Here is a 72,089-nt window from a genome sequence, read left to right as displayed (position 1 = left end):
GTTACATGGTATTACAGGACTTTATTTAACATCACATCTGCCCATAAAAATTTTAAGTGTCCCCCCAAAATACAAATTAATTTTAATGCTTAAGGAAGGCTGCTAAGCAACAATTAAAAAATGCCATATTTATTAGGATTAGCATACTTAAAAGGAATACACAAATCTCCACGAATCTTATAGTGCTTATGCAATATGCAAACACACATTTATGAAAAATATTTGGTATTAACAACCTTTTTACTGTGTCAAAGCAGATGTCGCTGTCGAAGAGCAATTATTGAATATATTCCTCAAAATATGAAAAAAATAAAATCTTAAATTGGTAAAATACAGATAAATATCTTCTTGGCTATCACTATTCCACTGATATGACACTAATTCCAGAGTACATATACATTTCATGATGTGTTATATCAATATAATATCTCAGAGTTATAAAGGTATTCTAATAGCTATTTCTTATTTAACATTAACTTTCCATAGGCACTGGAAATAGAAAAATGTACAAATCTCTTTATTCGTGCTTATGGACGTCAGCATAAGATAACCAAGTTGTGATGAAAAGCACTATTATACTTGATCAACATCATAACATCTTTTAACACACAGGCAGCACGGTACTTCTAATGTCTTTCAATCATTCTGTCCTCTGTTTTTGAAACACTTAGGTAGTAAAAAAATGTGACATTAGGTGCTTTAGTTAGACTAGTGTCACCGAATAAGCTTTATTAGGTGTCAGAACACAGCTTTTTGATATCTCTTTAGTCTTTCCCTGAGTACCACATACATATGAATAATTCATTACAGACAAATAAAGTAAATAATTTCCCGAGATGTTGCATATTTAGTCAGGACTCAAAATGCCTTCCTTTAATACTTGTAAGTATATTTTGCTGAATTTCAGTTAGGGAAGTTAAGGCATAAAAATCAGCATTTTCCGCAGCAGCCCGTGGATGGAGTTCAGCTGAAGGCACAGCTGTTCGAGCAGCTCTTTGTGTGGGTTACCAGGGAATGCCCACAGAAAGCCTGTTTGTGTGCTTTACTGGGGGAACCTGGGGGGGGGAGGGCTTCTTTGCATGCACTGGAATATATTTTCTACTCATGTACAATCTCCTTCCAAGTTTTGAATCTCCTGGCACATTTTTATGCTCCCTGTTGACCTCATCATCATCGTATAAAACATGACTTGAAGAAAGAGAAAACAGGTGGAGGCTCAATTTTAGTGCTTCCCATTCTGCCCCCACTGCTTCTTCCCACCCGGCTGCCCTCTTTCTCCTCCTCCTTCCCCCACTTCAGTTACCCAACAAAAAGCAACAAGTGAAAAACTAACCAAGAAAATGTTTCACAAAAAAAATTCCATGGCACCCTCTCCATGACACACACGCACACAAAAGGCAGCCTTAGCAATAACCACAACCATCCAGCAAATCCAAAAAAGCCTACATAATGAACGTACGAAAGTGTGAACTGCTAAACTCTGTTATTCAGTTAGTTCTTGGCAGAACAGTTTTAACATAAATAGGTTTGACGTTTGATTTAGAAATAGACACCTTTTCTTTCTATCTTTTTTTCTTTCTATCTTTCTTTTTTCTCTTTTCCTTTTTTTCTCTTTTTTTTTTTTTTTTTTTTTTTTTTTTTTTTTACTAGGAATGAATTATATTCAGAGCTCGCTGGAGCATAGATAAATGTGAGCTAACATATTTTTAACTTGATTACATTCTGAAGTGATGTATAGAGGCGCATAGCTACAGTAAGTGATTCCATGGAGAGAAAGGGGGAGGGAGGGAGGGGAAAGCCCTCCATGGCTATGATAAGGAAAGCTGGGATGAATTGTGGGCTCTGTTCTCTGTTATCCAAGGGTGGCTAGCTGCTGCTGCACTAAAGGCCTTTATTCCCAGCCTGTGGGAAAGTGGTGGGCGAAGGCTGCGTTCTCAGTTACACTGCACATGCAGATTTTAATTAGCTGGATTAAAAACAAGACCGTATCATGTCCTTTAGCAGTATTCTATCTAGAAACAAAAGATTTTCTTTGCTGGCTTCTGCAAGCAGCACAGTACAGCATTAAAAAAAAAAAAAAAAAGGTCATGGCAGTTCAAGATGAAAGGTCACACATGATAGAAACTCTATGTGAGGGGGACATCATGTTTATCTCCCTGATAAAGGAACTCTGTCCAGGCAGGTCAGCACAACGTGTCTCAGCAATAGGAAAATATAAACATATGGGGTGGATAGATGGTGGAGTGGGGAGTTTGGCAAAGTGAATTCAGTTGTGGAAGAAGAGAGAGAAAAAAAAAAAAAAAAAAGAGCAAATTCTTGGAGAGAGAATATAAGCTGAAAGGATCCGGCTTTTAAAAAGCTAAAGAGGGTAAAAAAGAGCCTGAGATGAAGCCTGGGGTGATGGCTGCATAGCACAGCTCAGAGCCTGTGCAGTGTGAATAAGCGTCAAGCCTACAGTGATACCCTCTGCCAGCAGGTAGGAAACACCAGCTTGGACCACTGGGCTATGTTCTCGCACACCACAGCCCACTCACACGTGGGTAGAGCCTGCACCCTTCTGCTCACGAAAAGACCGTGAAGATACTCATCACTGGGTCAAGCTTCAAGCCTCTGTCTAATTCCAGAGGAACCCCAAACTGAGTGCTTGGGCTGAGATTGGGTTTTTCATGTTTTATTTGGGCCACTACAACTATTGTGTTGGGTTTATTCATTTGGGGATTTGGTTATTTCATTTTGGTTTGTTTTGGTTTTTTTGTTTCTAACAGAGTGCCAGGCTTTTCCCCCAGTGAAGACCAAAGGAATCTGCATGTATTTCCAAAAGAGTGTTAGTAGTTCCTCAACCCACAGCCTTCAAATCTTTGCCCCAGAATGCACCAAGCACTTTCAACACTGCTGTTATCAGTAGGAGGGAGATGCAAGCCCTCCTTGCCTTCTCACAAGATCAGACTGCAAAAATAATCACTTTATGGCCTTGCAAACCTTAACTGATGCAGTGGTCTCACTAGGTCTGACTGGGCCACTGTCATACGCAAGCATGCATGGGAGAGTGCTTCAGGCTTGAGGGGCAGCATGGAAAGGGGAGGGAAAGGGAGCCAAATGTAGATTAGGTCAAATGTTGCTCCTCTGCTTTGACATACATCCTGCTTTTCAAAATCCAGCTCAGAAAATAATTGTCAATTTCTAAGTAAATCATTCTGGGCAACAACTCTATTCTTTTCTTCACAATATTTTCATTAAATAAGATTCTCACAGTCCGGGCCAGGTATGACTATGTACATGTTGGGCTCCATAGCCTCTTTTATGAGACTGATCAATGAGTAGGTCAATTAAGAAACAAAGAGTCTTTTTACCCTAAAAGGAACGTTGGGCATAAGCACACAATCATGTTCTCATAGTTCAGCGAGGTGCTGCACATCAAATGACCGCATTAATTAACAGCACACTCTTAGCCTGTAGCAAACCTGAGGCAAAATATGCGTTAGCTTGAATGTCGTTGAAATCAGAACTTGTCAGCTTCAGTAATTCAATCATATGGCTGAGCTCTAAGAAAAGTAAAGGCTAGTGCTAGAAACCAGAAACCTTCTGGATAAAACAATACAGTTCTTCATTTTAAGCAGCAATTCAGCATAGTAGTTACTATACTGATACTATACAAACTGATAACACAATGATTAAAATGTCCCAATTCTGCTGCTGCTGCTGAGATCTCTGGAAAATCGTGGTTGAATTCAATACACGTAATCTCAGTAATCCAGTATGGCCTAATATAATAATTTTGTATGATGAGTTTTTAAACCTACTTGGCCTTCACTGCAGTTTAGCTTTAGAATAGAGAAAGAGATTATTGCATAAATTGCCTTATTCTTTGTAATATTGCTGCAGGCAGAAGAATAACATAGTACCTTGAGGGACAGTGTTCCATGGGATACTTGGGGTACGAGGTGCACAGATTTAGCCCTAGAAACACAGAGCACCGGCTCCCCAAATTATCTCACACTATAGGACACTTCAGGCTTGTTCAAACCCACCCCCAGTCCTCTGACTGTGAAAACATCATGATATAGGGGTGAACACACTCATGTCCATTTTGCAGAGTCCAAAATAAATTCCCTTCCCAGACATGTGGAAAAGTTGCAACAGAAATCAAAGGGAGTTTTATGTTCACATCAGTTTAGCAAGCTTATGTGACCTCGAGCACCTAGTGCATTTGTATCTCAACACCTTACAGCCTTTTACCCTTTTATCCAAATGGACTGCTGAGTCACAGGAGATCTTAGTTACTTCCTCAACGCCGTAGGAGATCCTCCACCAGGGAAGAGAGCTGAAGATGGCTTTTCCAGATCCTCACTCTGTCTGAAAAACCTCTTGGTAGTTCAAAATTCACAACAAGTTTTGAGCAGGCAACAACCCAATTTTATTACTCTATGAGATTTAAAAAAACGTTCATTTCAGTACTACTTTGGTAAAAAACAGAATGAGAGAAAAAAAGAATCCAAATGTGAAGGAGATGAACAAACTAATGATTATACTTCTCAGTGGTTTCTGGTCACCGAGGCCAATAAGGGTTCTCTGTTGACTCCTGGTAGAACTACTGAGGTCTCACTCTGACACTAAATAAACTAAACAGGACCAGCAAGGCATGGGACTGAAACTGTCCATACTACTAAACTGGTCCCTGGCATAGTTCTGGCCCAAGACTGGTTGTGCTCTTCCAGACAATGCCAAAGCACGACTTGGGTATTAACCTGGGTCAGGGATCATCTCCAAGAGGTATTTTGGATGTGACCGCTGTGATTTGGAGGGTAAGACAGTTTAGCTGTGTGAACGCAAGCTCTTTCATGCCAGTTGGCCTCTGTGAAAAGTCTCTGACTAATTTTATTTAGTAGTTTAGATGTAGTCAGTGTGTCCAGGTCTTCCTTTCCTTTCCAGCTTTGCCGAAGCCAGAAGCCAGCGCTCGGTCCAAATATTGGCAGTGTGACATGGCATTCAACAGGGTGACAGGAGGAACATGATTTGATGATGCAGCTCTCATAAATGCAACACAGTTCATTAAATTTTAAAGAAAAGCATTGTTATTTGGGAGTGGACTGAAGCAGACCTAGAAGTAATAAACAAACCACAACATAAAATGATACAAACAATTGAAGAATTAATAGGCCAATTTGTTTCAATTAATTAGGGGTTAGTTCCCTGTTACTATAAAGCTGTCTGCACAGTAAATAAATAAATATATATGGGTAGTCTTTTTCATAAATACAAACTGTGATATTATGTAAATTCCAGGCACACTGTTAACAACACTAAAATTAGAAAATCTTACTTCAAGTATCACACAAAACCGGTAGGTTCTAGATGGAAGAAAACATTTTAAACAAAGACCTTCTCGTTTAAAGCAATAATCATCAACATGTGGCTTATATGTAGTATGTAGCAGCTGCAACAACATTCGTATCTCAGCGTGCCTGGTCTTAGGCAGAGCAAGGGAAGTGCTGAAAACAGTAGCATTCCTCATGGATCCGCTCCAGATCCCACAGAAGTCAGGAAGAATCTACCCTCCATGCTTGCTTTCACACTCGGGCAGCACAGCTAATATTGAGCAAACAGACCACAGCTATGCGTCTCTCTCCCAGCAAACCAGGCACATAAGAAAAAAATTCTATCTCCTCCCTAAAGTCAGGATTTTTGGGGGGAAAAGGAAGAGAAATAGAAAAGTGGCACCACAGCCACCTGGTTCCTTCACCAAAGTCTGTCTTGCACTAACCTCGACATCTGTAAGGGCCTTGAGGCCCCCAAGATCCATTGGATAAATAACCATGACGGAGGTTGTTTTGGAGGGAGACAAGGGAGTACGGTTTTGTTTATTGTTACCCTTAATACGATCTTGCGAAACATTGTCTCTGCTAGAAATACTCGTAACACACTATCAAATCATCATAAGATGAACACGATTCTTGGGCTCAATTGGCTTACATGTTCTGGAAAGATCATTAGTTTAAAGTTTCTGCTGCTGGGAACTGAGAAACAATGACATCTCTCAGGAAACAAATCTTTCTTTTCACCACCGCACTGTACTCCTGGTGCTTCTGCCCCACTTCAGATTATTTTATGGGGAAAGAAGGGAGAAGGCTAGCTGATCTTTTCTCCAAAGAACACGGCTGTTGGACTGGATAAGATCAGAACTGGCTCACAAAGAAGAAAAGACTCTTCTACATCTTCCCAGTGACAGACCAGCTGTCAGTGACAGACCAGGATTGCGAAAGGTGAGCTCTGGCAATTCAAGAGGTACATCAGAGAGACATCAAAAGCACATGTGCTTTTCCCTATCCTCAGGGCACGTGAGCTGCGGTTCCTGAAGGAGAGCTCCAGCAGGCATAGTTGTATCTACTTAGCAGTGAAATGGCTTGCAACTTTATCGTGTTCAGCTTGCTTAGCCTTCCCACAGCAAAAATATTTTGTGTCAATGACTCAACCTAAGAACACAGATTCTCATTCCTTCCTGGGTGCATTCACTCAGGTGTTTTCTCCTATTGGGTCCACACTGGGAAGTCAATAGGAGGTAAGAAGCAGAACTGGAGACCTCCTATGGTGGTGCATGTCAAACTGAAGAAATGGTAGTCTATTGTGTGCAAACTTAAAATCACACTTGGAAGGGGTGACAGCAGGTAAATTAATTTCCAAGCAGTTTCTAAAATAACGAATTCTAACTGTTTTGTTGCTGGGTTTTTGTTTTTAAATTTGAGACCATTTTTGAGATTTAATTTCAAGTTGAGGATGTCTGTTCCAGCCAAAACTACACACAAATATAGACTCTGTAAACCTTTAATCTATGATTTGAAAGCCCAGGATTACCTTGGTAAACGACAAATCACTGAAAAAAAAAAAACAAACCATAACTGATATTAAATCATTAAAGTAAGGCAACAAATGAGAAACCTAAACAACGTCTTGAAAATCTGTTCTCTACAGATCAAAAATGAGTGAAGGTTTTCTTCAGGGTCTCAGAACTGATAGTACTGTGGCATGCACAATGCAAACATGCTCTGCTCTCAAAGACCTGGCACCAGCATTGCTATTGTATAACACAGCTTTAGACCTGCTCTGAAGCAATGCTGTAAATCAGGACTCATTCCACCAAAGTCAATGGAGCTAAATGACCGTAAAACTGGTATGAGAGAGAAATCAGATTGTTAACCTCTAAGTAGAACTTGCACTTGTCTCACAGCCTCTGTTTGGTCAGGCTATACTTTATTCATTCAGAGGGTGAAATGAGAGCCTCAAGCTAGGAAATAAGTGTTGTTTGTAGCTCAGCTATGCGTGATGTAGCTTAACAATACTAAACTTTTAGCATAAACTTCTTGGTCCATTTCCAATAACATTGCCTGAATTGAAATGAAGGTGTCTGATTCTAACCTCAAACAGCAATTTGGGCCATCTTCTGCCCATACAGTTTGATGATATGTGAACCTAAAAGCAACTACAGGCTTCCTTCTTTGACCAGGAATTTCCCATGACACTTCCCCAGAAACACTTAGGTATCCACCAGGGAAACAAGAGAGATGACTTACATATCAGATAGTGGTAGTAGATAGACTCTGATTCTTTCTCTTCAGAATAACTTGGTATTTTATACTACACTATATTGAAAACAGGAAACTGAGGCCAGGAATCAGAACCACAGAACTTCTACCATCTCCTCCACTTATTTTTAAAAATGAACTTTACCTGGTGGTTTATTCCTCAGAAGATAATTTTTACCTAAATTCTCATTGCGCTGAGGTACAGAGTATTGCCTGTTGGCTGGCTGGAAGGGTATTCTCCCTCAGGAGCACTGAGGCACCTTTATCGCACTGTAGGTATGCACACGTATGCAATTTATGTTGTCTAAGCTGCTCTGCAGAGGACATAAAAATCCTCTGAATTCAGGTAATGTGGCCCTATGTATCCATGGGTCACGAAAATAGTTCCTCCACCATCCTAATGCTGAGTAGCAGTCAGACAGCACACAGGATGTCAGGGATCCCTTGGAAGTGAAGGGAGAACAATGCAGAACATGTCATTCTGGCTTTTCTTAAGTTCATGGGAATACTGAGCACACCTCTGATTCCCCCTCACCTCCACAAAGGCATAGCAGAAGGAGGAGAGGTACAACAGGGTGCAACGAGGATTACTGAAAGTGTGGAAAAGTTTCTCTACATCGAGACTTTAAGTCATGGAGGATTCCCCTGTTTGGAAAAAAGATGACTAATGAGTAGTTGACGTAAAATTATTAAAAAATGAAGAAAATATACAGGAAAGAATTACTCAGCAGTTCTCATAACATAAAAACTAGGTACTAGGAAGACTAAGACATGCCAGACTAGGAAGACTAAAGGATACACTTTTGTTTTATACAGACACATGATGTTGTAAAAACCTATTTAGTTGTGACCTATTAAAAACCCAAACAAAATACAATTAGATATACTCTAGAAAAAAGACTTATAAAGGGCTACTGAACACGGAGATATGGACTCTTTTGCTTCTTCTTTCTTTGCATGCATTTTGAAGATCTGATCATTTCACTCCACTCAGAAGAGGTTTTAAAGTCCTATCTTTTCATTAAGTTTGTAAAAAATTCCTTAGGATTCACCACTGTCCAAGGCTATATATTAAGATAGCAGTTGTACATACATATTCAAAGGAAAACATATTAACATCCAGATCTGGATTTTAAGTTCTTTGCTGTTCAAAGGCATCTGCAACATATTTAATGATTAGTGTTATCAGCTGTGTGTTATGTGGTCGATTAATACAAATTGAGGAGTGCCTGCAAAAATTGTTCAGAATGCAGCTTCTGATTTCTGATTTCCAGCTACACTGTAATTTTAAGGCATTTATTCATGCTGTTTGGTTTTGGCCCTTGTTTGAGTGGTGGAAAATCATGATAAAAGAGCCATTAAAAAATGTGTGGAAAAATTCAAGGAAAATATACAGGGTTTTGTTTTTGGTTGGGGTTTTTTTCTGCAATTGGAGGTCCCAAAAAGCAAAGGCAACCCCAGAGTTTTTGCAGCTCCAGCCTGTAAGCCTCTGTTGCTGCGCAGAGGGGAGCAAGATGTCTGAGAGGAAAGGGAAGAAGCCCTGGCCTGGGTCAAGCGAGTGCATTTCAAGGTTTTCACTGAGCTTGCACCCAGGCTGCCAGGCCACCCTGGCACCAAGTGCTCTTTCCACCCTGTTTCGGTTTCTGTTTTCTCTAGGTGGTAAAGAGCCTTCTGTTTTATCGCGGGGTAAACCCGGGTTTGGCAGACACAAAAAAAAAAAAAAAAAAAAAAAGTGCATTTCACTTTCTCTGGGAAACGTAAACAGCATCACACAGTCAGCACTACCACTTAGTGTAACAGCAGAGAAAACTCCAGTTCATATCTGGATTTTGCCTGTTGAGTGGCACATACAGATGAAAAGTAAAATAATTAGTTTGAAAATGTTCATCTATTTATCCTGTTGGCACAAAGACCTTCTTTGTTTTATTTTATGGGATCTTAAGGATCTAGTTTCCCATTTTTTATTATGTAAAAAAAAAAAAAAAAAAAAAAAAAAAAAAAAAAAAAGATGCTACTGTGCAAAAAAAAGCAGCAAACTCTAAAAGCATTCAGAGAGGGAGCAGTAGTTTTAGCCTTCTGTTTGTGTGATTCCAATAGGTGTATTTAAATGTAAATGCTACCCTTTCACCCTTGAGCCACCTATTCTTGCAGCCAGCAGAAAGAGAGCATTCATGGTATAATGTCTTTATGAGGACAGATCTTATACTTAATTTCTCATGTGAATCAAACTCTTTTATAACACATTTTTGTGAGATTAAAAGAACAATATTAGTCTAGTGGCTCAGCAGCCAGATCACTGCTCTGTCACATGGGAGACGTGGGGTTCAAAGGGATGGCAGGCAACTTAGTGGGGAAATGCATGATTGAAACTGCAGCCACGGAAAGATTCAGTCCTCCACTCTCACAGAATTGTTTAACTCTGCATTATCTCCGCCCGCGGGCGAGCCAGAGACACCCTCCCTCCAGCTCCTTACTGGAAACTGTGTCCAGCTGCTGTTGCCTTACAGGGAGTTGTTAGAAGAAGGGCTTGAGACCCCAACCTTTTAACCCTTCTGTGTTGGCTCGCATTTGCACAGTAGGGAGGATTTTCAAGAAAGAGAAGGGAGGCTTTTTGAACAGGTATTTCCAGACAAAGTCCCTTTGACCGCCCTGTTTCGCTCTGCCCATGCACTGAATCACAGGGTGTTCAGGTTACCCCTGCTTGTGGTGTGTGGACGTCTGAACTGCACAGCTTGTGAGCAGGCGGCATCTGAGACACTTAGCAGAGGTACAACGTGATAACAAGGTTGACAGAGTAGCTCTGACATAACAGAGTGAAGTCTTAGGGAAGCCTAGGAAGCCCCAAGTGCTCCATATTATGGGATTTATTTCTCAGGCAAGGAAAAGTATCAGTTCATTTTGGCTAAACAGATTGAAAATAAATTACTTAAGCATAGACCAAGAAAATTGTTGCATCTTATTTTGCCCCCACTGAAACAAAACAAAGTGTCATGGATTTTTCAGTATACATTTTTTGCCTCAGTCTGAAGCATGGTTGCATGTGACAGACATCAGACTTTGGCTTCATGTCACCTTCATGCAAAAATGAATACAGTTTGGAGCATGGCTTTAAGACGGCTGCTAGATGGCTGTATCGTGGTCTGGTGTATTTCAGCACCGCTGATTACTAGAGTTTTTATTCTTTTTGAGAGGCTGCTCAGTGGATGCAGTGATCGGGGGTCTTTGTGCAGAGTGACATCCAAATGCTTAACAATATGATGCTTTCCTCCTTGGATCTCGCAGTCGAAGCCACGTTATTTTCTCATTCTTTACAAGCTGTGTGACGCGAGACAGAGAGGTCTGTGTACCCCGCAAGGCAAGCACCAAGGTCAGGCAGTCCCACTTACTTCCCTCACTCCCACTTCCCTTCATAGGGAGCTTATGTCTCACTGTGGCACCAAGCGCATGAAGACTGAGGGGAAATGGCCTATTATTTCAGGAGGTGCAGGACCGAGCACCTGGAACAGTGAAATACTTGGAAAGCACTTCTGTAAATGTTTTAGGCTGTAATATATTAAACAATTACGAGGTGTTGGTATTTCTGTGCTCGAGGGCATTTAAAACAGGGAAGTCCCCTTTAAAGGCACCAGCGCGGAATGTGTATGGTCATGCTCTTTAAAAGAAAAACTACTTTTTTTTTTTTTTTTTTTTTTTTTCCCTTTCAGCAAAAACTCAGTTTCAGCTGACTTGCTCTTCCAGCAGAGGAAATGAAGCCAGATTATTTTAATGCTATTTTAAACAGTTAACTCCTCAAGAAAAGAAAAAAAAAAAAAGTCCAGACTAGAGTTAGCTACCTTGAAAGCTCTACTCAGGTAATTTAGAAAATAATTTTGCTAATAACCTTAATGCATTGTTTGTATACCCAGGACTGTCAGCACTACAGGTTACTACAGGTTAATCAGTAAATTGCTGATACCAGCTACAACCAACTCTTAAGAAACCCAGCGGCTCTCACATCTCTGCTTCTGTTTTCCTGACAACAATAAATCAGTCGCTGTGCAACATCAAATTAGCATGAAAGACTAAGAACATAACACTTATTCTTAGCTGAGCACACAGTCGAAATTAAGCGTAGTTAATGAATGCTTAGTTAATTCTTAGAAAGCTCTTCTTAGTGCATCTTAAAGTACGTGAAAGTGAATTGCAAGTTCTTTTAGACAGGTAGAGAGAAAGACATGCTCACACCCCCCACACCCCCCCCCCCCCCAAGCCCCACGTATATGTTGTCTACATATATGCATATAGATAAATTCCAAACACAGTAGCTCTAGGAAACTCTGTAAGAGAAACAAACAAACAAAAAAATACCTACTGGTCTGTGTAACGCCAACAAGTGCAAGTATTCTCTGGAAAAACTTTAGAATTGTCTATCCTAATATTTCGAAAGAATATGTTAGTGATCATTTTCACCAAAACATTTTTTCTGACCAAAAAAGTTAATTATTTAATATAACCCAAAAATTAATACCAGTGGAAAATGCCTGCTTCAAGTTGCTTGTAAGAAAACAAATACAGGAATTGGCAAATTCTGTGCAGTTTTAGCTCCCAAGTAATTATGGCAGGCTTTTGCTTTAATCGCCTATCTCAGGGTAGCCCATCAGATTACAAGAAAAAAAAAAAAAAAGTATTAAAATTTAGTGAGTTACTGGAATCTTCTGGAACTGAAAACTATACAGATGGTCTGCAACATATTTGTATAGAAGATGCCCAATTGTTGATGGGTTTCCAACTATTATAGTAGCATAGTAAGAAGGCAGATACTGGGCAGTGAGCACTGAGCAACTGTTGTCACTGAGCCTTCCCCTCTTGGCTGCATCCCCACTCACCCAATGAGCAGTTTTGGTCTCCCAGAGCAGAGACAAAGGTTGCTTTGGAGAAGCCGGGAAGCCTAAGAACACCATGTAGATTTAGGACTGGATAGGAGGTATTGTGCAGAGGCCATGCCCATTACTCATCCGCTGGCAACGGGCTCTCTTCCTTTTGTCTGGAAAGACGGTAAACTTTCAATGCCATCTGAAAACAGAAGGCCTTTCACAGAGTGCAAGAACTCTGCCATCTCAATCATGTGAAAATATTGTAAACACTTTCCCAGCCCCCATTCAGCTGTCCAAAAAGCAGAGCTAGAAAACACCAAACAAAACAGGAAGGAAAGAAAAGGGTGTGCGTTGCGCACTTCGTTTTATTTTATATTTTTTTACTCTGAATAGGAATTTTGCTTGGAATTTTCTTTTTTTTTCCTTCATGTTTGTGAACAGAGTTAAGTAGCTATTACGGAGAAAAGGCTGTTAGAAGCCTATTCTATGTTTTATTTAGAGGGGAAAAAAAGTCCAGTACACAGCCGTTTTTCTCCAGCAACCTTCTCCCATATTTTCTTACGGCCTCTACAAGGAAAGATTTCAAATGTGCTACAGGACTCTGATTTCCCTCTCAGTTCTTAGACTGATCCACCCCTATGTACTTTTTCCAGGACAGTCTTCTCTCCAAACATTCAAGCAACATGAGTGTTATATTAGTGACTTGTTGTATCTTATATCTTAACGTATACAATAACGTGTACAGCGTGGGAAGGGGTTCACAACGAGGAATATGTTCTGAGGATACCTGCATGTGTGTGTACGCGTAAGTTTACATGTCTATCAAACATACAACATATGCAAAATATAAATGTCATGCACAAAATTCTTAAAGTACTGGTTTTGCCTGATGATACCTTTTATATAGGTTGTGCTGGTGCAATATACCATTAACTCTGGGCAGTTGTTTTTACAGGTGATTTCAGTGCATCATGTGGTTACATAAAAGTGATGGAGTCCCTTGCTGAAAAAAGAGATGTGTTCATTCTCCTGAAGTCAGGGCCTACTTGCAATTTCATGTTAACTGTGAACCACAGTAACACATTAGTGCCCCAGTTCTTCACTATTTGAAGTATGAGGTTTTCATTCAGGTTGGTCAACCTAACACTGGAGAGGGGCAAAGAAAATAACTACACTGGCAGGAAACGCACTTTGTTCCCTTGTGTAGACAGCTTGCTCTAGAACAAGAGTTCTGGTCCAGTTTTGTCCCTGATCCAATTCTGAACAGAGCAGGAAGAAGTAAGCCTAGAAGGATTCCTGCTCCATCAGAGACAAACCCTCTGCTCCTGACCTAGGAAAGGGTCAGCTGTCACCAGGGACTTCCTTAGGGATGTATCACTGCTACCTTGAAGGGTATTTTTTTTTATGAGTATTCAACAAAAAGTGCTCACTGATGGAAGTCAGTCCCCAACAGGCCAGTGAGAACTGACTGCTATAGGAGCACACCATATGGAATGGAGGCTCTTCTACCTGATTTCACCTCACTCTGCTATGGATGCAGATGGTTCGTTGACTGAAAAGGAGATTTTTAGACCAGTTTTACTATCTAAGTAAAAAACAAATGTAAAAATGCAAATCAAGTGATGCACGAGCGTATGTACATTGAAGCATGTTTGGTGCTCTGTTCCCAACCGGACATATCCAGTTAGGCTGTCCCTGGACATCCCTTTGTATGCAGGAGTCCCTGTGCACAAGAAGCAGGTAGATCTGGGAGTTCATTGTGCTCTTGGATGTTCCTCAGGTGTCTCTTGAGGTTGATTTTGGTATGCTCAATTCGTGTCTTAGGACTTTCTGCTCTGGCTTCTGCCCTACAAAAGACTATGTTTTTTCCTGTGCTAGAGATGCAGTCCTTTATGTTGGTGAAACCAGCAGCTACTCAATAAGCTGACATCCCTGTTCCTGGTTTATGTAGAATTGAAGGACCATAACACACAAAAATGCATGAGAAGTTATTACCAAGTAGTGCCAGATGTGGCACATTGGGAGGGCAGGTTGTCCTGGCCGTCTCTCAGTACACCCATTATGCACCAGCGTGGCCTATTTAAGAGTTTTAGAAGTTCAGCACTTGAGCTCTGTACCCCCCAAAAATGAGCGTATGTTAGTACAATTAGATAGTCACTGAGGCTTTCTATACACACAGCGAGAACACACCATTATAGGTTAGAGAGCGAGGAAAAGTAGTTGCCAATAACAGAAGCAGAGGTGATAAACTGACTGACGTTTTAAATTCAGAAATGCATTCCTTGGGACTGCCTCGCACATGCTATCTTAATACTTCCCTCCTCCTCTCTCCATTTTATAAAAAAAAGCTGCCATAAATTAGAATTTTATGAGACTCCAAATAAAAACCTTCACTAAAATTGAAAACAAGGCATGGATGTAGAAGCATATGGAAAGTTTATGAGAGCAGAGGAAAAAAAAATACCCCAAGGCAATAAAAACCTGTCCGATCCTTTCTTGATCTTTACAAACCAAAAATTACAAACCAAAAATTACAAAAGACAGATCAAGCAGCTTGCTGTACAATACAGTACTGGTACATCTTCCAGCAAAGAGACATTATAGTTTTCTTACTTATAGCTCTGATGCAAGGCAGCCTAGTAAGAATTACTCTTAAGATCCATTTTCTGACTTTCTTTATAAAATACTTCAAAGTTGTATGTGGAAATGAGATACCTTTCTGCTTTGATCCTTAGTGTAAGGGTAACCAAGCAGAAGTGGCTTCCTGGCCTTTCATACAGTTTTCTTTGGAACTAAACACTGGATGCTCTCAATTTTGTAACTAGCATTGTAAGTGCTTTATGGGATAAAGGCAGTTTTTGTTTAATTTATATCTTCATCTTTGTTCCAAACCTCAAAGTGATTAATTCTGGTCAATGTATACACAGTTATTCTTCAATTTTTTTTTCCCCACTACTTCTCCCATCCCCACCACTCCCCCTTTCCAGAATGATGTGGGTACGGGACTTTGTTTAGCTAAATGATAGAGTGGCTATTAAGGATTGTTTTGCTTTGTTTTTAAATACAATACTCCACATTCCAGACATTTCGACCAGACACAGTGGTTTGGAACTGAAGAACACTGCAAGTGATGAAATTTGGGTCTGACTCTAAATCACTGCATAATACTTGAAGAACTTTTAGATTTTTCCTCTTTAAGATGACCCAAACTTGAGGGCTAAGCTGTGGGGATATTTGTTTGACATCTTAGTTTAGAAGTGGCAATCTTGTAGTACGTTTTGTTTTACGAGAATAAATGCAGGTTCTGTGCTCAGTGCCCAAATAAGGCCTATGAACTGCTAATTACCATTTATAGAGGACATAAATGATGCCAACCAGTGACAGACAATATTATACTGGCTTAGAAGTATACTGATTTTACATTTCTGCTAAACTGATCAGTTGTGAAATGGTTAACAGTGGTAGCTGTCAAATTATCCTTGCTTCTGACACCCAGTTAAAAAAATCAGTTCAAAGTGTGTGCGATGGGTAGCAAGGGTTGCTCATCACGCCCTATCCCTCAGCTGCCAAAGGCAAACAAATTCTGAAAAGAAAGTGAGAAAACAAAGGTGAAGACATCCCATATCAGAGTGGGGGAAGCATATTTACAGAACAGACATGCTCCTGGTCTGAGGAGGTGGCGTTTCTACAGAGAAATTGCTACAAAGGTTCTGTGTTCCTAAGATTCACTCTAGCTTGGAAACAAGAATGTACGTAAATAGGGCAGAGAGAAACATCTAAAGGGACCTGGGGGTTTGCATCTTCTTTTAGATATAATCTTGCTGAAACTCAGGAAACCTCTCCTGAGAGTGCTGTGACTTAATCAAATGCCATGGAAATATCATTCTTCCAAAGGATCAACAAACATAAGCAAACAAAACTGTGACACAGAATTCATTAAGAACCCTTGTTTGCATGGTGTCTTACAAAAGCTGAGAAGAATGACTGTTCTTGGGTCTTCCCTCCTTAGATAAGACAGTAAAGAGAAAAAGAGTTATTCAGACCTTGACTAGGATTGTGACTGACTTCTATTTTATTACAGTTTTTAATGTCCCTTGATTCCTTTTCTTTTTCTATTTTGGCCCCAATCCCTGGTTCCCTGTGTGCCGTCCCACTGACTTATTCAAGATATTGTCCTCAGGTATCTGTAGAGATGGTGGAACATCACAGTTTTCAGATATTGAACAAGGTATTCATAATTATTCAAAGATGGGCCATCTGAAAAACTCAGCTATTGAACAAATATGAACTCTTTACACCTTTCTGTACGCCATAAAGTATGAACTTAAACAGGTTAATATTCTACAAGAATTAACTTTAGTTTGATGTTAGGGATTTGAAAGTAACAAAGAAAAGTTTATTTTCTTTTAATTTATTACAATAGCTGTAACAAGTTCTGAATTTTTTCAGAGTCAATTCATAATAAGTATTGTTTCACCCTAATTACACTGCCACACAAAATACTTGTATCTAAATACTGTCACAACAAAGAGCACTATAGGGAAGATCAAGCAGTCCTGTGGGTCTCTCAAGGTCTTCTGGATCACAAACCCGAGCAAAGATAGGAATCCTTCCGAAGCATGGTGCCCAGCCAGACTTCACACCTTTCTGCAGTGGTGTTCGGTGGCAATGAGTCCCTTTCCAAGGCACACAGTTCTCCTGGGTAGGGCATAAGGGATCAGCACCCTATTCAGCTCTGAGGAGTCTCCCAAAGCGGGGATGGCTAGAAGTTCATAAGTGTGGACCTGTCCCACAAGTCTTGCCTCTGTTCATCTCCCCACTATCCCCTCCACACAGTTTATGTTGCCTGCTGCCCCAAAACATCTATATTTTCCTCCCCTCTGTATGGAAGATGTAAGACAAGTCTAAACACAGCTGTCAAGTTCTAAAATCAGCATCAAAGCTCAGTAAAAGCAAGAGGGAAAAACAATATGCTTTGTTAAACAATACTGCCTCAGATCTCAAAGGGTTATACAATGAAAGTAATATCCCCTTTGAGTTCTGTATATGGCAAGCATTACCTAACATCCTCAGTCAGAGCCCCACTGTTTATGAGGTGACAAGAAAAGAATACAGCTCCCTCTCGTCACTAGGACATCTCCACTGCCCTACAGGAAATTTTTTTTGTTATATTTCAGATGTATTGAATCTTCTAGACATTAGAAAAGCAAAACATGCACTGTGCACTCTGGAGCCATCTCCTCGCTTGGCCAGCTCATAGGTTTGCCAAGGTCACAGAAAACACTTTTTTCATATCATAAGTGTTACCTTTAGGCTGTTTAACTCCTCCACAGGAACCTGAAAGGATTTAAACAGATTTATCAAACCAGAAATGGAAATATTTATGTTTGGAAACATCAGTATTGCTAAACATTTCTTATTTCTTTTCCTTCCCCACTGATACTGATTCCTAGTCTTTGAGCCATGTGAAGTGGTTTAAAAGTTACTTCTCAGGAAAAAAAGTTTGCCTGCTAAATCACCCTCACCCCACACACACAGTCAAGACTTTCTGCTGCACTACTGGTGTTACTACTACCACTACGTACGTGTATATATAATGCGTATTTATGTTTGTGTGTTACATATTCATTTTTTCCTATACAAGTCAGCATTTTTTTTTTAGTTTCATAGACGTCAGTTTTTATGGTTTGTATGAATCCTCATGATGACCAAATATGATTACCTATTTAACGTAAGCTACAGAATTGACTGGTTTGTTGACACCCTGATTCCAGTATATTTCTTTAAACTGCAATCAATATGCAGGCAGGCACCTGAAAATCTTCTGTTGCAAAATCCATTTCTTCTCTCAGCTGAAGAGCCAGGGAGGGAAGCTTAGAGCTGACATCAGAGACCCGCAGCGCCTGCTCTTCAGGAGTCTGGGATGAGCCTGGTCCTCTCCAGAGCCTCCCCAAGGCTCTTCTGGGAAGGATCCTAAGCCACTGTGTTGGCGCAGAGGCAACAGGTTCAAGAGGAAAAAAGAAAAGTATGTTGAATGGCACGAGAAGACTTTTAAAATTTTTTTTTTTAAAAAAAACACCCAAACGACCAGGTGAGTTGCCCAACTTTTGGCCCTAAAGGGTCTACGAGTGGGCAAATTAACATCAACATTTGCTCACGTGCAACAGGACAGATGCAGCCAGAAATGTGTTTGGTAATACCATTACTCTTCAGCAGGGTGAGGGTTTGCTCTTCTATCACAACCACGTATGAAACACTTCTTGCTGCTGCTCCATTTCACTTGACACTTTACTTTTTACTTGATAATGGAGTGCACAATACTCCATACTGCAAGTGTGAGCAAGGAATGGGGAATACTCTAAATGCTGAGCTACTGCTATCAGATATTCGCTGGGAATTGTTTTGCAAGGATCATGGCATACAGTCCTCACTTCAGACTACAAAAGGAAGGAGAAGAGACAAACTTAAGACTAAACAACACAAGTTTTCTCCTGCAGAGTGGCTACAACCACAAGAGCGTAAGCTCGTAAGATCTGTTCTTCATGCTAGGTTACTCACCAGGAGACAAAGACAATAATCCAGCAGCCATAGAATGTTACTTAAAGAGGTGGAGACCACCACCTGCCATTCTCCCTCTGTACAGTCCTTGCTGGTTTTCCTCAAATGTACAAGAAATTTTCTTCAGCATAAGAGGCATCATCTTACCTCTCAGAATCACGTGGCCCACCCCTGCACTGCATGGTCTGTTAAAGATGCAGGGGACTTGGCGGTAAGGAGTGAAGACACCCGAGTTGTTCAGCAATAAAGGCAGCTTGATGCTCCTCCACTGTGAACAGGTGATTCTTCAGGGGAGGAGCAAGAGATGTTTTAGGGTCCAGCCAGGAAGAACGTTAGTATTTTATCTGGTCTTCAATAACAGAAACGTGGAAGAATACGAGGAAAAAGATCACTTTTCTCTTGGTACAAAATAACTACTATATGGTGCCAAATTTCAAAGTCTACCTTATATGAGCAACCCAGGCTATAAGCCAAATAATCATGTGATTTAAGTATTCCAGAAATACATACACTTTCCTCAGAATTATTCTTTCCTTTTCATTGTGAAACCCACTCCTTCCACCAGAGAGGGGCTGTGCAACTACAAGCCCCCTGAGACTGTTTCCCCATCCATGACATCATACCACAAACAGCTTATCTTTGCAAAATACCTAGAGGTCCACAGAGGAAAACAAGAAAGTACCCACACCCTCCTCCTCATGCTTGGACAGGCTTGTAGCTCTCAGCTTAGCTTTTGCTTTTGCTTTTATACCCAGTTTGAGCCCAAGCAAATTCCAATCCACTGCTCCTCCTCCTGAGGCTCCCATTTATTTAAACAGGTGGGACCAGACTTGCTGTACTTCCCAAAGTGCTGTTGCAGCTGAACCAGCTTATAAAGCAATTCTGCTACAGGTATCAATTAAGAATGTGCAGTGGGGATTTCAGGCTGCAGAGAGACAAAAGCAACACAGCAGCCATTTCTAGAGTTGAGGTGCTGGCAAAGTCAAAAGCAGCACTCAGCTGCTCTGTAACTTTCTAAACTCAAAAGACCATTAGCTGGAATTGTTGCATAAACTTAATAACAATCTTTTTTTTTATTTAAGGCTGTCCCACCACTCGATTATCTGTCATTAATTTTCCATATGTTCCTCTCACTACCGCTCTTAGGCTGGGTTCGGTTTACAGGGTTGGATCAGATTTCTTTACAAGCCCGGACATTTGCTGGCTTGCTTACTAGCTCGAGGCCAGTTATGTTTGAGTGAGGCCCAAGCAAAACAAGTGAGATCTGGTGACTTTCCAGTGAGTAGGCACCAAATCTACATGATACAAGGTTGGTTTTTATTTTTTATTTTTTTTTTAAAGTAGAAGTTCTTTCATTATTTCAGAATTTTATTTTTTCTTTTAAACAGCTGCTGGCTGATACTTGCTCAAATGTTGTAGCATCCCTCTGCTTATTATAAAGCAGAGCTTTTTGTTCTGTTTTCTTTATGCTAAACATAAGACAACAGTTTCTTCATTATCTATTTTTTTAACCACAGATGGGCAAATGCACTGGTATATTTGGAAAAAAGAAACTGATGAGAAGGAGATCAATGGACCATTTTGTTTCCAGTATTTGTGCCAGATAATGAACTCTAGTGTTTGCAAGTCTTTCTCTCAAAAGCATTCAGATTTCATGTGAAACCCCCCTCTAATTCAAATCTGACTTATAGAAATATTTCTTACACTGTCACAATCTGTGAATCAATAAAAAATAATTAAAAGTGAAGTGTTCTTCCATCCATCCCTTAAAAATAAAATAATGAATACCTGAATAATCACTGATGCCCTACAATATCCTGGATTATTTAATTCCTTTTTTTCTCTGTTTTTTTAGCTTTATTATTCTCAGCACACCTGAAATGTGTTTTAAGTGCTTTGGGACAAGGACTGTTGTAAATTGCCAAGAATATATGGAGGCCTTATGGAAATGGTAAAGTAAAATTTCAAAAGTAATTTGACACTGAAGGACCTCCAGACCTTTGAAAATCCCCGATTTTATGCTTCCCACCACATACACACAGAAACTTGAGGTAGCAGAACCAGAGCAGAGACCAAATGTGAGACAAAATGAAAATACCAGTATTAGATATTGCATTTCACATTTAGTCAAACACAGAGTAGCATGCTAGTAGTAAGCAGAGTATCTTGAACGCAAAGAGATTCTCACAAAAATGTATGTCTTGTCTGTCCTTAGCTGGTACAAAAAGATTCCCCAGGTTTTGCTTCATAAATATAAGCATTGTGTTATAGATGTTGTAACAGACGATACGTGAAAGTTATATGAATGCTGCACACAAACATCGTGTTGTCCATGTTGTTATTACTAGTAGCACTTATTAAGGTAACCAAGCACCAGACCCTGTAGAGCTAAGCATTTGTATATATACAGATATATATTTTGTTCTGGACACAAGCAGTGTTTAGGCCTCACAGCACTGAAACCTGCAGCTCCTGACTCTAGGAGTGTGGTTGCATGCTGGGATCCAGAGCTTTGGGAAGCAGAGAATATAGATGAACAGGAGGTACTCAAATTAACCATTAGGAAATGTAGAGGACATTGGAATGAACTTAAGCCTCTCTGGAATTTAGTCACCTATCTCAAGGCAAGGATTTCCACCCTCCTCCATTACTATCCAGGCCTCCTCCACCAAAACAGTAAGAGAAGTGGGAGCTGTTGCTGCCGGGCCTGTTTTACTCAACGGCACTGCAACCAGAGCACTCCCTCAGACTGCAGGAGATTTGGGCTCAGTTCCCTCTAGGCACTATCTACACCTATGCTAAAGACAATCAGGCTATACGTTATCCTGCTCTGGAAAGTTGCTCCTCTTCCTTCTAAAGCTGTTTCTTTTGGCATGCTTAGGAAACGAACCTAAGGAAATGAACCTAACCTAAACCGAACATCTTATCAACTCTTTTATTTTCATCTTTCACATTTAATCTTCTTAAAGACACAACTTTTTGGTATCTGAGGCTATTTACAAAGTAACAGTAAGTACTTCCTTAAATACTGCACCATTGACATGTCCTAAATTTCACATGCTTCCCCACAAAGCAGATCAGAGTTTGATGAAGGAAGGGTTAAATAAACAGTTCAACATAGAGAAGAGAGAGTAACTACCATACTCAATCCACTCAGGGCCTGGAAGTGTTCTGCAGAACCCAGGAGCTCATCCCACTAAACCACAGGGACATCCTTTTTCTTATGTTTGCAATTACGATTTATGGCACAGGGAGAAAGGGAAGGAGACTGGAAGAGGGGAACAGGTGAGGAAGAAAACAGAAAGACTCAGTGATGAAAGGAAACAGATCAGATAGGAAAAGGCAGATTTGCAAGTCATTGGCAAAAGTGCAGTTGTTCAGTTATTATACCCTGTGGTAGGTTCGACAGAGTGAAAAGAGGGGAGAGGAGAGTTCACATACAGACCTCACTGAGATCCCTGCAGAGATCAGAAGTACTGCAGAACCACCAAACAACCACCACCACCTGAAAGAGAAAACAGAAAATTAGGTTTGATATTCGGGAAAGAACAGTCACAGGAGCCAAGAAAGGACAAGATTTCAAGGAGTCAATAGGGTGAACAATATTAAAAGCAAATGATAGGTAAAGAAAGATGAGGTTGCAGAATAGACCTGTGACTGGATCAGGAAAATCTCAGTGGGACATTAACTGCACACTATGGGTTTCTGTGCTTAGACACAAAAAGCTTTACAAACCAGATTGTTGGCAAAACTTCATGAGTCCCACACTGGAATAATTAAAATAAAAGCTGTTCACTGAAGTTATTTTTGGTGGGCATGTTTGGATCAGAGAGTGGAGTTGTTGAGCAGAGTATAATACATGCCAAAAGTCCTATTATGTGCCTGCCACTGCACCCTGCCATACTTGGAAATATGTTCAAAAACTGTGGTAGAGAGTCCTTATTGGCTTCACACTTGAAGAACAAACCAGTGCTACACATTTCAGCTGAAGGTCGCAACACTGGTCCTGAGCCATTTCTCCTGGAGGCAAGGGCCCTCTCAGCTGAGTCCAGGCAGGGAAATGTTTGCTGTGTGGCAGACCTCGGAGCAGGCAGGGGACTAGTCTAAAGAGGGTATTCCTACTCAAAATTCATACATTTATATTCTAGAGTCACAGGGGTGTAGAAGTCAACAAAAGGTTATACCATGTGGTGATCTTCCTATCTGTTGAAATGGGGTGCTCCTACCAAATATACTTTCACAACTGAAACAGGCTTGCAAACCAGATGGTAGAGCATTAAGAGCCACAAGAAAAGTATCGCCCTGCTCAGGTATAACGTTTTTGTTTCCTTGTAGTGGAGTTCCTCAAAGGACCCTGCAGAGAAGCTGGGTGCTTTTCTGAATGTTCTGTCACCACAGGCTTTTTTTTCCCTGAAAAACCACATGGTAGGAAAATTGCTGTAAATGGAGAAAAACAGAATACAAAACAAGTTCTGAAACAAGTGTGAACCAGAAATTTCAGAGGAGGAGACAGAAGACACCTTTTGATTAATGATATATTGGGCCCAGAGCCTATCACTGCTTGTATGGAAAACTTGTGTGGTAGACATCTAACCAAATTTAAACTTCTTTAAACACAAATGCCAGGTATACGGCTTGAAGTGATTGAAGCAACCTTGAAGCACTGCATCAAACAACTGTCACTATCAATCTGCCAAGGACCATCATCTCCGGGGAAGGGAAAAGCATAGCACATTCCCAATTTGTTAACTGTTCTCCTAGTGAAACCGCACCCACAATACAGCACTGCTTCTTGCCTGCAGTAGACCTATGCCAGCAACGCTTTCTTCAGGACTGTGTCATTCCTTCAGCACAACAGCTCCTGATGACAGGGTAAATTGCCTTCCTTTTCTCTGAAGGTTATTTTTTTCCTCAACACTGGACAATGCACGTTGACCGTACTTGGTGTTAGGCAAGTACAGACTCCAGAGGATAACTTTCCAAATCAGGCTTTTACTGAAAAAGAAAAGAAAACAATCTGAGAAGGTTCTTAAAAAGGAAAGAGAACAGTTATGTATATTTATTTGTTGAGTTTTGTGTGGGTTTTGAGGTGAGTGGTTGTAATTTCCCAAATTCTTATTTCAGCCGTTTAGATTTACTTAGCATTTAACTCAGCCATGAAAGTGTTAACTAGCATATGTGTGAGGGCTGAGACCAGGTTCTTGTGAACTGTTGTGTTTCTGTCATCTGAAATTTAAACACTGGGTTAGGAAAACCCAAATGGTGGCTCCATCCTCAGAATGACAGCAGAAAGAAAAATATTTGCACTTTTCCCCCTCTAAAGAGAGGATTGGAAAGGAGCAGTTCTCTCAAGACACTCCTTTATTCTCTTGACAGCAGGAGCTGTGCTGCTGAGACTGTCTCCAGTCACACGTTACTAATACCTCAGCTTCTCCTGTCTGGAGCCCATGCTGCAAATACTGTTTCTCCCAGAAATTACAATGTTTATTGGCTTTATTTTGTGGACACCAGACTCCCTCTGCTCTGTACCCCTGCAAAAGCAAAGTTTACTTCTGTTCAACTGGTCCTCAGAAGCTACACAGCAAAGCTGTCAGAGATGGGACTTGTCTACAGTTTGCAGAGACAGTCTTCCTCCAACTGCACCTATATAGCTCTGTTACAGCCTCCATTGTCATGGATGTTATTTTGTACATCAGAAAAAAACTATCTCAATAAACTCTACTGATATTTTTTTTTGTCCAGCATCTGAATCTAAGACTTGTCGGGTCAATCATGACTTCCTGAAAACGCAGCCTGGATTCAGGCACTGCTTCTCACTGTTTTTAAAAAATAGATAAATATCTATAAAAATAACCACGTTGCTCTCTTTCAAATATTACCTTGAAATACTCCTTTTCTGCAATACCTGTTTAAAACCTTAACTGCTACACTTAGACTGTGCTGATCCATACTGCTGTGTTTGTACTCTCTCCTCTTGTCTGTCTGCATCTCCTGACTCTTTGTTGTATGTTTAGACTGTGAGCTCTAGTGCAGAGATCATTTTTACCTTCTCAGTTTGGACAGGAGCTAGCAGCATCAACCCAAGCACTAATCTAATGTAAAGGATGAACAAGGAAGACAGCTTTGCTTTGTTGAGGAATGACTGGTCCCTTCACAGAATCACAGAATGGTTTGAGTTGGAAGGGACCTTAAAGATCATCCAGTTCCAACCCCCCTGCCATGGGCAGGGACACCTTCCACTAGATCAGCCACCTCTTTGAGTGCAACCAACCAGCCAATTCCTTATCCACTGAGTGGTCCATCTGTCAAATCCATGTCTCTCCGATTTAGAGACAAGGATGTTGTGTGGGACGGTGTCAAATGCTTTGCACATGTCCAGGTAGATGATGTCAGTTGCTCTGTAACTCTGTCATAGAAGGCCACCAAATTTATCAGGCATGATTTGCCATTAGTGAAGCCATGCTGGCTGTCACCAGTCACCTCTTTATTTTCCATGTGCCCTAGCATAGTTACCAGGAAGAATCTCTCCATGATCTTGCTGGGCATAGAGGTGATACTAACCATCCTGTAGCTCCCCTGGTTTTCCTTTTTTCCCTTTCTAAAAATGGGGGTTATGATTCCCCTTTTTCAGTCAGTGGGAACTTCACCGGATTGTTGGAGTTTGTTGTGCACAGATAGGAAGAATATTATTTCTACAAGAGACATTAGACATCAACCTGAATTTTAATCTACAATGTTCAAAATTAGAAATTATTGTGAATACTTTGACTTGCTAAAATTTGGGACATCTTAAAAATAATCTTCTTTAAATGCTTTTGACATAGCGTATGTCATATACACCACTTTCAAATTAATCTTTTCAATTTCTCTCTTCTCAGCTTCTCCAGCCTGAAAAGAAGTATTGATTTTGAAAGCTTCACTGGCCCCAGACTCAGGGCCAGATTCTGTTCTCCTTGGCAAGTCTGTAAAACCACAGCAAGTCCACTGACCAAAGCTGAGCTCCAGTGACGGAAAACAATATTTAACACTTTCGTATGTCCCATGCTTTGTTATATTCTTACCTCCCTCCACAACTTCTTTAAAACCAAATCCCCAAATACCTAGCATTATCTGCTATCCCATGCCTCATGAGCAGCATGGGGCCATGTGGGAGCACCCATGCTGGTCAGGGGCTCTATCACACTACCAACGGGCTGTCAACAGAAGCAGCACAGCAGCTCAGATAGTGGGCCTGTCTGATTTGGAAAAGTTGCCAGAGATAGACTCTCTGCTGCCTTACTTACTTTCATGCTGCAGAAATATGAGTTATTGTGGTAAAAGTTTCCATCAAGTGGGAGATTCCCAAGCTGGGTCTTTGGAGGTTTTCACTTATAGCTAGCAGGGCCTGGGTTCAGTTTACATGGACTGGCTGATCGGCTCCTACATTGAAACCAGCCAGCCAGTTTGCACAAGTCTCTCATTCTAAAATATGTGTAATTTATTAGAGCTGATAGGGAGGATAAGAATGAACTGTCTGTTTCCCAGTTAATAAAAAACATACAATGAGAGCAGAGCTCTGCCAGCATATCTTGTTTACCCAAAAATGTTTGGCATTAAATGTGAAATCGGAAATGAACTCATTATCTGATTATTTTCATTTTCAAGAATTAACTGCTTTGGGGGAAAGGCTTGTCTTCAACAATCGCCTCGTATGGATGACTAATTGCAAATACATATCTCTGAAGGATACAGCAAATCCTCGTGACTCCAGGGGTAGGATGTAGCACTATCATTTTGAACAAGAACATTAGGAATATCCTCTCACGTGGCTTGTTTCAAAACAGAAGGAAATCTATTTAAGCTAGGAGCATCATGAACATACAGGTGAGAAGAGTTTCAAAAAAGGCCATGCTCTGTAATTCCTATCTGGGAAATATGAATAGGAAATGCTTAACAATTACTTTTAGTGGATTTACCCCTTCCCCTCTGAAAAGATAATTATATATCACTATAGACAGTTATAACTTTCTAGATGTAAAAGGGTGTTGAAAACAGGATCCTTCAGTAATATAAATGAACATACCTCAGTGAAAATTAAGAAAATGGAATCAGATACCTATTCAGGGCTAATAATGTTTTAGGAAAACTTCTCATTCTAGCACCAAACCCAGGTCACTCCGGATTAAGAGAGAACTGTGTTCAAGACAGCCCATTGGGCTCCATCATTTTGTTTGTCTCCTGCTGCTTCTTTGCTCCATCCTCATCTGTTTGATCTCTGCTTTCAGTGTTTTCTGTTTAGACCTCTCTGTAGCTGGCTCAACAGCTGCTGCTCCTTCTAGGATTGCCGAGTGCCTCCTCTGTACTCAAAATGCTGCTTGCTTTTCCTCTCGGGGACTGGAGTGATTTTCAAAAGGGGTTCTGTGGAACCCTCCGCTGCGTGTCAGCACTGTGCAAGTTAACCAAGTGTGCGTCCTCCGCTGCACATCTGGCTCTTCCTTTTTACTTCAGCCTAAATATCCCCATCCTCACATGCGCTGTGAATCGATTGGCAATATCACAGCGTACACGGCTTAAACTTCCCTTTCCTCTTAGCTATATTTGAATTTTGGGTTTTTTTTGCTGATCCAGCAGTCCAGAGTCAAAGGTGCATTGAGTGGTGTTTAGGAAGGCAGCAAACAACCCAGGATGAGTCTGGACTGCCCAGCAAGCCAACACATTGCTTTGCCGGCTTCGTGCAGCCCACAGACTGTGTGTAGCAGAGGCAGGGACAGCTCAGATGCCTTCCCTCCAGCTCAGGCAGTAGGGAGAGCAGGTATCCAACAATTAGTCAGCTGAATCACTACTCACTTACTTGGTCCCTATCACTCAGTTCAGATCTCTTTACAGAACAGATCCAATCAAGACCAAGTTACCCTGTCTGGGCAAATAACATCAGGGTCCCCAAAACACTGCAACTACCATTTGTGATTCTTCCTTGGTCTAAGCTCTCCATTAGTTACGGTGGACAGGGAGAAGCCAACTCCCCAGAGCAAGCATCTAAACTTCTTGAGTAGTTTTAAAGGACAGATCCCATCAACTGCAATATTTACTGCCTGTGACCACACAAGAATAACACAATATTTTGCAGGAAAATGCACAAATAAAGGTAGAATTCTAGGGGAGGAAAAAAAAAGTACCATTGTAGATCTAGCCTATAAAAGAACACTATGAAAAAAACCCCACAACTGGAAATGTTATATTTCCACCAGCAAACATACACACCCCCAGCCTCATGCTGGTGTGACAATTCCCACGTACTCTTGTTTCTTCTCTTTCGCGTAGCAGTGCACACACCAGTGCTCGCCTTCTCTCCAACAGCTGGTCTAAGACAGTGAAGGGTCACCCGTACTGTTCTATTTCAGTTCCTGGAGGCTCCCTGCTCTGGCAAAATGCCACACTTCCTGAGCAACTCCGTCTTGCCCCAGAAGCTGAAGAAATATTCTCTATTTAAACTATTAAACTTTCATTTCCTATCTGATGTTGTCCCAGCATGAGCAGCATTTTAAAGTCTGTTTCGGTGTTTGCTCTTTTTTCTTCAAATCTCTGAAAGAAGATCCTGTTTTGGACTGAAAGGTACAAATGAGTGTAAACTTTGCAAGGCAAATGTAAGCTTTTAAAACAAGATATTTGAGGTTTTCATTCCATTAAACTATAGAAAGTAATTAACCAGGAAATATAAACAGGTAGTGAATGTAAACAAAACAGAATAGGCTGAAAAGAGGAGTAGTAACTTTCTCAAAGGAATTTGTCACATGTGCTGTTTGCACATATCTTTCACATCTTGTTCTTTCACAGCCTGTTAGACCCTGAAGTTGCAGCTGCATTCTTCAACTTCCTTCTGTAATCCAGACCAAACTGTGTCACCCATAGCTGTGATTTTATCTCATTGAATACTAAGGCTTTCATTGTTGTTTTTTTTTAATTATTATTAGTATGGCGTCTAAAATAATTTCTGAAAAGATGAAAGTTACATCTGCGCCTCACGTTATCGAAAACGCACTATGGTGCTGGTTTCCATCACTCTTGATGTTGCTGATACTGACACCTTTCAACACTTGTAATAGTGCTAAGGGTTTATCATGTTAAAGAAGTGCAGTCAAAAAAAAAAAAATTACCACCACCTCATCACCTGTTTCCATTGATGATTAAAGAAAGCAGCTTGTTCATGCAGAGAAGAGCAAACTTGTCCTAATATTTCCACGGATACAATGTCACCTGGAGTCTTTTTCTACAGTTTCTGCTTTTTAAATGATTTCTCTCAAATTCATTTTTTTAATGAGATTTTTGGGTTGGGACTCCTACTGAGCTGGTCCTGTCAACCTGCGCTCTTCAGCTACAGAAAATGTGCAGCTGAAGACCCAGTGTGGCTTCTGTCAGAGTTAACCAGAGACCCCTAGTTAACTTCAGTCCTCAGCAAACCACTTCATTTATTTCTAACACACCACCCTGTGTCACGTAGGTGCATGTAGCACAAGACCATTTCCTTCTCTTGCCTAGCCCTGTAGCTGAATGGATGTGGATGTAAACAGCAGGTGGAAGGGGGTTTACAGTCTTCCTGAGGAATAACTGGTTGGTTGGTCTTGCAGCAGCTACCATGAAGGACACTAGGCAGATATACAGCCGACCATGGGGAATTAGGGACTCACACATTGGTATTCTTAGCTCTCAGGTAAAAATTTAGTTTGGAATGTTAAATGAAGTGATATTAAGCCGAAGTATCTACACTGTTTGTATATTTTCACGTGTAAGTTTTGTAACTCTTTGAAATGACTTCAGCTTGTCCGAAGCGGTAATGTTAAGAATCTATTTTGTTTCATCCAAGCCGGAGGCATCAAGAAAAGTTACTTTCCTGTGGTACTTCATCTCTAAATGCAATAGGTACTGAATCACAATGTCTCTCTGTGAATGCAGTTTCCTTCTTTCCAGAAAGCTAGGTCAGCAGAAATACAAATACCTATTTCAAAAAAAATTTTGCCATGTTTTCAGGATGCAGTGAGGGCGGTAGGAATCCACCTTTGAGTATCAATGAGCTATGGCTTGGGTGCTCAGTGCTGGATCACAACCTCATTTTCACAGTGTTGTCCTTTCTCTGACAGAGCACGAGAGGCAAGTTGCACAGGCACTTCTACGTGCATGCCTGGTCAGTAACAACTTGAACTGTTGGCATCACGGCCAGAATCATAATAGGGATCTAGCAGTTCCACAAGCTGCATATCTGCTACTGTTTCAGTCTGTCTCGAGGAGTAATGAAGAGGAAGGGTAACAGTTGTCAGTCCTCTCTGTTAAAGGTTGATCTACTCACAGCCCACTGTGTTACAGGCTTTGTTTTTTGTGATCTTTATCCTCAAATATTGCTTTATGTTTCCTTGACAAACATATGGTCAGGAGTATTGTTTGTTAGCACCTGGTGTATTCAGTGGACAGATTCCAAATATACTGGAGTGGTTTTGTTTGTCATACTTTTGGGGTAGGGATAATTGTATGAATCAGCTTTTCCATCAATAGAATTTCCCACATCTTCTGGAACCACTCAGTAAGTGCGGGTATATGGGCTGATTTCCACACTGCTGCTATTGTTTTTCAGGTTTTCTGTGATTCTGTACTCATAACTGAATGCCACATGCCTAGAGAAGGAGGGGAAGACATTGAACCAAAGATTGGGCACACATGCCCTCTCTCACAAGATGTTTCAATTTTTTTCCTGTTGACTTTTTCCCGGTCATGTTGCATGCTGAAGTGTGCCATTGACTTTTTTTGCACAGAGGGTATTCTCTGGTCTTAGTTAACCAGCTCCTTAGGGACTCAAGTTTACTTAAAATATAAAGCAGACAGTACTATGACAGCCAAAAACACTGTCTCAGAGAAGTAGCAAATAAACAGATCCCATTTGTCTTCAGGTTAATTTGGAAGATGAGGATATGTAGCAGAAAACATGTGAAGTCCTCTTGCGGGCCCTTGGGAAAGTTATGTTACATTAACCCAACTCCATCTGCAGCTCTGGAACTTGAGAGCAGCAGCATTAAATGGCCAAGTAACTTCCAGCTGAGTAAGCACACATTTTATACAGCAGCTTGTTTTAATAAAATATTTTCTCTGCTATATTCAGGTCCAAGCTTTGTAAGCAGCACAAAATCAAAAAAGCCTATGGAAACTTTAAGACTCAAGCAGAATAATAATACTCATTACTGTCAGAATTTACCCACAAAGTGCCCACAAAGGCACTTAAAATCGAAATCTGTATGTCTCATGCTGAAGCATCACAAATGAAGGAAAAAAAAAAAATAAAGCAACTTCTCAGGCTGACTAGGACACCTGCTCATTCCACCTCCTAGTCCACCTCTGAGGATAGTACTAAATACTGAATGAATTGAATTTAGAGCACTGCTGAGGTGCAAGGTTAAGGACATACGAAAAAGAGGTGATTTAAGATGAGTACCATTATTTCAGGACACTTCAGAGTGCCCTGTGCATTTCAGAGTGGTAAAGGGCATGTAGCTTTTTCTCAAAAGAGATTATAGTCCATATTTGAGATGATTAAATAATTTAACTGTAAATGGAAGTGAAGAAAAAAGGTAGTGTTAACATGAATACGGAAAATTGTTAAGAGAAAAGCCCATACATGGGGCAAATTAACAATTTCTTCTGTATTTCCATAAGAAACATAAATGAAAAGTTTAAAAAAAAATTCAGAAAATCTTCTGGAAACATCCACATGCAAGGAAGATTGCAACCATAGGAGATGTGGGCCTTGCCATAAGTCAAGGATACTTCTGAACACATGCAATGGCTGTTCTCGTTAGCCTTGATGAGATGAAGCGTACCAGAGAAGTTCACAGTTGCATGTGTGTTGCACAGATGAGAGCTGTCATAAATAGTTCAGTTTTGTGAAGGACACATTTTGTAAATCCTCTTAGCGTTAGACTAAATGTTAAGGGTTCTAGCCCAGATGGCTGGTTGTGGTGGCACAGACACATTTAAAACATTGGCTTAGCCTGTACATCATGTGTTCATTTTTCCATTTTCCACATCTTTGTGCTACAGGACATAGGAGTTTGATACCCTCGGCTCTTTCCAGTCAAAATTTACAGCTGCAGTAGAGCAATCCACTTGATGTCTTGTTTCCAAGACACACTGTCTCTCTCTGTCCATATTTCTGTTTAAAAGGCAAAAGGTCTTCTCCATGCTTTGCGTGGATCTTTGTACGCTAATAATTCTTAACATTTTTAAGCCTATCTGCCTCTTTTTCCCCTACAAGTGCACTACAGAAATGACAGTGTGACTCTTCTGCAGAGAAGCCACACATAGCTGCGAGATACGCTGATTACAGGAGATACTTCTACTGAAGCAGAGTCTTTGACAAAGTGCTGCCGCCTGCACTGTATCGCAATGACTGTTCCTCTCTTTGATGCCTCAAAGCATTTGGGTTCCCGCATCAGATACGGAAGTGAATAACCATTATTTCTTCTGCAGCGTAGCTGCAACACTAGAATTGCATAAATAGTATATTGTAGCCATCTAGCCCAATCTGGAGCCTCCTGTTGGATTTTATGAACAGAAGAGGTTTGGGTTTGGCTGTTAATTTGGGAAAGAGTTGAGAGGGGAAACCCCGAGCATGGCAAGAGCTGAAGTTAGTGAAACAATAGCTGGAACTCTGAGTCATTGCTGAAGTAACGTCCACACATGAGCGTCAGAGGACACACTGTACTGTAGAAAAAGCCAGCTTCTGGATGAGTTGCACACAAGGATACCAAAAAAATATTTAATTTTTTAAAAGTTAAAAAATGCCCTTACACATTTTTCAAGAATGAGAACAGTATCCCCCAGATGGTTTTAAATTTGGTAACTATATTTTGTGAGACTCCAGAAATTTTAACTGGATTTTAGCCTGTTCTTTGCCTTTCTGTCTTCTACAGTGGTAGACTACTGCACCATAAGCAGTATTAACTAATAATTCTTTGTATTAACTTACCATGTAGTAAATGAGTGATTCACAAGAATTTCCTGATTTAAGCCTTATGATCATGTAGAAAGTTTGAAAAGTCTGGTAAAGTACAACAAGGACAAGTGTAGAGTCTTGCATCTGGGAAAGAACAACCCCATGTACCAGTCTAGGTTGGGGACTGAGCTGTTAGAGAGTAGCGTAGGGGAGAGGGACCTGGGGGTCCTGGTGGGCAGCAGGATGACCATGAGCCAGCAATGTGCCCTCGCGGCCAAGGCGGCCAATGGCATCCTGGGGTGTGTTAGAAGGGGTATGGTCAGCAGGTCGAGAGAGGTTCTCCTCCCCCTCTCCTCTGCCCTGGTGAGACCCCATCTGCAATAGCGTGTCCAGTTCTGGGCCCCTCAGTTCAAGAAGGACAGGGAACTGCTGGAAAGAGTCCAGTGCAGAGGCACAAAGGTGATTAAGGGGATGGAACATCTCCCTTACGATGAAAGGCTGAGGGAGCTGGGTCTCTTGAGCTTAGAGAAGAGGAGACTGAGGGGTGACCTTATCAATGTTTATAAATATGTAAAGCGCGAGTGTCAGGAGGATGGAGCCGGGCTCTTCTCAGTGATGGCCAATGACAAGACAAGGGGCAATGTGTGCAAGCTGGAGCACAGGAGGTTCCACTTTAACATTAGGATAAACTTTTCCCCTGTGAGGGTGACAGAGCCCTGGAACAGGCTGCCCAGAGAGGTTGTGGAGTCTCCTTCTCTGGAGACATTCAAAACCTGCCTGGACGCGTTCCTGTGTGACCTACTCTAGGTGGTCCTGCTCTGGCAGGCGGGTTGGACTAGATGATCTTTCAAGGTCCCTTCTGACCCCTAACATTCTGTGATTCTGTGATGAGGAAACAGAGTCCAAGAGCTCTTGGATTTGTTGAAATGCCATAAAGGAAGTCTGTGTTTGGTGCAGGCAGATAATCTGATTATGTGCGTAGTATGATCACAAAGACAGGAGGAAAAGAGAGAAAAAACTGAGCTCACCTGTCTGCCTATGTCCAATCTTTTTGGGTTTTAATGCAGCTCTAGATCTCATTACCTGAATGAAATCATGCTTGGAGACAGCATGTCCTTTAGGTCAGAGCCGCAGTCACAAGACTGCTTTTTCTTTCTTGCCACAGAAGGTTTTGCATTTCAGGAATTGATGAAATAATCCCTACATGAGGTAAACAGGACTCGGTTCAGCTGAATATAATAGATTTACCCAAGATTTCAAGCGAACACTGAGAACTGCAAAACACTTTAGGTGAAAAGCTCAGTTTCAGGGGAAGATATTCACTGCAGATTTTTAAGAATGAAAACACCAGCTGAGTCAAATTATTCCAAAGCCAGAATATTTTATGTATGATCAGCTTAATAAATGGAAAAATGTGTAAATCCTCTCCTTCTAGAGCATTATAAAAATGGCATTACATAGGAGATTGATTTCCAGAGCTCCCAGGGGTACGCTCTCTTTTTCCTGATGCACATGTCTAAGCACCATTAACACTGTTACCAGGGGGACAATATACATGTCAGTATAAAGTACATGATCAGAACCTTCTGAATTACAACTCCCTAATTAGTGTCCCTGTGTCAATTATCCCATTCAGGATGTCAAATATTTCACAAGGATTAAATTTCAAAATACACAGACTCTCTGTTTGATATATAAAATCCCAAATGGCTGCTGAACATATATCAACGTTATTATATCACGTACAGCAGGTAAGAGATTAAACCAGCCTTTCACATACCTCTACAATTTTAAAGCTACCATGCTTTGGATAGCATCTAATTTGGCATCACAGTTGCATCCATATATTTTCAATTGTGGGGATACTTACTGTGCAAAACAGGAGGAAAAAAAGGTTTCACATTTTCAGCCAGCATTTTTCTTTCCAAAATAGTGACAACACTGTAATTCAATACCCAAACTGAACCTTTCTGACCCCTGAATCCAAAACTGAAGGGTAGGAGACAGAAGGAGAGGAAGAAGAAAGGGGCTTTACAATGCCGGTGTCAGAGAAATCTTTGCTTCATCGCATATTCTTCACTGCCAGGGAGTAAAGAATGTGCATGTGTGCAGCTGGGATGTAAGCGTATCCAGTTGGAAGAGGTTTTGCTTTCAGATTAAATCAAGCTTCCCCTAAGAAATCTGGCTTTCTTGATATCCATTAGTATTCAAGTTTTAAAACAAACTTGGCCTCTGTCTATGAGAGGAAGTAGATCTCCAGGTGAGCGAAGTGACACTGGGCTCATTTGACAGGGCAGAGTCACACACCTAGATTAAAATCTGTGTGTAGTCCCCAAACTGCAGTGTTTACAGAATAAAGATGAACTGGTGAATCAAGATCTAAATTATTTTACACCTAGGACAGCTTTAAAGTTTCACAAATTGAAATCTTTTAAAGTTTAATGTTTGGTTTATCTTGTTAACCTTTCCCTGAGTTATCACTTTCTCACTATCACTTTTCCAAAGATGTTTCAATCAAAAAGTGGTTACATAAAAAAGCTCTAATGAGCAAATTTACTGACTGAAACCAGGACAAAGAATCTTGATTGACTATTGAAGGAAATATGCAGAAAGCAACTTTCAAGTTAATTGTAAATATTGTGTCAGAAACTCAGCCCTCACAATGACACTCATCCATTTTAGACAGAAGCAAGTACTAGCAAGAGTAATCTGCTCAAATTTTGTCATTAGACCACACAATAGACTACTCTTGAGCAAGCAACAACCCAAAAATTAGTCACAGAAATAATTAAGGATATAATTTAAAATATCAAAGGAAAGAGGATCATGTTTGGCTACAAAGAGGCAAAATACAGCAAATAAGTTGTCTATTATAAAGAAACATCCAGAGTCCCAACCAAGGGCTTCTTGTACTTCATTTGTGCTATAGTAGCATATGGAGTAGGCTGAAGGTAAGAGATTAGAAAAAGCCAAATATTATTAAAATACGAAAGTCTAAACTGTAGTGTCTTTTAAGATCTCAGGCCAGCCTTGGAAAGAGGGGGAAGAAAAAAGAAAAAATAAACAAACAGAAAAATCTGAATGAAATCAAAATGCCTAGAGCATCTTTACACATTCATAAACTACATTTTATCAAGTAATTTCAAGGACATTTTCAAAGTCTATAGTTAAGCTCCTGCCCTCGATGCTGCCTGTAAATAGGAACTCCCTTTAACCCACCCCTGTGGGGGCTGCGAACCACTGAAGACAAGGAATCTTTTATTAGGCACATGCAGAGTGAAAAGTGCAGTGTGGCTCCTCCCTGTGCTCTCAACTCAAAGCAGGCCCTGAACAAAACTCCAATACAAATACTACTAACAACTACTGACAACAAAAAAATTTTCCCATTAAAATGGATCCCTTTTCCAACCCACCTTTTTCTTACATTTGCTGTTTAACACCAACTCTATTAATAAAAGCCAGGTATCATTTTCACCCCATATTATCCTTTTTAGTGGTGCCTAAATTCACTGATTCATCAGTATATACTACTCTTTAATAAGCCAAGGTCAATCTAATTTCCTCCTCCTAGTGCTCTCTCCCCAACAACTTCTTCACGTGTTTCAGCTTTGCTTTGAAGTGACTTCCTTGCCTGGCATGCTAAAATCCAGAAACAGAGTGCCTATCATTATGACTGCAGTTCATGCCCTGACTAGTCACAGCAGAAGGAGAATTAGACTATAATCTCCTAAACAATGTAGAATCTGTAAATCAAAACCAACCAGCTCTTTTTGGCATGTAGATCAATGAACTAGTGTAGGGGTATGAAAATCCAAGCAATTTCTCTAAGGTAAAGTCAGAGTATGGATTTGTTCAGCTTGGATTTTTTCTCTCTGCCCTTCACCCCCAAAACCAAGTCTTCAGAAAACATTTTTTCTTGCATCCTGAAAAACAGCAGCTTCTGCTGGACCAGATGGCAAAATAGGTAGACACAAACATAAACTTAGAATACAGGAGTACAGAGATTAAAAGCAACCTACCTTCAGTACTACCCCACCTAGCCTTCTTGATGGTAAGGGTGTTTGCATTTCTTTGGTCTAAACACAAAAACAAACAACAGTGGCTGCTCTAATCAAAGGAGTGATAACAAGTTGCCAAAAAAAATTTACAATGCATCAAAACATTTATACAGACTCTAGAGTTATTTCACCGAAGAAACACAAGCTACCCATAGCCACGTACAGAAAATGTTCAGAGAGTCAGAGGAATGGATTTGCGCTCGATGGAGTAGCGTAAACTTTCTTGGCACAGAGCATTACTTTCCATAACACAGTGCATGAGGGGTTTCCACTTGCAGAAATGAAGCCCTATCATGCTGACTGATATGTCATCACGCACACAATTTAACTGGGATAGCCCAAGTCCCAGTGGAAGTCACTGACGCATTATATTGTAAGTTACTTGAAACCTCACAGGTGTACGGGGAGCTCTCTTCCAGTAACGCAAGTGAGCCTAAATATAATCCTCCAAAGAAGTGTCCATAAGATCAAATTTTTCCTTATCTGACCTAGTGAAAAATGTCAGATTGAAGGCTTATGGTCAAGAGTTTTAAAGTAGATGTTTTCCTCTCTAGTCTTCTTTCGTTTCTCATTTTTGATGTCTGCCAGATTCATCAGGTTTTCTGGGGTTTGTTCCTTAGCGGCTGCAGTTCTCCAGGAAAGGGGGAAGGTGGCAGACGCCGATCTGCTGACCACATACACCCAATATATTCTTCCTAAGGCTTCCCCTCAGTGACATTTCTGAAGTGGAAATTTTACAACTATCATAAACAAAAAATCTGTAATCCTAACTCCTCCTTCCACTCAATTTTTCATGCCAGTGTGGACCAGTGTGGAAAGAGAGGGCCTCTGGAGTATCAGCTTTAGTAGATGGGGACACACAGGATAGTGTGAAACAGTTGGAAGGCCAGGTTTAAACATGTAACCTGAAACACTGGAAACTAGAACTCACAGCGGGGCTTAGCAACAAAATCAACAATATAGGCAACGCATGACATGTGATCACCAAAGCAGAAGCAAGGTTGCTTAAATATAGCATCTGTAGGTATTAGAATATTTCTGAGAAGTACACATCAAGCACGAGACAGATGCTACTAATAAGTAGAGCTTTAGACATTTATTTTTGTATTTAAATATCCAGCTATATTTATCTGAAAGACTTAACCATACCATTCTTGACTGAAAGGTATGCCAGTTACTTACTGCTGTCTAGACAAAAAGATTTAAAACTGGAAAAGATAAAGCCTTTGCAAAAGAACATGGAAAAATGCTTTAAGAGTCCGTGAGAAGGGCAGTATCTCTGCACTTGCTTCCTCAGAGCTCTGGCTTTAAGAGCTTTGTCTATTGGGGAATTTAGTATATTAATTATTTCGTAAACAGTTTCCTAACGCTTGTTCTTGAACCTAAATTGTTTGGGTTTAGGGGGAGAGGTTAGTAAGTTATGAAAACTCTAGAAAGTGGGAAAGAATCAATCAGTTTTAGAGGCAGGAGTGATGTCTGATGATCATGTGACACTTTTGGAGTTGTGACCACGGTGTGGTGAACCACTTCAAACTAGGACATAAAGACATGAATCATCTACAGTGAGTAAGCTGACCCACTTCCAAATTTCCTACAAAAAAATGATAATAAATCCAGACTATCTGGACACTCACCCTAAGTGTTTGGACAGCTTTAAATGATCCTGTGATCTCAGTGAAGAAATTGTTCTTGAAATGAGTTACACATTTCACCTCTATTTTTAGCATAACCATAAACCAGACCTGCTAAACAGAGGTTTCCCAATCTCCACTACAGCAATTTGGTACCATGTGGAACACAAAGCTGGAAGGAAGCGGCATACGAGTTACCACAGACTTCAAGGAGCAGAAAGGTATGAAGAGTTTCCCCAAATATTCAGAAACATGTGTTCGTTTGGGTTTTCGGACGGGGCAAATATTTCTGCGTCACTACATCCTTTAAGCATTTCATCACCAGCCTAAACAAATGACAGACTGAGAGCAGCGCTCAGGTAGCGCTTCAGAACCAAGTTTCTATCACAAGAGAGAACTTTTGGATAGACAGAGAAATTATATTGATACATTTCATCCCATGGCCCCTTGGCCACGCCATTTGCATTGCACAAAAGATGCCCTGGAGAAATAACTGAAGACAAAGCCCAGGTGATTAAAAAGTTCATGCATTGGCTTTATGCAACTCATCTCTCCCGTTCTGCTGGGAGAGATGTTGAGGTTCAGGTCATGGACAGAGTGCACAGTACCAAGGTACTCTGGGTCTCTTACAGCCATGAGCTCCTGAGACAGCTGCAGCCCAAAACAGCAGAAGTATACATAAAGCTGGTGTGAGTCAGCCACTTTTCTTTTCGCAAAACTTTCCATGGGCCAGTGAGCAAGAATTAATTTTACTGAATGCTCACCGTTATTCCCTAAGTAGATCAAATCACTTCAGATTTATTTTATTATACTTGTACTAACCTGAAACACTTATCTTAAAATACTTCTGGGTGTAAGTCAATATGTTTAACAAAAGAATTCTCATGGCAAGTATGCTAAGCAATAATTTCACCAAATCTAGTTCTTGTACACAGGTAAGTATTGCTCTTGTTGACTAAGAGTTTTTCCTGTGACTCAATAAATCTCACGGAATTAGGTGCTATTCATGGCATGCAAAGTTGCAAAACCTATTCCTGTCTTGATATAAAATTATAGGAAGCAGAGCTGGAAAGGACTTTAAAAGGTCATCTGGTTTGTTCTCAAGGCAGAATCAATATTCGTGTCATTTCTGACAGATGTATGTTCTTAATGATGGTGACTTCACCACCTCCCCAGGCTTTGCTATGTTTATGTTTAGAAAGATTTTCCTAATAACTATTCTGACTCTCCTCTGGTGTAATTTAGCTTGTTATTTCTTATTATGTCTGCCATGAACAAAAAGGACATATTATTCCCTTCCTTTTTACATGAGTGGGTTTTTTTTGCATCTTTATTATTGCTCTGACCCTTCCATCTTCTTTTTGAGTGCTTAATAACTCCATTTTTTTCAAGTTCTTTTTGTCTCGAATGATCCAAGCTGAGTCCTTACCAGTATAAAATATAAGAAGATTACTTCTGCAGGCTGCATCCTGATTTTCATATACATACTAGCCGGTCACTTAGCTTTTTAATAACTCATCAACTCATGTTTAATTTGATTCACTTTCATTCCCAGATCTTTGCCAGAGAACTGCTATTGTGTTACCCCATCCTGTATTTGTGCAATTGATTATTTCTGCCTAACACTTCACATTTGTCCCTATTGAACTTAATCCTATTTTTTTTTACATGATCTCTCCAATTTGTCAAGATCATTTGTGACTCTAATTCTGTTTTCCACATGTTCAGAATCCTCCCGTCTCCCACTATATGCAAATTTACTGCATATAATATTAGTTTCTTATTCAGATCATTCATGAGAATCTTTAACAATATTTAATCAAGAACAACTCCCTGTAGAAACTTCTTCAATTAAACAATAAAATTAGACAGTTATTCTCTGAGTTTCACTTTTCATTCAGCTTTGCATTTACTCTCAGGATTATGTTTCCTTAGCTTTCTGACGAGAATATCATTCAAGAAAGTGCCAAAACTTAAGTAATGTAGGAGCAGGAGACTTAGTCTGTCCCCTGTATCCGTGGACCTGTTAACTCATTATAGCAGGAAGTCAGTTTTCTTTGTCATAATCTGCTCTTGACAAATTATTAGCTCTTCTCTCTCTCCATGCTGTAATCTGGTTACTTATGAATGTTTAGAACATTCATTGCATATTTTTTTCTGAGAGATTTTGGCGATTTTGTCATCAAGCATGCAACTGACAATCAAGTACCAGCACTCAATACCATGCAAATTATTTTTTGCAAAAATCCAAACGATTTTTGAATTCTTTTTCATCAAAACATAGTCTTCAAATATTCACTGTTAAAGAGGACAGCATCTGTAAGAGGTCTTGAGTAAGTATAGAACCATGCATCCCGCACACACACGATGTGTCTTATTGATCAGCACTAGTAGAAACATCCCCCCATACTGATTTATGTCTCAATGCAGCATTCATTGGAATAAAGGCCCCATAAAGTATATGGATATCATGCGGTAGTGAATCAATTATGCTCATTCGAATCACAGTCAAAGCACTTATGTCATATTGTTGACTCTTCAACCACCTGCTCTTGTGAAGGAGGGCTGGCACACAATCTTAGAAGCATTCTTGATTTGCTCCAGTCATGCCCCGTTCTGATTATACAAAAATCTGTTGTCATCATTTTCATATTGATTTTTTTTTTAATATCCAGCACTATCTGTAGATGTGCATAAATAAGATGGAAAAAGTACAGAAAATCCATGATTTCTTTGGAGGAATACATGTTTTGTGCATCAGTCAAATGATATAGGTTATCTAAATAGACGTGTCAAATTAAAACCCAGTTTAAAATGAAGAAACACAACATCCCTGACCAGATTTACTACTAAAATAGGTGATCTATTTTTTATCTGAAGTCATGTGGAAGACCAGGAGGCATTCAGACGTAACACTCCAGTAGAATTACTCTTGAAAATAAAGATATTGAATTATTAGACTTTATGAAAAATAAAATACAAATACACATTATACCAAAACAAACAACTCTTGCTGCAACTCTGTACATAACAATTAAAACAAAAACCCCTCTAATCCTAACAACAGTCACTATAGTCACTCTGTGTCTAGATGTGAGTTTTGTCTGCATTAATGGGGGAAAAAAAATGTAAAAATGAACTGTTTATGAGTCACATGAGAATGAAAATCACTTCGTAGATCAGTTTTTCCAGGAATCAGTTATGTTTGATCAAGAACATTACTGAAGTTTCCTGTGTGCGGAAGAGTTTGCACAAAACTTATTGCTGGAAGAGCATCTTCACTTTTGAAAGTATGTTAAAAAAAGTTAGAAAGTAGAATTTTACAAGTTGTTTAGAGACAAATCTTGTCTCAGATAATCTCATTTTAAATTGATTTACATTAAATAGTTCAAGTGAAAAAATAATCGTGGCTTTCATATGTAGCACATGAGGCCTTTGCTGGCCTTTCACTTGTGGTGTTATATTATGATGTCTCTGCAAGGAATTAGATAATTATGGGGTTCTCTCCTTGCAAATTTATCCAGAATTTCAGTTGCTAGATTTCTTTTCCCCAGTAATCTCATTCATTGACAATTAAAAGTACTTTATGTAAAAAATATAACCTTTTCTTCCTGAATTTGCAGGAGCAGGAAAAAATTTAAAAAAAAAAATAAAATAAAAAGAGTAAGGGAAGAAAAACTTGAGACTGGAGTTTGAGACCAAACACATCCACCTGCGGAACTATTTTATTGGACACATATGAATTGTTAAATTCAATAAACATGAAACAGGAGACAGTAAATCTCTCAAACCACAAGTTCTAACTACTGAGGTCTTTAAGAAATGTTCAAGTTATATACGGCCTTGAGGATGAGCAACTGTTCCATTCCAGAGCAGGAGGCGTTGTCCTGTCAGGAACAGTAATGGCACAAATTACCAGTCCTGAGGATAAGAAGCACATTTAGCTATGATTAATCAATATTAATAAGGCTAGTATTCCAGTCTCTGTCTAATAAAATACAGCAACTAACAAAACTAGAAAGTTGTAACCAGGTAAATTATTACCATCCCTTCCCTCTTTTTACCCAATTACTGACTACCTGTAAAAGCATGAGATGCAGTGGCCTGTGTGAATTTCCTGAAGACGCCACCCTACTGAAAGATAAATGAAAGAGAATTGACAGGTAAGAAAATTGCATACCTGCTTCTTACTAGCTATAGTGAAATAGGGCAACTGCTTTCTTCCCTCACCCCCACCCCGCGTCAAACCAACCCCTGAAGGCAATTTCCTGAAATGGCACTTTTAGCTAGTGGGAAAGCACATTATAGGACACAGAGGGAAACTATAAATGGTAACAAGGCTTAAATTCCCCAGCTCTGGACCCCCATAATCTGTTGTTAATCTAGTCACCCTGAGGAAACGGTGATATGATGATAATTACTTCTCAGTTCCTCCAAAGGAAGTGCTACGTGGTGTACTTTAAATAGAAGGAAAGAATATTATCCTAGTATTTTCAGCATGCATTGTTAAGACACTGCATTCCTGTGCTGCATCCCGCTGTGATGAATCCAAGGGTAGTGTCTACCTGATGTATTTTAAGCGGGCTGCAATTTACAGTGCATGTGACTGACAAAATTTATCCCAGTATAGGTACCGCAGGTTCCTGCCATATTCCAAATACTTGTAACAAGAAATAATGCAACAATCAGAAAAATGTCAGAATTGCAAAGAACTTTCCAAAAGACTGATGAAATAGGGCTCCTTCCATTGATTTCAGCAGGCAATGTGAGAGGATCTAGGTGATATTATTAAACAGCAAAATTTCACATATGCGTGCTTCTGAAAAAATGTTTCATTGACAGGAGAAAATTTCAGAAGGTTCACCCAGAGCAGAAAAGGAAGAATCGCATAAAAGAGGGCTACAACAGACTTCAGGTCATAACATGCATGTGACCCGTGCTGCATCAAAAGACAATGAAATTCACTGCTTACCCCCTCCATGTTCTTCCTTCTCTCAACAGGATATAAACCAAATAATATGCATGTTAAGTGTATCTCTGTTGAAAGCCATGCTGGAACATTTTAAGCACCTTTCTTTTTAAATGAAAGAAAATATTAAATATATAGACAAAGGGACAGTTAACGTAGGCCAGGATAGGCCTGTATTAACGAGAATGCATATTCCAAACACAGACAGCACTCACAGCGTCAGAAATGCACCAAACTCAAGTGTTGTGTGTTTTATAATGATTTTTTTTCTATAGAAAGAGCAGTGAATGGGTCATACAAGTCTTGAACAATAAATAATCATGGTGTAGCAAGGAGGCTACGCTTTACTTTTTGTATCTACCTTGAGCTATTCAAATTTGCCTATAGTGAGAGCATGGCATGGAGTGTCATATGACTGGAAAAGCTTTAGTTCACAGTCATCTACACAGTGGAAGATTTTACTGCCTTCAGTGAATAAGCGGTTCGTAAGCACAAATCCCTTTGCCTGCTGTTCTATGAAGACATCTGCAAACAATGAGGTGAAAACAATACAAGGATCCTCAGGTCACAAAGTGCACACAGATGCCTGTGCTTTGCTTGCCTTCCACTGGGGTAACCCAAGTCCTCTCCACGGTGAGTCTCTGAGTCACTCTAGAATCTTTTGTTCATTCTGGACGATTATATCTTACCCTTAGCCAAACTTCTTCAAGCATCTTTAGTCCAGAAGGTGAATTGCAAATCCTGGAAGATCAAAGTTACTCTTAAGATCTGTGGCGCTTCTTATTTCTTTCTGTAAGTCAAAAAAATGGAAAGTGGTTAATTCCTCCTTTTGCTCCTGTAAATTTTCTTCTTCCCATGGAGACAGATGAGGTGGCAGCAGATGGAAGTAGAGTCAAATGTTTTGAGTGTGGTTTGTGCAGCCAGCTCCACTCTCAAGAATCCAGAGCAGCTAATCTTGAAAGGAAAATGAGCACATCCTTCAAAACCAAATATCTGGCATCAGATGTGCAGTTTAAGCTATCAGCCATTAGTTCCAGCCTTAGTAAACTAACCCTGAAAACAGCTTGCTTTTACATACTCGTTTCTTCTATCAGTCTTTCCAATTGCATAGTTGTAACAAGCAGTAGGGACATACTTGTGGATTCATCACAGATTTGGGAGACTGAAATTTATAAATCTTAAATTTTAATATTGGTAATTGACACTGTGTGTATTTTTTTGCAAAGTACTTAGCCTCATTATGTCTTACAGTTTTATAAACGTCACATACCTTATTAAAAATAACAGAGAGACACTGTGCTTAAGAGGTTGCCTGCAGGTGGTTATCATGTGAGCAATAGATGCATTATTGAAGCAATTCCTTTTTGCACATCTATGCCAGAAGAACAACCATTAGAATAATTAGATTCATTTGTTAGCCAGAGCTCTGAAGTATCCATCTCTCCAGTTGCTAGCCTTTAGTGAAGAGTTGCTGTCTTTTACAACTTCTATGGGCTACAAGCTGACTCTCAGGACAAATAGTTTCTTTCTCAGGTCAGAATAAAAACCTGTTGCATTAAATTATACTTGCTGTTGCCATGCCAACATGCTTTCTTTGCTCACACTTCATTTTGCACTCTGAATGGCATGCCTAATAAAAAATAAGGACTTTCCATTTTAGCCATCTCAAATGTACATCTGGACTCCATCCCAGACTGTAGGTTCCTTTAGGAAATATTCTAACTCCAGTTAAAAATACAGTTCTTAACCATTTAAAGGTGGCTAGTCATAATCTCCCAGCAGGACTGAATTTTAACACAAAGCACTTTGATAGAGAACCATCACTCAGATTTTCTGATATTACGGAATTTGGTAGATCAGCAAGGCAGAAGATGAAGTTGTTTTCCATCATGCAGGGTGCCTCTGGAAATCTTAGGAAAAATAAATGTGAAAAAAGAAAGAAACCTGCATCTAGCAAAAAATGTATAGACAAAGACAAGCTCTGTAGAGTATATGGATGTCCTGGGGATACACTGCTTCCACCTAAAAATGTCTGAAGTTTGCCTTGGGTGATAGTTTAAAAAGTTATCCAGCTAATCTTCATCACGCCACCAGGTCAGCCTGAAACAGTGCCTTGCTGCAGAAGCAGCCTTGGTTCTTCCCTTACCAGTTCATGCTTGGTGTAGGAAGAGGGGCTGAGTCACAGAAATGTTCTCCCTGCTGCCTGGAGCATTCCAGTGGGCAGGGGAGGCACTTTGCTTTGTGCCTCATCCAGCATTACCCCAACCAAAGAAAACAAACAGCAGGTCTTGAAGACACCGTAAACTTTGCCCTCACAGCTGGAGGCAGAGTGAAGCAGTGGCAGCCAGCAATAAGAGACGGGCGAGAAGAAAACAAAAAGTGATGGAGAGACACAGCCGCAGCACAAAGAGTTCATTCTGTGCCTCTATTAAGAAGTCTGAGAGTCCCCTACTGGGGAAAAGAAATCAGTAAAATGTTCATTAGAAAGAATATCACCTTGGGCATTTATTATTTATTGCAAGTCTTTATAAGCTGTTACTCTTCAGACGTATTCCAATAAGTCCCCATGTACTCCCTGCCCTGCTCCAGTTTTAGCAGACCAAACATCACGCAGCAAGTGCCAGTGTCGCTCTGTGGCAGTGGGATGTTCAGTTTACAAGGAGGTTTCTGTTACACGCACAGCTAGGATTGATTTAATTTGAGCTTTTGTAGCTGAATCCGCAGAGTATTTAATTTTACATTATCCAAAGGAAGAAAGTTACAACAATCAAAAATAAATGTACTCTACACAGTTTGTTCAGCAGTGACAGTGGTTTTAAGAAGGATGAAACAACATTGGAAGTGCTGGTCATGCACACAGTACCCAGCCCACCGCTCCAGCTGTGTGTCTGCATTAGCTTTTCAGCCGTGTAACATGAAATCCTCTGCCTGGTTTTCGTCTAGTGTTTGGTTGTTTTGCTTTTATCCTCTCCACAATTTGCCTGTAACACAGTTCTTCATTTACCATTTGAAATATAGAGCAGGTTGAGACTACATAAACTACATATTAAGGTTATATATTTCTACCCACAGAGTGTGAAAGGCAAACACAGAAGACGATCAGGAGACTTGGCACATAGCTCTACTTTCTCATTTCTTACTGGAAGCAGATGCCAACTGACAGCATAAAAATTTCCTTTGGTATATTGATTTATGTGTTTTTTAAGACAGATTGCCAACCAAATGTTCTCCCTGTATCCACCTAGATCCTACCGTAGGGCACCGGGCCTGCTGGAGCATGACCTTTCCAAAGATCCACAGCACACCTTCCTTGTGCTCAAGCACACATCACTGAGATGCCATAGATGCTGGGTCTACTGTTAGGTACAAGTCCAGGGTCGCATCCCTGATGATTCTCCGGTTAAGGTACATAACCACAGGCCTGCCGCACCGCTACAGCTAGTTCTGCCGTTAGCTGATGCAGACTCCCTTAGATAGCAAATGCTACCAGAGTGCACAGGAAAAATGGAATATTGCACGTCTGTGACCCAGAATGCAAACAGCTTCAGAAATTTCTCACCCCTATTTATTATGTCACCGTGAAATTACAGAAGTATTCCTACTAGTTGATGACCATTTGCACGAGGACTCAGAGTCAAGATAACTCACAGAGGTGAAAAATAACTTTATATTCTCTAAAGAAGAAATATAGAGCTTTCCAAATACTTTTAAATTGGTCATACAGTCACACTTGACATGATCATTTTTAAAAAGTTAGGTTTAACCACTTACTAAACTCTACAAACCTGGGCACCAACAGACTACCTAAACTCTAAAGACATTTGGAGGGCAGTGAAGTGCTTAGTGAAATTGAATCCATAGTGAGCCTGAATCTAAAGCACTTGCCACAAAATTCCTATGCATTTGCTATCTAGATCTTCCTAAATTAAGAGGATTGGAGACAAAACATAGAAGAGAGACAGCAGGTCACGTAAATCAAAAGTTGTCTACTGATCTAATTCTGTTGCTTTCCCAGAAGTACTCCTGCATTCAGGGATTCTTTATATGTGAATGAGAACTAGGCTGCCCAAACACGTCATGTAGCCTGAATGAAACACAATGAACAAGTAATAAACAAAATGTTAAACCCCTCTTTCATTCTTGGCCAATCCACAGAGAGTCAAACCTAGCAAAGATTCTTTTTAAAAGCTGTTCTCAGTTCCCTATTTTACGATGTCATTGCTTGGCACTGATAAAGTCAAGGAAATATTGATATGGTAAGATATACTTCCATGGTCTTTTCCAACCAAAATGGTTCTATGATTCTATGATTCTGTGTGTTCAGTCACTTACAATACTAACACAGGGAATAAAGAAAACGAGTGCCGAAGTATGGAACGAAGAGACAGTCAATAGTAAGAAGTCAGTAGTTTCTTCCTTTACCCATATGTCACATGGTAGATTCTGGAGAAACTTTTCCTCAGGGTGCTTTGGGCAGAAAATGAAGCAGCTTACAACCATATCTTTTTAGTATTTGTCTTGTACTTGAGTGCTCTTAGTCATAACTCTCAACTTCACAAAATTCACTATTTTTCTTGAAACAAGAACAACTGCTTTCAACATTGCAAAATACAGTTTTACTGGATTTTCTTTCACAGCACTGAATGTGAGCATGATGTCCTAGGCAGGCATACAAAAACAATTGCAATTGCCTGGCAATACGGCATCAATTAGGTGAAAAGAATAAAATTTATTTTCACTTTCATTATAGAATTGTGCTGTTAAGGTTTAACTTGAGGGGGTGAGGATAAGTTGGTTCATTTTTTCTCTTATAGAAGGAATTACTCTAAAGATGGTTTTCTAGCTTCCTTTTTAATGAATGTGTACTTCACAAAAGACAGAAATTCTGTATTTTTTCATGGTCAAAATGCATGAAGATTTAGTCTGGGTTAAGCGCTATAGAAATATCAAACTCAAGAGACTGGTGAGAAAGAAAATACTTTCCATTATTTAATCTTCATCACCTGACAGGACACAATTCCTTTAAGAGACCTAAATTCTAGTGCTCTGTCCTCTCTGCTTTTGTAGGTACTGTCAGTCAGCAAGGAGCAGCTAGAGTATAAGAATTACCCTTGACATATGTTAATTAACCTCTGTGTCTAAGTACCTAAGGATATGGTAAGGATATGATATACACTTCTGCTGCATGGAAACCAGAGTCAACATAATATAATACTGTAATGAATAAAATCAAAGAATTTCTATTCAGAGTGTGATTCTGTAAGTTACTATTTATAACTTGTCTGCTGTTACAAACTGGCTTTCCAGCCGCTTTCCCATGTTTTTAAAAAGAGGCTTGACTGCATAAAGGTCTTCTCACTCTCTGGCAAGGATAGGCATCAAGAGCAGAAGTCTTGTGAATACCTAAAGCCAAAGTGACACACTTGTGCAAATGCTGCAGAAAAGGAAAAAACAAAATCTTACCCTGTTTATGGCAAGAGGTATAGCTACAATTCTCCTCTGTATCAAACGCAACACATTTTTGGATATGTGGAAGAGGAGAGAGAAGAAGGATGAGGGATAAGTAGTAGCAGTATTAGCTAAAATGGGTAAAGCAGACCTTCAAGGAGAGAAACTTGATTACAAGTCACTGTGACCTACACTAAAAAACTTTTTCGACACTGGATAAGTGGGCTTCAAATTTTGCCACACTGTGTATATTCTGATGAACAGATAAATTAGGATGAGTTTATCACAGTTTATAACCTTTCTACTTTTCCAGATGCAGAAAAGCAATATGAATGCATAATTGTAATAATCCCACATTATTCACAGATTTAATAATTTGTAAAATATGACTTATATAGTAGATATCAAACACTTCTGTGTGTCACAGGACTTACTGGCTGGAGACAGCTGTCTTCTCTGTGTGTTTTCAATAGATTTCCTCTATTACACCTCCTGAAGTTACTTGAAAGAATTTAATATTCTCACTTCCTCCTAGGTAAATCACTCCCGTGTTTTTCCTCCTGGAGTTTATTGTCTTTTTCTGTATTGTGTTTAGATTGAGGTCAATGGTTCTAGTCTCTGTTTCCTCCCCAGCTACCCCAGCTACCCGCCTTTCTTCCAGGCAGGAAAACCCAAGTGACGGTCAGTGGAGAAGTGAAGGTCAGAGATTTCCTTGGCTGGCCTTCGACACCTCCCTGCAGCAGCCTGAGTCAGCAGAGCTCCTTGCAGATCAGACCTGCCTGGTCTCTTGAGGGCACTCAAAGGAATAAAGCTTCACGACTGGTGTCTGCTTAGTGAGAAATCCAGTAATTTCTAACCCATTTCTTAACCCTAGTGGAAGGCTCTTCTCACAAAGCGTTAAGCAGTGTTCTGTTAAATCTGGTTCACATTTTACCCCAGGCATCTGTCGAACTACTGAAGCAGGCCTAAACAGAAATTTACATTCATTAAACTCTTGTTAAATGTCTATTTATATAGCGAGTAAGTAGAATTTTATGCACTTCTAAGTTTTTTCTGTACAGTTCCTGTTATCAAAATATGTTGTTCTTATACACAGTTTTTAATTAACACTCCCTCCTTACTGTGCACATAAAAATATTGAGCTGGAAGTGCGAAGATTTATTTTACAACTGTAAATCTAAACATCCAAAACTGGGTATTGATTCTCATTTCTAATTATCCAACACAAGCCAGTTTACAGCCTTCAAAAAAGTGGGTATTCAATATTCTCTGACATCCTATCGAGTTACTGGTATCAACACTATATAAGCTTTGACCAATGGAGCATTCTTAGCCCAAAGTCTATCTTGAAGAAGTTGCTTGCTGGACACCCAAATAGAAAATAAGAGATGCAAATATTTCTCAAATATAAGGGCAAGACTGGCTGACAAGACAAATAAAATGCAGAGAAGTGCTGTAAGTGGTAGATAATTTTCATGCAGAGTCGATAGATGGAGAATGTGAAGGTCTCTGCAGCATTTTTTCAGGAATTTCCTTGTTTGCTAGCACAAGTTCTGCCGAGACAGACAATAACCTCTTTCCTTCAAAGCACTGCTTTTTATTTACAGTAAGGTGATCTACCCTGGAGCAGACATACAGCCACACGGTCAAGGTATCACCTGAGGACATCGGACACCTGCCTTCAATTGCCTTAGGTCAATGCTGCTTGTATCTTCAGCGGGACTCTCATGTGGTGATGTTATGCTCACTTCTGCTGCAGAGGCCCAGCTCCCACAGCGGGCTGTGCAGTCTCAGCCCAGCAACTCCCGTGCAATCATGAAGCACTTACATGCACGGCAGTCAGAGGCCTCAGTCGGTCAAGCTGCTGAAGGAAATGCCAAAGGGAGAAGTGTGTCTGGAATCCCTCATTTCTCTATGCCACAGAGCTTCTGCTGGTCACAGGAATTACTGATTAACCCCTCCCATATTCAGTGGCCTCACAACCCTTTGGGTGTGGGTGACTAGATCAAGACCATTCTTTTGTTTTAAGCAGCCAGTGCTAATATCACCATTCATCTTAACCTGTAGCCCAGAGGACAGAAGATTTCTGCAGGCAATAATCAACCAGGACCCTACACCCACAGCACCCTTAGGATCCTAAATCCACGTTTCCTACTCATCAGAAAACCTCAGAGTACTTCCATGTAAGAGGCAGTTGTTCTTATCTGAGATGAGGGATACGGCTTTGAACATTTGGGTGGGAGCTCTGACACACAGCTAAGTGTTTCACTACTAGCACTATCCACAATTCTGAATGGAAGCCACCATGGCTGCTTGCTTTTCTGCTCAAACCACTGGTGGTATTATGAGCAGACCTGCCAAACCCCACCTTTCAGGAGATGTCAAATCAGGGAAGACTGTTTTTTGACTTCTGATGGTGTTTTCACCATGCCAGGACACTCAGTCTTGCCAAAATTATTACTTCTGAACAAAGGCAGTGCTACTTAAGGAATTTATCAGCAAAATTGTGTCTCTGGGCTTTCAGAAACCACAAGGACTGCAGATTGCCTTGCAAACTCTCAATCTAAACTGAAATTTAGGCACCTGAATCTCAGTTAAGGGGCTTGAGTCCTCCATTATTTCAGTACAGATGGGTCTGTTTATGGCTAAGAGCTGCACATATACTGGTAGATTAAGCAACATTAAATGTCTTTCCTGTTAAAGTGGTGGAGCAGCCCTGACATGGTTTTTAGTCTGGGTCAGCTAGCATTTGGGAGAGTGCCAGGTTACAGTTAATTCCTAGCCACAGCTCAGGAGTTAGTATAGTCCAGAGACTGCTCCCAAAAGTCATTCTGGGCTTTTTGAGTGTAGGAGAGTTCAATAGTATAGACATAGTTCCTTTCAGTTGCAAATACATTTAGAGCTAAACTCGCTAATGTGACAGTGAGGGCCAGACACAGAAATCCTTTCGTGTCTCAGCAATTATGTTCCACAGTCCAAGACAGCAAAGAGAAGAAAGTATATAAGGTTACACAAAGAAGGTTTGTCCTGTGTTAGGAACTTTCTGTTCTTGGAGACAAAAAAAATATAATTCTGCTAATGACAAGACGTGCGGTATTCTTATGTTATAGAGTTGCACTTGTAAAATGGAAACACAGGCTCATTGCTGATAAATAGCCAGAGAGAGCATTCACCAGGCTGATTATAAATATGTGCTCAGATAGCTCAGCTCAGGGACTCTGAGGATTGAAATCATGAGATACTGTACATGGCAACATGGTTATTTAAATACCTCCTCTTCCACTGGGAGTTCAGCCGTTATTCAAAGAGAGGAAGCATATTCATTCCTGACTGCTCCAGACATGAGACAGTTATGAAAAGCTTTCTGCACAAATGAAGTATAAACGTGGTACCCCACAGGGAGATGGAACAACAGCTTCTGTCACAGCCTCAAAACCGACTGTACCTGAATGAATGGAGACTGGAAGGGTTCATGGACAGCAGCGTTTGTTGAAGTCTGTCACTCCCTCTTGAGGGTTACTTACGTGGGTTTAAAACTTAATACAATTGCAATAGATACAGCTGACAGCATGAAAACAATTAGATTAGCATCTAAACAGTTGAGGCTATAATGCTATTAAAATGGACGTTCAAGAAAGTGTAGCCATTTCTACAGCTGTTTTGGAAAGTCTCTCTTTGGCAGAACATGCTGGATTGTCATTCTAAATGCCTGTGCTTCCCATGCTGGTTTCCTGAGGAAGGGTTTGTGGACCGACTTGTTTATTTATGACATTTTTTTTAGCTCTCTTAGCTGTAGCTGTGGATTCCCCAGCCTTGTGAAAGTAGTTGTTAGTTGCCTTGTTTGGCCAGAAGAAATCTGTAAAGACACTGGCCCTTATCCAGAGGGTTCCTGGAATTTTCTCCCAACTTTGTGTAAGAACTTAACAAAATCAAATTTAATTTTATGTAAGATTTGTTACAAGACCATTGGTGTTTTGTGAGAACAAAGAGCAAAAGAACTGAAATTGTGTTTACTGTTCTGAAGTAAATAGTATCAGACTGGACTTCCTAAGGTGATCATCCCTCCAACTGGAGCAAGACCACAAGGATCAGATCCTGTCCTCTTAAATGAGAAGCGAAGGAATTCAGCATCACCTACATGCACATACCCTGAGGCTCTTTTGAAGGCAAGTTCCTTGGCTGTGCCAGCCTAAAGCTGCAATAAACTCCCACAAAAACAATGGACAATCGCAGCATTTATGACCTTCTGTCCCTCAAGTGTTAACCTTTCTTTCCCTGGGAAACAGAAAGCAACCTGTTCTTATATGTTTTTAAAACAAACACTCCATTGCAAATGCCTCCCACTTTGGAGGAAGGCATAGAGAACAAACACCTAATGGATTTTAGTCACATTATTTAATACGCTGTTAGAAGAGGAACAGATGCTACAGCAAAAAGCACATTATGAAGCCAGCATAACAGTATAAAACATCATAAAATACTACCTTTTCAGAAGACATTTATGCACTTGGCACTGAACACGTGAAGCTTAACAAAATACTGGCTTACGTAGAGTGCCAGTCCTATTTATAGAAGTTATAACCCTGACAACAGTATCCATCATTTTCTGAACTGAAGTCTGCAGTTCTGTGATGATTTTCAGCCACATCCATAATGTCAACAGTTGGTCACCCATACAGAGTGCATGCAGCAGAACCACCTGAATGTTGTTGTTCTGATCACTGATTATGGAATGCTCCTGTATTATTACATGCTTACTGTGTGAGAGCAACCCAAAGTGCTATTTCTAGTTTCAGCTGGCTGGAAGGACTTATCATTCTAGACAACCATCCGTTCTGGCTAAATAACAACCCATCCTCATGCTTAAGGATATCACTAGCTATGGAAAGGTTGTGAAGAGGCTTTCTGTTGGCTAGAGGAGCACCTCCTGTTTGCTCACCTTCTCCAGAAACCAGAACGACAAGCTGACATCAGCCCAATGCTGCTTGCTGTGGTATACTCGCGCACTGCCTGATACCAGATTCAATTTAAGATCCTGTTCTTCAGCACAGATCAAGGACTGGGCCTTGTACAGCTCATGTACTACCTTGCTTGACAGCTTACCATGACCTAGCATGACAGCTGTGGTCATCAGTAATCACTGCCAAAAGGGAGGATCATAGGAGTGGGTGGAAAGGAAATCAGACATTCCTGGCAGCTGGCCCACAGCTCTGAAGCTTCCTTTCACCAAACATCAGACTGAAAACAGATCTCCGCTTGCTGAAGAGAAAAGTATGGGCTTCCACTTTTCAATCACTTTTCCTTAGTGCAGCATACAAATGGTTTCCTTTCCCCGAAGAGAAAAGGAGAAAAGAGAAAAGGCAAAGGGAAAAACATATGAACACCCAGCAGAGTGAAAACAAAGGGCCAGAGAAGGCTGTTCCTCCCTGGTTTGTTACTGTCATTTTTGTTAGCAAGAGTAGATTAGGCAGGCAGGGAATGATGGCCCTTGGAAAGCAAAACAGAGAAGTGTTTACCATATAAACAGAGAATTAAAGAGTTACAAAACACAGAAAAGTTTTATCTTGTTTTTTTGATGAGCACACTACATAGAAAAGGATATATTACAGCAAAATTTAATATGTGCTTTAACTGTCAAATTTTTACGTATTCAGTAACTACCTACAATGCGGTTCCCTTCAAGGGCTCAGCAGGATTATCTCTACCTCCAAGGACAACGAACCATTTCTTTTCTTATAAATAATCCATCCAAATCCAACAAAAATTCTATGATGATTAGTTCTATAAACACTTCTCTTAGAAATGTGGAAGAGGTTCTGCTTGTTTAGCTAAGATCACATCTTTTTTAGGGCAGATGGAAGAGAAAGTAAAAAAAGAGGAACAACCACTGACAGGGATTGTGAAACAACACAGTCTACAAACCCACTGATTTGAAAACAAGTAAGTAAGTTTTAGTGGCTATGTCCACCACGGTAAAACCCCAAAATTCAAGAATTTCCCTGGCTTGTGGGCCTGCCGGTAATTTCAAAATGGTATTGTGAAATCCTCCAGCTATTCATTCCAGCTGAGCCTGCTTAATTAGAATTCCTCAGCACTTACACATATTTCCTTAACAAATAATCACTTCAGGAGACAGTGGAATATACAACATGGGTTTCTTTTATCAAAAATTATTATTCTTATAAAACAGAAAGGCAAAAGCAACAGCGACAGCTCTTGAACAGATTTTTGTCAAACCAAAAGCGATCAAAACCATCCTGAAGTTTCTGAGGTTGTGCACACTGGTGGATTAAAACCCTCTCTCTAACCCCATCACCATGACTCTTTCAAGTGAACAAACATGTAAAGACATTTCAAGCACCATGGCAATGTTGACTTGGAGCATTGTTAACTCCTACCAAAAGGCTGTGGGAAGCACAGTAAAATGATAGAAGGTTTCGTTTATTAATCTGTGATGAAAACCAGGCTTCTGTTGATGGAGGGGGCAGGGGGAAGTGTAAAGATAGGCTTGTCTGTTTAATGCTTGGCGCAGATATATTTTTTTTCAAAAAGCAAGCAGCTGAGCGCATTGCTTCTGGCTGTGTCTTTCTGTAGGTTGCCGGTTGCCAGCATTCACAAAGCACAAGTTATGTAATGCGCTCCTATCAGGAATCCGAGTTCAAAAACATTTCATGAAGTCTCATGCTGTTCTTGCTGGAGTAATTGTTTCTGATAATGAAAAGTCTGTATCACCCTGATTCAGCTGTCTCGGCCCTCTCCAATGGCAGCACTTTGTGCTTTCCCTCAGTCTTTTCTCCCTCCCTCCCTCCATCACAACGATCTCTGCTCATTTCTTAAGGAGACTATTCTCTTCCTTAAACCCCTTCACTGGCTTTTGCCAGAGGAAAAGAAAAATAAAGGAGGACTCATGTAGTTTTGCCGCTCCTGTGCCTCTGAAACAGGCTGTTTTGCCTTGCTCATCATTTGGAAAATCCTCATTTCTTTGGCAAGTGCAAAAGAAATGCTGAATTTACAATCAAAAGTATATTCACCACATTGCAGTATTGACAGAATAGCTTTTCTCACCTAATTTTGAGAGCAAAGACCTAAATTTCAGAGCACTCTGCCTCCCAGAAATGGGCTTATTCCTGATGGAATAATTTGAGGCACTTTTCAGGAAAACTCTGCAACTTTCCACAGGAAAAAAATTATTGGATGACTTGTTGAGTGAGGAATTTGATTTGCAGTCACTCTGCCACTTTGATATGATTAAAATCAATCAGGCACATAGATAAGAGCATGTAATTATTTAAGCTATCTAAATTAGAGTGCATAAAGAGGAAATTATGCAGGAGAGCTCTCTCTTTCAATCAGTATTCAATGTTTTCATGCCAGCACATGAATGTGTAAATATTAGTAAATATATTTCAGCATGTAAATAACAGCAATCTGCTTCCTCGGTAAAATTTAAATAGAAGAAATAAAAACTAAAAAATAAAATTGTAGTAAGAGAAAAATTGGTATAAAATGGCTCAAATTTCAAAATACAGGCTTAAACTCTAAACACTATTGAACTGTGCTTCCTTATAATTCTCTTTCCAATATAGTTGTTGGTATAGTTAACAAACAGCTCATTCTTTAGCAAAGAGTCAAATTTCATTCACATAATTGCATCTAAGTAAATGTGAAATTTAGGCCAAAGTATGTTTGGGAGGTTTGGTCCATGACAGTCAGTCAAAGGATTCCCATTTCTTTCTGCAGATTTCAACACATATGCTTGGAGCAAGGATATCTGGGAAAGATGTGTCTAATGTTAAACTAATGAATTACAAGGTACTGGAAAAGTGTACTGATAGAAACCTTCAAAGCACAGTTAGATAGACTGACAGATAAAATATATGTATGTAAATCTCAATGTATTTCACCATGTGTGTTGAAATAAAGGAGATGAAAGATGAAGAATAAAAAAGTTATTTCTAAAACAGCAACAGAAAATTTTATTATTCTTTCAGACACAGTTAAATTTTAAATAACTTGATTATCTTAAATTTATGGCTATTTTTTTCTTCAAGACCTTAATCTAAAATTTCAGGGATTTTGTTTGTTTATTTGTCCCGACTAGTTTCCTTTAGAGTTAAAAGTGATCGTTCCTAGAGAGAAGGGAATAGAAAGTTGTCAGGAACCATTTATCTTTAACTCAATTCTTAGTTAGACAAAGCTCACAAAGACTTCTGTTCTATTAATTTGTGGTCTAACAAGCCTCAAGCCATATACATGGAGGAAAACCACCTTTGTTTCAATAAAAGGAACACTTAAAATTACTATTAAACATGGAAGGATAAGCTTTAATCAAGATTATTTTTACTTTATTTTAGCAACTCCAACGTTAGTTAATTCTTGCAGTGAAGTTAACAGTGATTAATTTGTACCTCTATGAGGCACAGAAATGTTGACCATCTTCCGAAGTCAATGAGAGAATTGGCAACAGAACTCAAGCGCTGCAGGTTCAACTTCCTAGTCATAAGAAATACCTTAAAAATGAAAAAAACCACAACACAAGAACTGCCTAGAGTCACTCAGACCTCAAATCCTACCACCACTTCAAAACCTCGTGAGTCCTGCTTCCATGAGTTCCTGGTGAAATCCAGGCAATACTGCTTAGCTGACCATAGAACACAAGGCTATAACAAAACTTGCATCAGTTTTTATACCTAAAAAATATAGCTAATGGTACCAACCTCTTTTTAAATGCTTTGAATTTGTTCAGGTATACTGATGTTGGACCTATGCCTACAGAAATCAAACATAGTTCACAGATTCAAACATGGTTCATAGACTATGTCACCCCAATCTAGAGCTCTGAGAAAAATGAATAGAAAACATGGCAAGCGTCAGCTTGCTGCTTCATGCAAAAGCATCGTGAATGAAACATGTAAAAGCAGCAGCTGTGTAAGCAAAGAACAGAAATTCTGATTTGTATAGCTTACAGTCATTGAATATCACAACATAAGCAAAATAAAATATTTATTGCTACAAGGGTTTATATAGTTTGGTTTCTTTTCTCCCTCCAGCATACTAAACGTTGAGATCTTAATGATTCATTTATGTTGCACATGCTTTGCAAAATAATACCAATTGCGTATGGATCTACACAAAACAGCAGTTTGCTGAAGATGTTGTTGGCTTTGCAAGGCAAAAGAAAACACATAAACACAGTTAATTCATATGCTGGAAAGCACCAACAAATTCTTCAAGTCCTAAATACTCGTTCCAGAGTACATTTTGAACAAATTGTTGATTAGCTGCAAGAGTTATAATACAATGGTAGCTAATACTTGAAAACTTTCCTGGTGCATTTGAATTTAAACATGGCATATAATAACGTACTTGAGCCTAGTGGTATTGACACTACTTCCAATCAGAAGTCACTTCAGTGTAGATCTGGAGTGAAAAGAGAATGAGACCACATTCTTTTAAAACATTGCTATGGAAAACAGAAATTAACCAACTTAGATGCTGACATGAATAAGAAAGCAAGTTATGACCATACAAACCAGAGTGAAAAAAACAGTCCTGAAATGAACCCTTTGCAATAAACCACTTTCTCACTGGTACCATTGACTTCAGCAGCAGTCATAAAGGTATAGAAACCTGGACACTTTCAAAATCATTACTGAAGGAAGAGACTTTATTTTAATATCTAATTTTCAAAATATAATTACAACATGTTCATAAGGTCCCACCTCACTTTTAGAAAGCATAGACTACTTGCCTTACAGCTAAAATACACCAGTGATTTAGGAAAGCTGTGAGTGGTGGAAAGCACTGTAGTGAAAATAGCTATTTTCACCAGTTTGCTCTGCTCAGTTTCTCAGCACCATCACTTAAGGCTAGCTGCAAGGATTTTCATCAGAACAGAGCACAGCAAACTCTCATTCCCTGGTAAAGTTTCAGTCCTGCTTTCTGAAACAGAAGATTTTTCACTAGAATGTCTTCTAAACTGAAGCTTCTGAGCACTCAGAAAGTAGTAATACAGAATTACCACAAGATTTGTGATCCATTCTACATTCCAAATTTAGCATATTAATTTTGTGCAGCTAGTCAATTAATTATAAGGTACTGTTGTTGTTTGGTTTTATGTTGAATAGAGAAGACTCCGTTTTCATTCAGGACCATACTCTCATTAAATCCTTCTACATTTCTCAGAAATATGAGCCAAGAATCATTCCAGTGGTATATGTCAGTTCCTTCCTCTTTAAATCTCACTCCATTTTAGAGTGTGAGAAGGTACTTGGAGTAATAGAGTTTACATTTGTTTGAATGCCATGGCTGTCTTTGCTGGCAAGATTCATCCTATCTGCTTTTACCTGTGTAAAAGCTGGGTGCCTCCTCTAAACCTCATCTAGGATTCCTGCACACAATTCAACAGAGAAAATTAGGGACAACCAGAGAGCAACCGTCTCATCCTAATTTTAGGTGGTTTACATAGTTCAGATGAATCACACTTTGGACACAGGCCTTTTTCTGTAACTGGTAAAAAAAATAAGAAAGAAAAAAAGAATAAAAGTAAATTACTAGTGCATCTAAAGCCAAATTTAGACCATTAAGTGTAGGTGAAATGCATTTTACCCTTACTGATTGGCATCCATGCTGGATCGGCCTATCTCAGACTTACATCGTGGACTTTCCTAGGCGATGGTGAGAAAACCCACACTAAATCTCCACCTTTTAGTAACAATTTATGGATGCCAGCAACTTCTATTAAAAACATTAACTATAGCAGTCCCTATGGCATAGCGATTCATGAAATTACGTTGTTTGTAGCATCTCAAATAAAGGATAATCTGTAGTCGCCAAAATAAACACTGAAGAAGTGCAATATTAGCAAAGTTTATAAGATTCCAAGTAGTTAATAATAAACAGGACATGTCCATATGCTGGCAGAACAACGCCTCATGAATCATGCACCTACTGTGAACAAATATTTGTTGGAGGGGTTCATTGGGGTTTTTTGTTGTGTCATACTGCATTCATGGGATGACATCTGAGAAGAGAAGATGAGCAATGAAAGAATAAATGTTTTGGGTTATAGTAATAGCCATTTTTAACCTTTGGCTGGCTCTGCTCTAAGACCTTCCAACAGTACTCCTGCCTAGTGGCAGTCTGAAAGCCATCTGAAAAATAAGAGAATGAACTCAAAGCAGAATCATTATGCATCCCAATGAACTGGCAATTTAAGCTAATGATGTAACAGTTGACAAACGCATAGCAATTTCAACATGTGACAGAGAGTTTTATGGCTAGTATCGGCCTAACTAATTGTCTTCCTAGATAATCTCATGATCTTGTGATCAGTAGAGGAGAGGCAGCTGTCAGATGAAAGACTTGAGACAACTATCTGACTGTTGGCCAAAATCTTCCCCTCCTCCTCCCTCTCCCGCCCCCAAAGCATTCGAAGTATTTTAACTCTCTGTAACAAGGGTACGTGATCTCAAGAAGACCTGACAGAAATGAAACAGCTATCTCAGATGCTGGACACACCAGATCTCCCAAACACTTTTTTTTTTTGCCCTCCATTCCGTGCTACAGAAGCCACATAAACCTTTTAATTTATTTTTTTTTTAATTAAAGTATCGTATTACTTTATATTATCTAATATAGTCTATATTTAAAATACTTAATGAAAATAATAAAAGATAAAAATAACTTTTGACACAATGATGCTGCAAATATTGTCGCAACTTGCTCTGAAAGGGTTAGAAATGTTGTAATAAAATCATCAGTAGCCAAAGAACTTCTTCTCTTAGCACCATGTCTGAAGCAGAAATGGTGATAATAACAATGGGAAATTTGGGAAGAAGAGGCTATTGCAGATGTGGCCTAGGAAGGCTGTGAACACCTGACACCAGGGAAGGATCTTTCTCTCTGGACTCTTGCTGGCCATTCCTCACTGTGTTCCTTGCTGAACAAAGCCAGAGAACAGGCACAGTATTGCAGGCAAATGGGGAGGGCATCACAAATCTCAATTAGAGTACATTTTGCTTAGGAATTATTTTATCTTCAAGATAGAGAAAGGAAACAGGTACTCCAGTGGCTGAGAAAATCATGAATGCTGCAGGAAGAGCTCCAGTTAAGACAGAGAAAAGGCTATGAACTCCCTACTGGTGTTGTGGACCCATGGTGCCTTCCAGGACACATCTACACTGAGGCACCCACTTCTGGCAACCACAAGATAGGTACATTGAACATCGTGATTTGAATCTCTTCCCTAGGTATTTTGGCTAAACTCTCACTTAAAGCAAAGAGAGGGAGAAAGACAAATTAGGTCTGTGTTATAGTACAACATTTTTTTCCTGAAGGATGTGGGAGAAGTGGAAACTTATGCTTTATACAGACATTACTGAAGAAAGAAGAGGCGTGGCCACTAGAAGACTACACAAACAGTTGAATCCATCTAGAAGAAGACATCCTCAGGTATGTCCACAATCAGATGAAAAAAAATCAAGGAACAAAGAACAAAGGACACCTAGAAATGACAGCAGACAGCCAGTTATACAACAGCTTGCAACGCAGCTGCGAAGTTCAATACAACTTTGTGTTGCATGCACATATTGAGATAGTGCAGACTGGACATTTTTATGGTCTGATTTTATACAGTTCCCATACCATCCTACATGGAATACTACAGTCAGTTGAGCATCAGATTACCAGAGCCATATGGTGAAAACTAGGGAAGTTTCTGAGCTAAGTAATGCTTTCTAACAGATTATTTAATTTTTTTGTATAAACACATTAATAGCACATTTAAAAGCTCTCAGAGAAAGGACTGTAAACAGCAGTCTGGTAGTATTTGCAATGTAAACACCAAGAACAGAGGAAACAAATTATAACTTTAGACACAGCTAATGCATCTATTGAGAAAAAAAAAATTCTTGATCAAAAAGTATCAGGCTTTGAAATAATGTCTTAAAAAATGTGAGGGAATCTTCTTTGCATGAAAACCCATCAGCAGATGACTTTCATAGGTCATTTCAAAAATATACTTTTTAATCCTACCCTGTACTAGAGTATTCTGACTACTGACTGGCATGAGGTGAGACCTAAAGAAACTAAAGGCACTCACAAACACATGAAAGAGAGTGATGAGGAACGTGTCTACATTTTTCTGTATGGAGTCCTTTGAGGATCTGCTTGCCAGAAGAGTGCAGAGACACCTGAATTCCTGGCAGGAAGTGCAGGGCTAGCTCAGGGATCCCACAACAAAACTGCATTAACCAGATATTCTGCAGTTTCTTCAAGCAAACAAGGAACTTCCAGCTTTGGAATTTACTTTTTTTTTACAGTTTCAATTAAATTTTTTCATTGGTTTGTATGTTGCAAGTAAGAATTTCTCCAAGATCTATTTCCTTCCCAGTCCTAGGTGGATGCACAGTCCCACTGAGACGTCAGAAGCAGCGGGTAGAAATCAGTCACGCAGTCCCTGCCTTCAGCACATCAGCTGACTAACTGTACCTGAAGAAATGACTTATCCAATGCAGAGAATTATAGACTCTGTGTTATAATTTAACAGCAAAATACATTGTGTTATCCACTCCATCTTCTGCAAAGACATGTTTCTGCAAAGGCATAGAGATGCATTTACCTCTCATCCATCTGCACAGCTCGACTGTTTGCAGCAATTACTCCTTGCCTGCAGACTTCTCTAATCACTGAGCACAGAGAAAAGAATTCTTCTAATTGCTGAGTGGTTTTAGTTTCCCAAAATAGTTGACCTTCTTCCTTTTTGAAGAAAAAACTTTCCCCTGCCTCTCTGCCTGCCTCCCCACCCCCTTCCTGCTGGCAGACATGAGAAGAGAGCTGTGTTTGTTTTCATGGTAAATGGGAGGCCGGGGCAGCAACAAGGCTGATCTCACAGTTTCCAGCTGTAATATTTGATTCCTTTACAACTGCACATATGCAGAACTCAGAAACTAAACTAGTCCAGAAAGAGCAATAAGTATAAAAATCTCACAGCGCAAAAAAAGAAACAAAACCCAAAAAACAAAAAACAAAACAACAAATGAATGAGTGGCAACAGCACAGTTCTTGACATGAAAGCAAATACTGCAGCTAAGAGACAAGGGTTATTTGGGCCAAAACTGCTGAACACTGCAGCTAAGCCCCTATGTCCACATATAGGGACGTGTTGGCTTTTCAAGTGTTGAAGGTCCGGGATTTTACAGTAAAATTAAACAAAGCTAGGCATTTTTAGGCCATTTGAAACTGTCCCTATAGTGCTCAGGAAAATAACTTCAAGGCCAGCTTCGAAAGAAGAGATAAAACAAACTATCATTAAAAACCTTCCTTATCTCCCACTTACAGAGACAACCATGTATCAGTCACCGTGACAATGCTGGTTTGCTACTTTGAAGTTCATGTAATTCTAACATACAGAATTCTTGTCTTCATCTTTATATTAACATTACTGATATTAAGTATTTACATTGATCACTTTCAGACATTAGAGGGGTTTCTACTAGATATTCTTTTTTTTTTATTTATTTGGACAGTGAGAAGAATGACAGAAATATATTTCAACAGGAATTCAAACTAGATAGACAGGATTTTCAAAAGTGAACAGTTAATTTTTTTAAAGTAACATCTCTAAGAACCGTGAAAAATGTCTGATCTTCTGCTGGAGAAACTCAAAACTTCTCCAAAAGGAAGAGCTGAAGTTTGAGGAGGAAATGGATTAAATATATGTCATTACTAGAATGTTTTTGACAGGATTATCCAAGATGTTCAGATAATGGACATCCAGAGGTAAAAAGCTGATGCGATACTCCCAGCCCTGGCATTAAAATCATTATCTCTGCAGTCTTTATTAACTAATGTTCAAGGCAGGAGGATTAATTCATTTTAATTTTATTTTGGTGGAAATGTTTCCCTTCCGTATAAACTTTCAAACTGAGATTCACTAAGCACACACTTCTGGAAGACTGTGAAATCCTTTCTTTTGCTCTCAGCCCAGCAACTGGGAGTCCAGCTATCCTGGGGCCCCAAAAAGCTAAGCCCAAGTCTGCAGACTCACTGACAGAGACCTAGAAGCCCAGAGACCTCCTGGCATCAAGTGAGGCTCCCAGATCCTTAACTATGGCAGCTCCCAAGCAGACTGGCATGAGGCAGGCTGTGTTGCAGACAATTAAAAGGGTTTCCCTAAGAAGAGGCACGTTTCCTCAGCGAGCCTTTTTCGCCTCTATTGGCAGATCAAAGCTGACACTTTGCAGTACACTTCGTTTCATCTTGTTCAGCTTTCTAACAGATGTTTTGTGGGGAAAGGCTCTGGACAGCTCTAGCTGTCCACATAGTCTTACTTTAAAAACAACATGGAAAAGATCACTTGTGAACAGCACTGTAACTAGTGTGGTGAGCCCTACTGTTAGTCATCAGGCAAACCTGAGTTTTGTTCATATTTCCTAGAGGCTACCTGGACAGAGTTGTGGTCCAAAACCTACTGATGAGAAGGTTCAGATGACAGATATTAAGAGCTAGTCTGCTGCTGTGGACCTGGTGACTTGGGTATTTCTAGTCCTGGCATTAACTTCTCTAAAGCCTTTATTCACAAAGTACTTTAAGTCAGTGGGAGCTATTTCCACCCTTCCCTGGCACAGATGCTTGCAAATGAAATGACGATAGGAAACACTCAACATTTCTTTCAAATCTCAGAAACCTTATTTCAATTAGAGTTTTGGAAAAGACTTGGGAAGTACTAATTACTCCAGCTGGTTCATTTCAGGACAAGCACAGAGAGAAGAAAAACAAAGCTCTTCTCCTCTTGTTGCAAAAAAGCAAAGCAACCTCTAAACAGAAGCAAAGAGAAGCAGAGGTACACGATAAACCTGCCTTGGATGTGCCTCAGCAAGAGGTTACAGCACACTTCTCACCCATTCTCAGCCAGCCCTATTCTGAACTATAAAACTGAACAACTTGGGATAACTCCACATTAGGCCAGCTGGGGGTAGCTTCTCCTTAACTGCAGACTAGTTTGGGAACTCACGTTACACAGCTACGTTTGCTCTGACACTGTGCCCTCTCTAGGGCAAACCATAGGAGATGATTGCCAAAGATGCCCATTCCTCCACTCCCTGCCACGCTTCCAGAGGAGCAATGTGGAGACGATCTAGGACAAACTATGTGCCTCAAATTTGACCAAACACATTAATTTCCACAGTTAGCTCATAGACCCCACGGACCTCTCATGCCTGGGAGCGGGAATACTGAAGGACTTTTGCCCACAGGGTTGTGCCAGCCTCACATGTGTTACCAAAGTCATTCCAGTTGAGGTCAGGTTAATAACAAGGAACTTGCTATTTTTTTCACAGTGTGACAGACAGCTGGACAGATTGCAGCAGCTAAGAGACAATGCTTACGTTCATCACATAATGCCGAACATTAAAGAGTTCTATGACTTAATATACATGTTTGCAACGTAGAAAATGCTTCTCCTGCATAATATTCATATCAAATGACTTCTACACTAAGTTCCTTCTTGTAGATTTTCTAGCGTGATTCAGTAAATTATTTACTCAGCCCCAAAACATTGCTATCCTTTGAAGTATGCATTTGGCTATCTCTTTGGCTGTTTACAGTTTATAATTTTTAATTAAAATTGATTGAACTGCAGAGTTCAATATACTGTAGTTGTTTTACTGAATGTTATTCCATATATGGGATTTCAAGAAGATGATAAAAAGGAAAATAATCAGTTTATTTTGCTCACACTCCATCTATCCCAGTTTGGTCATATCTGAGAGTACTAAGGATTTCTAATGTAAGAGGTTTCATAGCTAACCTTTTCCTTATCCTTATTCCTCTTTTGGCCCCAGTCCTCTACCCAAAACACAATCCCTCGCCCTGACAGAAAATGCCCTTATGAATACAAATGCCTGTGGATAACTTTTTATTTGGCAGCTGTATAACATTATGGACTTATTATCCGTGAAAGAGTTCTACTTTCCTCAAACTGGAATTAAAGTGCATTAGGAAACCAAGAAAAATGTTGTTATTGCACATCACACTGGGTCAGACAGCTTTAGAAAATCCCCAGAAGTAAAGGAGAAAACCGTTCGCTTTTTTCCTGTACCATCAGTATCATCTGACTGACTGCTAATTGTACTGCTGAGGTTTCAAAGACCTCTATTCAGGTAAGTGCTGGCCAAAAAAAACCCCTCTCATTCATCAAAGCACAAGTACTTTCAAGAGTAGCCTAGTAACACAGAAAAGACTTGAAAATCCTCAAAGTCCAGCCACCTATGGAGCGATCATGTGAAAAAATGTCAAAGAATCACTTTTGTAAATGCTTAAGACAACTGCTACTGAGTGGTAAATACAAAATACTGTTTAACTGCAATTTTCAAAAATTCTTCCTGCTTTCAGTCATTATATGTCTGTCCCTCTGATGGAAATGGGAATTCTTTCAGTTTTCAAGCCTGTGCTCTCCTTTCATTGCAATGAGGACCTAATTCAGAGCTTTAAACTGTGTTCTGCAATGCATAATTAATCTGGCTTCATAGAGACCTGGACAAAAGACCCCATTCAATCTTCAGCTCCTTCCCCCTGAGATATTGTTATTTCTAAAAACTCCTGCCAGCTGGGCTGGAGGGAAATCTCAGCACTGTGGGAGAATGAACAAACTACAGGCCTCCGAGGGATTTGAAGTAACTATCTGACTAAATTGGATTAGAAAGTAAGGAAGGGGAGGGGAAGGAGAGCTTATTCTGAAGTCTACAAAAGCTCATAAAAAATTCTTAGAAGATTTTCATATGGTGAAGGGAAAGAAATATGCAAGTTTTTATAACAAAACAGAGAAAGAATTTTAAAACGTGCGTGAGCCAATACACTTGGGGATGTTTGAAGGGATTACTGCTGGTATTATTTCAGGAAAACTGTTTTGTCTGCCTTAGAGCTTTGAAATGGCATTTCTCTGTGAAATCTGGGCTGCCCTTCAAACCAAAATAGTCATACTTTCCTTCCAGGTATTTGATATGTCTCCTTTTTGAACCCATAATGTAGCCTAACCATAAGTTGCTTTAGATTTCCTCCTAAGCACGTTGCAATTAAAAGCCTCTGCCCAGAAGGATTTCAAAGGGCGATGGAAAAACAAATTCAGTCTTGTTAAGAGAGCCAGCACACTGCCTTCGTTCGCTGCAAGCTCATTCTCCGCAGTGTGTCGATGACGCTGCCCAGATCACCTGGCCACCTCTCACGCATTTCACAATATTTTTAGCAGGGACGCGCATACTTGGGAATCTTGCCCCATTTACCACCAGACTTTTTGGAACACGAGGTGGAAAAAGCTCATGGCCCCGTTGGGAAAGTGGGTGGCTGAGGGAGAAAGATGCTTTGGGCTCTCTACCTCCTCTGACCCACTCTGCCGTTCCCTGCTGACACTGACCTGCTGCTCGCAGGCTCCCTGCTCCTGCAGCACTGATGCTGTAGCTGAATGAGGTTATGTGGGTGTAGCCAGGACAAAAACTTGGCTCCCTAGCTTCAGAAATGTTTTCAGAAGCCAAATCTTTTAGCCACCCTAATCAACACTCGTCGTATTTCAACGGGCAGCCCTTACAACAGCAACGATGAGGACACACTCATTTGTAGGTTTTTACATTTTAGAGAAAGAAATTACACAAACACTTCCTTCTGCTGGCACCATCAGAAATTTTAAAAGAAGAAGTCATTACAAGATCCTGAAAATGGGACCAGCTTCCTCTCCTTCCCCCTGCCCATGATAGAGGCAAGGCTGCACGACAGGCTGAGCCGCCCAGGCTGTTGCTTATGGAACACACTGCCAGGGCAAAAGGTTAAAAGCACCCATGCAATACACTAATTTCTCCACGGTCAAAAGGAATGAAAACGTTCCCCAAAACGTTTACTTAGGACTTGTCTGTTGTCACAGAGTGAAAACCAGGGTAGTTTTCAGAGGTCTGGCATGCACGATGAAAAACGCACCCTACTGGACGACGCGTCCATGCAAAGATAGCCACACAAAAATTACAATCCATCAGAGCAATTCTAATCAAAGATTCCATTTGCATTCTTTCATTATCATCATTTGCCTTTTCTAGAGCTATTATCACAGAATCATTTTCTATAATCTCCCTTTGCCCTGGGGAGGAAGTGCATGAAGGAGAGGGAGTAAGGGGAGGAGATTAGAAAAAAAAAAATAAAAGAAAACAAGATTCAGCAAAATCTTTCAAACCAGTGGAGGACTTTTAAGGGTGTCATTTCATAAAGAAACACTTGCACGTAACTTAGCAACAGCAACAAAAATATGGGTAGCTCATATTCCAGACAGAGAAATGTTTAAAACATTAGCTCGTTATACAAAATCCATACAGCCCATTTCCAGTTCCGTTAATTCCTGGGGTGCAGGAAAAGCAAGCCAACACCACCACACTTTCTTTCCCAGCCAACATAATGAGCCACTTGTGATAAATGTTACACACAATCCAAAATCACTGGATGTTGTCAAATCCATGTTGAGGCATCACATCAAAAACCCTTACTTACAACTGTAATCTAACAACTCTGAATAACCCTGTGGCATTTCTCAAAAGGCACAACTAAAGGTTTCACATCAATGAAACAGAAAACCCGGTGGAGGAAAAAAAAATCAGCATCATGACATTCAGCTAAACTTATACTGAGCAATGCTAACACATAAGCAAAAGTACCTAAATTAGCACTGACTTTTGTCAAATGAAGGAAAATCTCTACCATTGCTTAGTGAATCTAATGGCGCAGTAAGAGTATTAGACAAGTCTTCACTATTGACAGCATGCATTTCAAGGCATCCTACCCAAAACTGGCAGTGGAGACTGAAAGGAGCAAAGGACAGACAGTCTAACCCAAGGCAGCAAAAGTCAGTGTTAAACCCCATCCCTGCCCTCTGGACTCTGCGTTGTACTGCTGTAAGCACAAGACCGCACAGTGTCACTTGGCAGATGACACTTTCCCCATAGACACTGTACCCTGACACGGTAAGGACCTTTCCTAGCAGTGCACAAGCAGCCCTTCTCACTCCCACCCTGACCCTTCTCACTCCTCCAGCCCACCCATGGTGCTGGCACTGCATGGGGAGCCTCATCCTGGCTGTGGAGGGAGTCCTGCAGCACACTCAGGAAAATGAGCAGAGCCAAAGCAACCATGATGAGTGCAGGCAAAACCCAGATCTGCTGCTTCAGGGAAGACAAAATAACTCATTCTCCCTGTGAGGATGACAGGCCCAGCAGCAGCACTGGGCAGGTGATGGAGGGAGGGAAGCCTGCCAAGGCTGCCGGTCAGGTTTCCACACAGGGGCTGAGGTTTGCTACCGCTGCATGGAAGGGAAAAGGGTGGACCTGGAAAGGAAAGCAGCAGAGACTGGGATTTGCTGTTCTTTCTGCTGTGACGGGTGAAGAGCGCATGGAGCAGAGCTGTCCGCCTCCTGAGGAAGAAAGCCCTTGCCGGCACCTGCACCACTGCACGGGGAGGGAGTGGGGCACGGCTCAAGCCTTTCATTCATACATCCCCAAGAATATTTCTCCGTTAGAGAAGAAAACCAAGGCATGACAAGAAGCAGGATTTGTCTCATATTACAGAAAGGATCAAAGAGGAACCTGAAAGTTTTAGACACAGCTTCTTCATCCGCATGCACTTGTGTAAACTCGGGAAGCTAAACAGACACCCTGCTGCTGAGTCTGCACCCAGCCCTATAGCTCACCTTGCTCCCAGCCCTACCTGCTGCTCGGCCCAGCCCAGCCCAGCTCCGCTGCTCACCCTGCACCCGCGGTCTGCCAGCTGACCCACTCTGCAGTTGCTCCCTAACTTGCTCTGCTTACACACGCACACACACACACACTCATCTGTGCATATGTACTCAACCCAACAGCTGAAGCAGATCAGCCAAAGAACCACAACAGCAATCTGACTCACTTTGAATAACGAGCGAAACGCCCCAGCCCAGCCCCATGGGGCCAGCAGTGCTGCGGGCACGGTGTCCACCTCTGCCGCCCCCGGCCACGGTTGGCTATCCTAATGGCTCTCATCCAGCTTCGTCTTCCCCGACAGCCCTAACATTTTAAAGTTTCATCCTACATAAACATGAGGGGAAATTTTAACTCTTGTTTTGTTAACTCTGCATCAGCTGCTGGATTGAGAATCCACAAAAGTCTTTTAAAAAGGGATGAGTGAATATCAAAAGGGGAAGCAGGGCTCTTCAACTACAACTTTGTCTGGTATGGGGCTCTTCAGCTCCATTCCTCAAAATCTACAGTCTGCCTCATCTCAGAGAAATAGGTCATTAACTTCCTTTTTCTTAATGTTTATTCCATGTTTTAAAAGTGTACTCGACTAACTCTGAGAAAACTTAGTTCCTTGTTTTTCTCCCTCTTCCTCAAAACCTTGGACTTCAGTTGACAGTAATCCCCAGGACTAAATAAGAGTACAACTCAAAAGGGCCCAAGATCAAGGAAAAATTGAGGAATAAAATAAAAGCCAAATTTTCCTCCCACTTACTTTAATATCACTTTGGATTTACACTGAAACAATTCTGAGAAATTGGACCATTATATTTTCAAAAAGAGGCAGTAGACTCTCTTCAGTAGGTCTGCCACATGGATCTAAACAGACAAGGAAATTTCCATAGAGGGACTCCCACAGCATGAAGTGAAGATACAGAAACATTCCAGAGCAGGCACAGTTATAGTCCCGAAGTCTGTCCTCAGGAGCACACTACTGAGCACACACTCTGTGTAACCCCTCTTGTTTTCAGCTGTCTCCTTCATAAGTTACAAACTGCACTGTCCCACCTATACCATTTTGTCCTGATCTCCCTGTTGAAATGTAATCCTTAAAAATTTTGAGTCTAGCAAATGCAGTTACTTGATGTTTTCAAGAGGGTATAGACTGGGCATCAAAACCCCAAAATGTTGCTTAAATGGAATATAAAAATTAATGTGAAGCTTCTCATTCAGCTATAACTTTTAATTGTGCATAGGAAATAACTCAGGGTAGAAATCAGTAATTTTAAAGTTCAACCAAACTTGCTGAAATCAGTGATATACAGAGTCATGCATTTTAAACATAAAGAATAAAGATCTATAGAAAGCAAAACAATAGTGGTGTAATAGTGGTGTAAATGTAACTTTGGTCCAAATTTTGGGCAAAGGCATCCTTAAAAACTTGTCATTTTTACAAGTGTATTCCTGTCCAGTATTATAGTAATAGCAGTTAGATCCAGAAGAAATATTTTGGCTTGTCAGCTTTCATAAAGATGACATCACAGAGACTCTCAAGAGAGCAGAGTCCCAGGCACAGTCAGACACACCACACTGAGGTCAGAAGGTTTCCATTTGCTTGGCTCTGTTAGCCTAGGCAGAACAACCTGAAGTAACATTGCTTTGTCCACCGTCTAGGATATCCCACACAACTTATGCCACACCAAACCCAAAGTAAAACGTAATTAGACCTTCTATTATCAGAAACACAGGTCTTTAAAAACTTTATAGGAAGCATTTGAAATGAGACAAGGAGAGGAGATGGAGTTCAATGATGAGCTTATCTGTTTGATCAAACATTGAACAAAACATTAACAGCATCCAAATTCCTTTTTATCCCAGGGCACATTCTTCAGATTACATAAAGACATTACCTATATTTTGGCATGGGTTTTTGACAGATCACAGCCCTAAATTGCAGGATAGCTCTCTTCTGCTTATGCTGTAAAAATACTCTGTGGTCTTGCTTAATAACAGTTGTGAAGAGCACAAAAATAGTCAGGGGAAAGAGCCGGGAGCAGGATGTACTGTCTCCTGGTGTACAGCTCGGTACACGTTCCACCAAACTGCAGCTCGGGAGGTAACGGACGATGACACACACTCGTGCTGTCCCTCCCACTCAGGTGGTATTTTTATTTCTAATCCCCCTCTCTCTGGGTTGCAGGGAAGTTTGACAGATCCACTGGGTGTCACACAGGATGCTTAGGAGCCAGCAGGCTCTGGCCTGAATTTTACCCTCTGACCACAAAGTACAAAGCAGTTAAATC

Source organism: Leptosomus discolor, chromosome 2 (genome assembly GCF_034619465.1).
Source record: "Leptosomus discolor isolate bLepDis1 chromosome 2, bLepDis1.hap2, whole genome shotgun sequence".
NCBI lineage: Eukaryota > Metazoa > Chordata > Aves > Leptosomiformes > Leptosomidae > Leptosomus > Leptosomus discolor.
The sequence above is the reverse complement of the archived record's forward strand: the minus strand, read 5'-3'. Positions refer to the sequence as shown.